Raw genomic sequence first — 72,089 nt, forward strand, 5'->3', positions numbered from 1 at the left:
GATCGAAAAATTTTAATATACTTTCCAGTTTATTTCTCTACTTCATTACAGTATAATTTGAACATTTCAAAAGACTCGAACTTATGCCTCATAAGAAACACATGCCCGTACCTAGATAGATCGTCTATAAATGTAATGAAACTGTACCCTCCTCTGGCACTTGTACTCATAGGTCCACATACATCCGTATGTACGAGTCCTAGAATATCTATGACTCTCTCACTTTTTCCAGTAAAGAGTGATTTGGTCATTTTACCAAGAAGACAAGACTCACAAGTTGGAAATAATTCAAGATCATTAATATTCAGAATACCCAACTTGGCCAACTTGTTGATCCTGTTCTTGTTAACATGTCCTAGCCGGCAATGCCATAGGTAGGTATCAGAGACATTATCTATCCTTGGTCGCTTACTTGATGTGTACATTACACTAACAGGATGTGATATTGTGTAAATGCCATTTATTAATTGTCCATCAACCATAATAACACCATTCACAATGATATTACAAGAACGATTCTTTATTGATATTTCATAACCGTTTTGGGCTAAAAGCCCTACAGAAATGACGTTCATTAAGAACGACGGACAAAAGTGACAGTCACTTAAGGCGATTACATGATAATTGAAAACTAACTTAAGATCTTCCAATGCTAGAACTGGAACAGTCCTTCCATCTCCAACATTCAGGAACCTCTCATTATCCTCAAATCTCTTATTGATATGCAGTCCCTATAATGAATTGCAAATATTATAAGGACTTCTGGTATCCAATACCCAGGTCAATTTATCACATATGGAGAAATTACAAGGAGTTATCATATAAGTACCTTGCCCAGCAACTGTTTGCTCATTTCTCCTGGGCCTATTTGGATCAAGGGTGGCTACATATAGGGGATAGTTCCTTTTCTAGTGTCCCGATTTCTGACAGTGGTAGCACACCGCCTTTCTAGGGTCAGCCCACTTTCTTATCATCTGATAAGATATCCCGACACTTAGCACCTTTCTCTTCCTTTCATTTTTATTTTTAATTTTATTTTTGTTTTTCCCTTTCCAAAAGGGACGACGTCCTGCCTCACCACCAACCACATTAACCGGCCCTTTCCTGAGCTGGTTATCCTTCTCAAAGTTCTGCAACAACCCTAAAAGACCATGGAAGTTGAGTACAGGCTTTGTCATTCTATAATGAGTGAGGAATGGTCGGTAGGAATCAGGCAGGGAATTCAAAATCGCATCCTTTCCCAATTGTTCATGCAGGAAAAAGCTGAGTTTGCTCAGGCGATCTATCAACTCGATCATGTACAGTACATGGTCCGTAACAGAGGCTCCTTCCCTGAGTTTGGCGTTGAAGATACAGCAACTGGTACTATACCTTTTATCGTCATCAGGGACGCCAAACGATTCATTCAACACTTGAATGATCTCGTTCGACTGAGCACTCTCGAATCTCCGCGAGAATTCATCGCTCATTGCCGCTAGCATAATGCACCGGACAGTGATTCGATCACTCGTCCATTTTTGGTAAGCGTCACGGACTGCTACCCGTGCATTAGCAGGAGGCAATTCAGGTGCTGGATCAGTAATTATATACATAGTCCTCTCATGCTCCAGGACGATCTTTCTAGGACGATCTTAAGCTTTCTAAGCCAAATTGAAAAGTTGGGACCGGTCAATTTATCATTATCTAATAATGACCTAAGTGACAATTAAGTGGCCATTTCTACAAAGAATGACAACAAAGCCTAATCAGTAAATGAATCAATATAATCAAGAAATTTGGATTTTAGTCCAAAGATCCTTCCACCATTTTGTACGAATCAATAGCCTCTACTTTAATCCGAAGAATTACTCCTAATTCTTTAGTGGGTACCGAAATCCACATAGACTACAGATGGGCCCGAGTGTGTCTCGGCTAACCCATCTATTTTTAAGGGTTGGTTCATAACCAATTGTTTCACCAAACAACTCCCAGTAATATCCTTTTGCCACAGGCCACTTCAGCAGGTGTGTGTCACCTCCACTAAAAAACCTGGTCAGGTCCAACCATCAACTTGCTGCAATAAGTTCATCACATTAGTAGATGACCAAGCTCGAGTGTGGCTCGGCTCACCTGACCACCTATTTAATGGATGCAACCGATTCAACATTAATTGAGTGACAATCCCAATAGCCGATGAGCACCAGGCGTGTATCGCCTCCAATGATCATAAACATATTGGACTCATTATCATTTCAACGCAATGGGAGGCTATGACACGGTCATCTTCCATTAACTGCACCATTTTTAAGAACCTGATAATTTAGAGGATTTTTATGAAACAGAAAAAGTTGACTAACCTTGATCCTCCCACTGACTTCTTCAAATCAAAGGTTAATAAGAGCAGGTTTGAGTCAGTGCACCTAAATCGGTCCGACCGATTTTCTTATTTGGCATGGGTCAACAAGAGTTAATCAAAGATCTGATCAAAAGAGATTTACTTAGATGGCCAGGTAAGTGAAATCAGCGGAAGGGTATGCCATTAACTTGACTGGACCAAAATCCAGCAAGTAGCTCCCAATTAAAAACCTACTGATAACAGTTGCCTTAGGCACCAACTGGTTCATCAATTTCAATTCGATCAATATCAAAACTCAGTGCTCAACCGCGGAGCCCAAATCAACATCCATTTGGTCTTATCAAGAGACATAGACTTGATCAACTACAACTATTGCAAAGATCAGGAGTTACCTTGATCGAATCCAAAGTAAACATTTTAAATTAGATTTGACTAGTTATTCTTCCATATTTTGATTTTGACCATTGGGTCTAACCCAACCAGATTTGATTAGATAACCCATTACCCCGATGATTTATGCAATGTCTTAGATGTTTAAATCATATTTAAAATCTAGGATCTACATCAATACTTAATTCACAATTAAGTGTATTGCATTATTCATGTCTTATCTTGGTTTTGCATGCATTACAACTTTGAATCATTAAAACCCCTTTTAATGTTCAAGTTAAATGGTTTCCATATGCATACAAACATGTCTATTCATCATATGAATAACATCATAAAATAATATAATCAGTTTACATCATATGTAAAAGATCACATCTTGCATAGATATTTGATATCACAAAGAACCTGGACGGGCTCTGATACCACTGATAGTGTGCGTGCAGAGGGCTAAGCATGAATTTTAGAAAATTTTATGCGGAAAGAACGGGTTAAACATTTTAACCCAAAACATACTTGATATTTTAGATATTTTGACTCTAGTACCAGTTGAAGACAGTTTTCAACTACACATCACATGTGGCGTGGGCTCAGTCCCAATACATAGGGTGATAATGCGCATGCCTATCAAAGCACTTATCATATGAGCCCCCGAGTGGAGAGCCACGCTTCGTCATACGATCACGCGTGAGAGTTTCCGGAAATCGGATAGTCTCCACTAATCCTTTGCTTTGACACCAAATATCACAAAGCCCTCAGATCCCGAGGATTGTGTGACTCAAATAAATATGCATAAATCACAACTTCTTGTGATTTGAAGATTGAGATTATATCTCAACCGTAAAAGAGATCAGATCTCTTACCTTTAGAAGGGGGTTTCTTCAAGGATGCTTCGCAGCCGCACAAGCGTCCGGCCTCGATGACTCGTCCACATGAGGCTCCGAAATGATCAGCTTTTCGGGGAGTGCTAGCTCGCAGGGAAGCAGAAGGATGGCTAAAAGGGAGAAGAAGGAAGAAGATGGACCTTCACAGCTCAAGAACTCCTTCTTGGGCTTTCACCTTCAGAGCTACTCTCTCCTCTCACTCTCTTTCTCTGGTGCTCTTCATCTAAAGAAGAAGGAAGAGGGGTGGCCTATTTATAGGCCAAGAAGAGGGTGAGGTGTCCCTATGAGGTGTCCGATGAGGTGTCCTGCCAGGACACATGTCACACATGCAAGAAAAAGAGGTGTCCTGCTCCGCTACGTGTCACGCATGCAAAAGGGTGAGGTGGCCTGGAGGGCGATGTCATGGATGACCTCATGGGGCAGATGAGGTCATGGATGACATCAGGAGGAGTGTGAGGTGTCCAGGCTCGCCACATGTCACACATGCAAGCAAGAATATGCTTAAGAGCAGGCGGTCGGGATGTGGGTCCCACATATAGTATGTGGGTCCCATAAATGCAGGAAGTGGGTCCCACATACAGTATGTGAGTCCCATAAATGCAGTACTGTGGGTCCCACATACAGTATGTGGGTCCCACAAATGCAGGATGTGGGTCCCACATACAGTATGTGGGTCCCACAAATGCAGGATGTGGGTCCCACAAAGAAAAGGGATTTCTAGTTGTACTAGGATCATAATTGATTTCAATCCAATTTGACTCAAGCTAAATCTGATTTGGTTGGGACAAATTAGATATTTTTGTCAAACCAATTTTGGTATCAATTACGATTTTACCAATTTCAAATCACATTTGAATTTGGTCAAGCCCAATCTCTATTACTCAATCAAATTGAGTCTAATCAGTGATCCAATCACTAATTAACTTCTCCAAGCAACAATTGCTTAGGGCAATCAGTCAATCACATTGACTATTTTACCTCTAGACGATTCTCAATCGTCAATCAGACATTTGATCAATCCAGAAACTTATAAGCGTGTGACCTCACAGGTTCGAACCTAAGCCGGTAGTACAAGAATACTTTCTGCACTAATCGAAGTAACCATCTAGCAATGGGACCCGACAACCGGATAGGCCGAATAGATGCAAAGCAACATTCTAGAACCTTTTGGACTATGGTTACCGCATAATTTATCCTCTTGACCAGAAAATGTCCAGGGTGGGTTCAGAGTCTGTCTACACTGAAATGATCCATCCGGAAATATGTTTCAATTCAATAAGTCAAGTGATAGATATTTGACTTTTTCTGGCCAGGGTACTACTTAATTGAAAACACAGGGCATTCACCCTTATTCCTAAGGGAGGTCAATCCCATCTTGATCTGCTACTGACTACCACAAGTACTTGATTGGACCTAGAAACCTTTCTTCGCTGGATTAGAAATCTAAATAGTCCGGCACCAAAGTACAGTGAGTTGCTTGCAAGCCACTGGTTGCAATCTTAGGTCTAAAGGATACATATACCCATATCCACTCGGAACAACTCTTGACAAGAGAGAGTCCGTCAATTGGTCATGTTCAGTGAACGTACACTACCATTCACCTGTATACCATACTAGTATCTCTATGCTCTTTGGTTTGGAAGACAACCAATAATTATGATACACAATGACCTACGCCTGATAATACTATCGTCCTATTAATAGTATATCATACGATCATGAACATTTAAGGACTTGTGTGACAAAATCATATTTAATTATACAAAGCAGTCCTAAGGATTTCATCACATCGGAGTTTGTGAAGATATTCTGGTGATGAATAGATACCATGTTATTTATAATTGATACAAATACATTTACAATCAACAATTGATTGGATTTAGGACATAATTCCCAACACTTATTTCACAAGTCTTTAACTATCATGAGTTTATAGCCCACCATTAGCATATCCCATCTCATTCATTATTATCATGAGGTGTTGACACTAGCAATACTTTTGCATAGTTTAGATTTCCTTTTCTTATTATCAATTGTTAAAAATAGTTCATTATTACTTCTACATTTCTTACATATCCATATTTTTATTTCATATCTTGATTTTCATTTTTGCCCTTTTCTTAGTATCGCCCCAACTATAATATTTAACTTGTAAATATAAGTTCATTGTCTTTTCTTGAACTGAAAATAGAAGAAACTATTATCTTGTAATCTTGTCTTTTAACTTGAAGATGCATGATGAATTTATCTCAGTCAAACTAATCTAGATTTGAGATTCCAGTTCATGAATTCCTTAAATTCTTTCTAATTTGTGTATTTTAGTAATTGATATTTATTCAAAATATTAAGTATCATGGCCACATATGCTATCTTGCACAGAAATCTAGATTGCCTGCAATTGGTCCCAACACGAGAGAAATTAGAAAAAATCCAACAGGTCTCCCTACAATTTTTAGGATTATCAGCTAGTGATAGGAATAGGGTTCAAAGGTTTTATGGACAAAAAGAATTATAATGTGTTTTTGAACCTATTTTAAATTTGGAAGCCATATGCATTATTCAGAAATCACTCATAGATTGCTTGCAATTATGGTGAAAAAAAAAAGCGTGAAGACATGGTTAGTGTATCTTGAGATGACCAATCTAAAGAACTTTGGAAAGCAATTATCAAACCAAAGTAAAATATTCAACGCATTTTGCCATGATGTTGATAAATTAGTAAATTAGTAAATCAAAAACATAAGAACATGCAAAACTAGGAATTAGTTTGTGATCGCAATTTGATGAAATTGCTAATTTCCAGATATAACTCTTTATATTGATCTTGGAAGAATTCTAGACAAGATCTTTGCATAGTAATTGTTGCTGCCGATCCTAGGTGCTGATGTGAACCACCTCTGTAGATCTGTAACACAACAGACAAGGGTCAGAGAGCTCACCAGATTGGCTTTGGTTGGGCCCTCCAATGTTTAATTCAAAGAGAGATTATTATGAGAAGTACAGAAAAAGGATGAAGAATCAATGAGGTAGAGTGCTACTCCATTAGAGAGTAATTTTTAAAATACCTCTCTTAGAGAGGCTTTAGGCCTCTTTATAGCTGGGATTCCGCATCATCAGTAAATCCTATCATAACAAACTTAGGGTCATGATGTAATAAACTATTGAGGTCGTGTAACAATCCAAGGACATGCCATAACTGCCTAGCCCGTTATGGAATTTTCAGAGCTATCTACACATCCAGGTGCTTGAGTCGCCACATAAACGATGAGCTGGATGAATTGGCCTGGAGCTTAGTCACCTTAGCTCAGTCCTCAGCAACTCTTGGCTTGGCCTTCACCTTAGCCACCTTCCAATTGGTATTAGCATCCTAGGGAACCATCACAATTGCTAGCCTTCTTTGGAGGAATCCCAATTTGGCCTCATCCTCGACCACCTTCTTGATGGCCCGTCGGAAAGCCAGCTAGAGCACCTCAACATGATGTTGAAGACCTCCTTCCCATGGAAGATCCATGAGAGTGTTATCCTATAAAGAAAGAGGAAGATCCGCAAGAAGAATCGACCTCCTTATGGAAGAAGAAGGAGAAAAAGCTATAGAACCACCACACTAAGATGGTCAAGGATGATTTAGCAAGCTGGCTTTGAGAGAATCTTTCAGAGCAATTGAAAGAGCGCTCAAAACATTTATAGTAGTAGCAGATTCACAAGAGGCCATCTTTCTCTTTTTATAAAGTTTTTGACAGCTCAAATTAATCCATCTAGCTGGATTAGCAAACGTGTGTCGCATTTTCCTTGTCCTTGACGATCAATGACCCCTTAGGAGACTTAGAGTCAAGGCTTGCCCTTCGGGGGACCACCACCTATGAGTTAATGTGCTTCTCGAAATAGCTGGCAAAATTGGTTACTTCTTTCACTTGAACCAAGAAAGATGCTTTGGACTTGAAAGTGAGGGGGGCTACTGTTGTGGCAATAAATGATCAAGGTGATGTGTTATGATCAGATTCATCCAGTTGATCATTTATGTGGTGATCTAGGTACCCACAAAAATTTTCCAAGGCATTTTGATCGATACTTTGAGTCAACCTAAAAGTTGAGATGAGCAAACCATAAGCAAGCAACTTGCAAAGCTGAAGTCTCTTAGCTTGATCGGCTCAGCAACCTCGCCGACCAACCCAACCATACTAGAACCACTACGTGGTAGAGTCGACTAGGTCCTTTCACCTAGATGGCACATGTAGCTCCAAGAATTCCATCACATGTGAGATGGTTGTGGCACATCCTTGAGTTGTTACTCCATGTTAGCAGTTTATTACAGTATGACCCCAAGATGGATAGAATATGATTTGTTGAAGGCATAGAATCATAGCTATAAGTAGGCCTGAAGCCCCTTTAAGAAAGGCAATCAAAAATTCTCTTTAATGGAGCGGCATTCTACCTCATTGATTTTTCATTTTTCTTCCTTACTTTCCACCAAAAATTCTCTGACTTAAGCATCAAAGTGCTCGACCGGAGCCAATCTGATGAGTTTTCTAACCCTTGCCTCTTGCCTTGCAGTTCCACAAAGGTGGTCTGTGTCGGTATCTCAGATCAGCCGCAAAGTAATAAATAAGTAACTCTGATTTTATTTAGGAAAGAGATGAGAAGGGGCATTTTGAAGTTAGTTATGAAGAAGTCATAATATGTTATAGTTAGTGGTTGAGGAATTGCTTTTGGATTTTGCTAAATTTTCTTGAGTATTGTTGGATGAAATTAGGTAAACAGGTTGCATATATGGATTCTTATTATGATAAATCATAGAAAAGGATATAGATAGTTCCACATTTTAGATTATGCTATCATATCTATAAAGATCAAACTTATCCTGCTACTTCTTGTGCTAGAGTGAATTGTAATGATTCCTCCCCTATGCACAACTAATATAGGACTGAATGCATGATGGTTTTCCTACACATATTGTATATTTTTTTGTCCAATGATGGATAGGCTAGAGACCATCAAATATATATATATATATATTGGTTTCTAGACATTTTTAGTAGTATGGATTTTGATTGATGGTTTAGATCTTCAATTTGGATGCCCGATTATTGATTTTGAATTCAAAAAGAGTACTCTCTCCTCCCGAGAGGAACAAAGTCTATTACTTGTTTATTTATTTACTCATTTATAATTTAATCGCCACCATTTAAACTAGTTATAGTTTCTCTAGGGAGGTATCACATATAACCATCAAATCATAACTATTTGAGTTCAAATTTATGGATTCTCATTAACTAAGCAATCCTATTAAATACATTATCATATGTTATTCAACCCTATCCATATTATTTTCATAACCTCCATCTAGGCTAACTTAGTCCTTTCTCTCTATTTTATATATCCTTCAACCCAACTTAAAGTACTTTTTATTAGAGCATCTTCATAAGTTTGTTATACTTGGCCTACCATCTTAATTGATCCATGTTTACTTTGTTCTTAAATTATGCAATGCCTATAACTCCTCTTAAGAGGTGCAATAACCAAAAAAATGTCACAAAACTTTTTTTTATAAACATACATCATATGAGATGCTTGGATATCCAAGTTTACTTTGCTAAGATGAATAACTCTATTTCTTTTCTTTAATAGAGAAAATAACCTTGTTGAGCTATAAAATGTTGTGATATATCCATAATTTTCATAGAGGAAAATGATAGCAAGAAAGGACATTCTAAAGAATAAAAAGAATAGAAGGGTAAAAATGAAGGAGAAGAATGAAGAGAAAAAAAGGTTCATCAATTGTTTTACCAAAACTTTATTTTTTCCTTACATAAACAATAAAAGGAACGAACAAAAACTTAAGGCTAAATAAGCTTCAACATGTTGCTATTATCAACTTCTAATATTTGTTACATTTTCTATAATGGTGTATGCGTGGACTTCTTTTAAGAAATTTATGTTCAATTTATCAAAGGTTTCTATATCTAAGTTTAAAATAATAGTTGAAAACAAAGTTTTTGAATTGTTTACCATGATATCAAATTGACTTACCTAATTTTATATTATTTGAAACTTTTGTTTGTTAACAGTATGAATATTCTTGGATGGACAATTATGGTTGCTATGGGAGCTAATGCGGCAACAAGGCTTGAATCTAACTATGATTTGTAAATCAAATTATTTTATAAAATTTATGATTAATTTAATTATGCAGATAATTTTTTTTTCTTTTGCAGTGTTAGGGTGTCTAATGAACTTGGGGCAGGTCATCCAAGGACAGCAAAGTTTTCTGTTGTTGTAGTTGTTATAACTTCATTCTCAATAGGTGTTCTCCTTTCTCTTATTTTGATAATTACAAGGAAGCAATATCCATCTGCATTTACAAATAGTAATGATGTGAAAAGAGTGGTTTATGCTCTCACTCCATTGCTTGCAATATCTATTGTAGTCAATAATGTTCAACCCGTTCTCTCAGGTATTTAACTCACTTTCTCAATTGCAAAATTTCTTAGCTTCCTTTTACTTGCAAATTATGTGACAATTTCTTATGCTTATGCCATCAAGTTTTTACTAATATTAACCTTAGACTTTGCAATAAAAGCATCTTTGAAAAATAGTATGAACCATATCCATAAACATACCAAAATCCAAAAATATGAGAAGTAAGTAGGATGTACAACATGTTCACAGTAATCATAAAATTACTTGACACTTTTTTTTAAACTATGTTCAATCAAGTGAACAGTTTGCTAGGAACATGAAAAGCCCTCAGTAGTGTTTGAGTTTATAAATAAATATTCAAGTTCTAGATAAGTTGTAAGGCAAGTGCAATGCCCATTGGTGACGAAGGTGAGGAAAAAAGAATATAAGTGAAATTCTTTCTATGTGCATGGAACACTAATCTATCATCATTAAAATTTATCAGTATATTCATCTTCTATCATGATTCCATTTGAATGATCAAATTTTAACATCACTATTATAATCGTTGCAAGATAAATATTGTTAATAGAAAAACTAGAGAAATGTAAATTACCAAAATTGCTTTACTTTGACTTGATTAATGCCATGGACTAAAAGGAAATAAAATATAATAATCAAAATGTAGAGTATGCTTTTTCGTATGTCTCCAACTATTTTTGATCATCAAAATGTAATAAGTAACAGAAAAAATATTTCTAACACATAGTAATTCACTTTTTAGTGATAAATTCAAATCTTACACTAAAAAATAACTACCTTTAGATTTGGTTAGGATATAAAACTGGAATTTGCAAATTTAAACGACTTATTCGAGTATTCAATTTGAGTATAAGACCTTCTAATATGTGTGTGTCAGGGTTGCCAATGCTTAACCATCTAAACTATTTAACTTGATTCGATCCATTGTAAGTTGGATTAGGTTAATTGTTTAATAAAATGGTCAGGTTTAAGTCCTGATTTTTGAGCCGTTTAATAGATAAGCCGGGTTTGGGTTGATAGATGTCTGATCTATCTTACATCTGACTTGATCCATATCAAATCCTTCCTGACCCGATTAACTCCCCTAGCGTGTGTAGACATCATAATATTTCTTCTTGATTTTCTTATACTAATGATTGTTTTTGGAAGCCACTAGATTTTGATCTACTACTTTTTATCAGATGCCCATATATTACTATTATGTTGCTCTATTTAAGCATTTCCAAAACAATGCTCAGTTGGCTGTATTAAACTATAACGTTGTTGCATAAGATATATTGCAAGCTCTAGAATTTTTTAACCTCTTGCATAACTATTATGAGTTTTTTGCAACCCCTGTGGTCAATGTTTTGCTTGTCAAATTCTTTATAGCCTATGATGTATACTAAATTCCATTTTCCTTATCTAAGTATATCTTCAATAAATTTATTTAGTTATTCACTCAAAAAATTTTCTTGCAGCAAATCTGAAAATAATTGGTAAGAATTGGTTAAGTACTTATAGTATTAATAATGTGGTTAGCATAATCAAAGAGTTAAGCAAGTTCATGATTGAAACAACATTATTTTGAGGATAAAACAAGACGTTATTGAGATCTTAAAATAATGCCTTTACTTGACACTTATTTAAGTACATCAAGTTTAGGAAGAATTTATGGATGGATGATAAAACTAGTCTCCTTGACTAGACATAATTTGTTGACAATGATAATCTTATGGAGTTGTAAAACTTATTGATTAATGCATTTTCTTTGCCCAAGTGTGTTAAAATAAGATAAAGAAAGTTAAGAGTTGCTGGAGGAAAATTTTAACCATTGGATGATAACATTGGTCGCTTGAGAAATTTAGGCAATATAACGGATTTTTTGTTATCATAATGATAGATATTAATAAATCTCAACATGATATTTGTCACCAATGTAGTGGTAAGAAAATTGAAACTAATCTTACAATGGTTGAAAGGTATAGGTTCTAGCATCATTGATCTTGCATTAACATGTCAAAAAATTATAATATATAGATACATACCTATACATACATAATATATGTATTTATATGTATGTATACCTATACACTTGACACAACATAATTAGGAACCTTATATGCAAGGTAAATTGATAAGTCCTTGGTAGAAATATTTAGCGGTATGCAATTCATTAGGTGGTGAGCCCCTGTTCAAATAACACTATAGAGATCCAATAGAATTTAACAAATTGATATAGAAATGGATAGCAAAGTGATGGTAGGGTCACCTCTACCTTTACAAAGCACAAACTATGGTTGTCTTGAACCAAGAATAGAACAAAGCATCTTGAAAAAAATTGGTAGTCCATAATCAAAATAATTGGCTGCAAGTCATTTAGTTCACATAGAATCTCTATCAACCATCTTAAAAAAATAAAAAAATCGAAGAAGGTTAAGAAACTGTAAGTTTCATCCATCTTTATAAAAATTTTGGAGCAGCTCGACATGGATGCTAATAGCCTTTGTTATATACCATATTTATTCAGTCCTAACTAGAGTCAGATTCTCTTTTAGTTAACAAAGATTGGTTCAACTACATATTTTAGACATCCACATTGGGAGTGAGTGTGTGAAAGGATATGGGTGAAAAGAAGTGATACTTTAGGAAAATTCGGGGTATGCGATTGTATGAAATGAGATTTCTAGGAAATTGCAAAGCAAGTGCAGCACCTTTTCTAGAAGATTCAATCCAGTAGGTATAAATAGAAGGATGGATTTACTATATGCAGTAAAAAGGTGCGCTTTTAGGTGAAATCAGCTAGGGTAGCTAGATGACATTTTTGTCCACTTTCATTTTTGTACTATCCTTGAATCCCTTCTAAATTAGGAACTGTGTTCCAATCAAACTTAAAAATGTATAATGAGTTGAGCTTTGATAAGCATTTTACGACAACAATCTAACCCAATTGTGATGAAAATAGCACCAACAGGTTTGCAGAATTGATGCTGTCATGTTGCTCATTGAGGTCACTAATTGATACCTAGGATGTCAAAATCAGATGTTGTGTAATAAAGTAAAGGTTTCCGAAATATGCACTAGTGATAAAGGGATTGATGTGCTACCTTGCTTTTGGACCAGATCTGAATACGAATGATGTATACTAATGGATTGAAAATAATATGATTCTCCTAGATCAGATTATTACACTGTTAGTTATTTAAAGTAAGCAGTAGAAGATTGAATTTACAGTATCACACTTTGTTATGTCATATCTGATGCCACTCATGTAGGGAGCCTCATAACCCTTTTTCAATGAATTTTATTGCTAAAATCTTCAAAAGCAAATTGCAAATCGCTGTTTTGATCTTCATGTTTTTCGTACTTTGATATGCAGGTAATATCCAACTAGGAAAATCATTCATCAGAAGAAAATTAAAATACAAGGAAACTCCAAATTAATCTTTTTATCTTATTTTATTTGGGATGAAGAATTTTAGTACATATATGTAAGAGTGAAATAAAAAGATATTCATACGACGCACAAAACTGATTTTCCAGCTTTATTCTAATCTTATCAAATCCAAGAGGACCAAGATGTTATAGTCACTAACAAGCAAATGTTGGAGAGCTTTGCTGAACAAAATGGATTAAAATGACATGGTGAATTGGTTAAACAATATTATCTGGTAGTAAAAATATATTGATGGGGATATAGATGAACGTGCAAATACATGGGAGGTTTGCTTAGATAGAAAGTTAATGGTTGCTAGCAGTTTTCCTTCAAAGATCTGAATATAGATAAATGGCTTTAGAAATACTAGGATCGGTAATGATTGAATTGTAGTGAAATGTGTTTTGGGAACAAAATAGCGTCATACAAACTATCCCAAGAGATCTTGAAGGGTTATTTCATTGGGCTGCTATATTTGCATTAATAAATAAGTATTGTAGCAGTTGGTCATCAAGCAAGATATAAATGGTTAACTGATGAGACTGCATGATAGATGTGATATGTTAAAAGAGCTTCAAACAAGTACTTAACAAGATTATCTAGCCTATGTTGAACCAATATTATTGACCTTTTCTTTGCATCACATGGGTGCACCTTTGTCTTTTGCAAACTTATTGTGCATGAGAGTATTTCTTGTACTAAACTTTGACAATCTAACTCATTTCTTGACATACTGATTAATCTCTTTACTATCAGATTGAGCTATTTGTAGAACTGTTCAAACCATGTAGTTCTCTAATGAACATTTGTTTTAAAACAATAGTATTCGCAAATTTGTTGAGTTTCTTATGTAGATATCATCCATGTTTTCCTTTATTCATTAAAAAATATTCATATAATTACCTAATGATAGCAATGACCGATCATAACAGGTGTGGCCATTGGAGCAGGATGGCAAGCGTTGGTTGCATATGTGAACATTGGTTGCTATTATATATTTGGTATTCCCCTAGGCCTTATAATGGGTTATAAGCTTGAAATGGGAGTTCGGGTAAGTACTCTTCTCTTGCTCTGATTGATGCAAATGGCTATTAGCTGTCACAATCGGCATTAGTAGATTTCAAGATTGAACATATTAGCTATGTGCACGGTTGAGCCTCTAGCTCAAAGTTTCTGAGACATGAAAGAAAACTAATGATTGTTACCCCAAAGAGTTTCCATATTTATACCTTATTCACATCACTTTAATTTTGAGGCATATACCTGTATTTTCTTATTTTTGCCTTTGATTAACTTCAATTTCAGGGCATTTGGTATGGAATGTTATCAGGCACTATGGTACAAACACTAATCCTATTCTGGATGACTTATCGGACAAATTGGAACAAAGAGGTATATAGGTTATATGTTTTTTTGTATTATCAATACTTAAAAAGAGTATTCACACGACGGGTGTTCTTTAACATCCTGCCAAGAAATATGCAATTTGAGATCTTATCCTAGTAGCAGATCCAGTAATAAGAAGAAAAAAACTCATAAAGTTTATTCAAACCTAGGTGATTTAGTTTGGCCCTCTAAGCCAGCAATGTCTGGTTTCTTGCACAATTAATGAAAGTAATCAATAAATTGTTCTATTTATGCTCATATTTCATTACCATTTCTCACTAAGATATCAGGTTTTGTAGAATCTCATGTTTACCAGCTATACGTATCATGAAAAATGATATTGCATCGCAGGCTTCAATGGCTGGGATAAGGATAAAGAGATGGGGTGGTGAACCAGAAGTGAAGACAACGTTTTAGAGAAGTAAAATAGTGGGCAAAATACGGCACACGGCCGGTAGCCTTCAGGAGTTCTCTTTAAAGCTTTAATTATTTTATTTCTAGGAGTAGCAAACAATGTTTAACAAACTTTTCATCCGAATTCTTGAAAAGGAACAACTTCCAAGTATCCTTACTTGTAGATTATGTATTGCTTATTAACTGTGATTTTTTGGTATCAATAACTTGAGATTTTTTGGACTTAATTGATGGAATGATTAATCTTAATGAATCATAAACCATACCTTGACTCGCTAAATCCATCTTGAATTAAACTCTGAGATGCGTGCAATCTAATCCGCAGCAGCGATCAACCGAGATTTGCTCTGATCTGGACAGAGATTAGCGAGAGATCTTCTAGAGAGAGAGCTCCTAATACGTGTATTAGAGAAGGGGTATAACAGGCTATTTATAGCCCTCTTCAGGGACCAAATGCTGCAGATGGTTGCACTCGTGAAGAGTCACCCCTCATCAAGGTAACCTTTTACTGCTGTGAAATTACCTCAATGCCCTTGTGATTATCAGGATTTACAAGTGACACTTGTCAAGATGTGGGTTCTAATTAAACGGAATCAGGGTTTAATTAAACAGGATCCAATATTCTCCCACTTGGACCATATTGACGCCATTTGTCAATGTGGGCCACAACTTGACGGGATCCCAACATTTTCCCACTTGGACCATATTGACAAGTGAAATATTTTTAGCACTTGAATTTTATAATCTTTATACGCGTATTCTTTCTATTCTGATATCATTTTGGGCAAACTTTATGTTTGACTACTTTGAGAATAATAATACGAACCATGGCGAAAATAACACCTATTTGATTAGCGTATAACCTTCCATGATCACTAAATTACTAAACCATCATAACCAAACCCTTATGAATGAACTTCTGATGAAATCCATTCTTTGGTCACAATTTCTGCTACCATAGTATGCATAAACCATATGAATTCATTAAACAAGAAAATACAACAAATATGATTTACAACCATCTAAAATGTTTACAATAATACATCAATTAATTTATACAGAAAGGCCCATTTGACCGACATGGTCCTTATGCAATCCTGGGGCTATTGCTTTGGTCAAAGGATCTGCCAACATAAATACAGTATTAATGTATTGAACTGAAACTTTATGGTCATCACATTTTTCCTTTATAACAAGATATTTCACCTTTATGTGCTTATTTTCATTGGATATCTTATTATTCTTTATTAAGGAAACTATTGCTAAATTATCACAATATAACTTTATGGGCCTTGAAATAGTGTCCACGATCTGTAGGCCCATGATAAAGTTCCTCAACTAAATAGCCTGTGTAACTGCATCATAGCATGCTAATAACTCAGCTTCCATTGTTAAAGCAGTTGTCATCTTTTGCTTCGAACTCTTCCACGAGACTGCACCACCAGTTAGTAGAAAGATATAACATGATGTTAACTTTCTACTATCTGGATATCCCGCAAAGTCTGAGTCTGAGTATCCAACTTGTTGCCCAAGAAGACAACCCAAGAGGAGGGGTGAATTGGGTTTGGATTAATTCTCGACCAATTAAAAACTATGATTAGTAATTAACTAATTCTATTGCAAGCAAACTAGTTAAGTTACTAGATAAAATGAATGAAGAGAGAGAGAGAGGACAGCACCAATACAAACACAAACCAATTTATAGTGGTTCGGAGCTAACCCTTGCCCCTACGTCCGCTCCCCAAGCTTCACTTGGGAGTTCACTATAATTTCTTGGATTACAGCTGGTTGTTTTACAAGTTCACAACCCAACTTGTTGTTTTTGCGAGATCACAACGAACTCGGTCGGTTTTCATAGGCTCACCGACTAGAACCATCCGATTGTTTTTTCGGGATCACAATCGAACCCTTACACCGTTGGTTTTAACTTCGGCTCACCAACAAACCTTACAACCCTTGATTCAATCCCCTGATTGAATCAAGTAAGAAAACAGTTTGAAAAAAGTTACAAGGAAAGCTTCTTTATAAGCAAATATTAATCAATATGAATAGAGTAGAGTTAGAAGCCCTCAAACAGATTTTGGAAGGGGAAGAAGGGGCTTCTCGAACTCTGAGTCTCCTCTTTGAGTGCACTTGAGATCTGATGTCAGAGGAACAGCCTTGAATGCGAAGGGAAGACTTGTAGGAATGTATTGAATGCATTTCTTCCTTCTTTTGCTTGTCTTTTCTCTCAATTGACTCTTGGTAGATGGAAAACACTTAATGCACAGATGGAGTAACTCTCTTGATGTCTACTACTGTTCAATCTGGCTATTTAAACAGTCCCACTTGAAAAATAGCCGTTAGACACTGATTTGTGGCTGTTCTGCACAGTCTGCACCTCCTGACAATGTATCCGTTGGGGTCGGAGTCGACTCGCTAGATCTGGAGTTGACTCGGCTGTTGCTGGAGTCGACTCATGCTTTACTGGAGACGACTCGCCCACTGTTCAGGATTTGAATTAAAGTGCTGTCCCGTCCTGGAGTCGACTCGGGCCAAACCTGGAGTCGACTCGCTAAGATCTGGAGAAGACTTGGCATGTTGGAGACGACTCGTTCTCAGGATTCCAGAGATCTATTTTTCTGCATTTCTTTCTTGAGTTGACTCGGATCATCTTAGAGTCGACTCGACTCTCAGAGCTCGAAAACTGATCCTCTGTCTTTTGAGTTGAACTGCCTCGGAGTCGACTCGGATTATCTTGGAGTCGACTCGGCTGACTTGGGGTCGACTCTCGTATTCTCGGAGTCGACTCGTTCACAGAGTCACTTTGTTTGATTTTCTGCCTTTCAGTCTGCTTTCCTCTGAGAGTCAACTCTTGCTTATTTAGAAGTCGACTCGAATTCTTCTGGAGTCGACTCGGTAACAGAGTCCAGAAAATACTTCTCTGTCTTTCTGTCTGTTACTCCTTGGAGTTGACTCGAAACTGTCGGAAGTTGACTCGGCAAGCATCGGAGTCGACTCGAATCCTTTTGGAGTTGACTCGGTTATAGGATCTGAAATTCATCTTTCTGTCCTTCTGTCTGTTCTCAGTCAGAGTCGACTCGTAGTGTACCGGAGTCGACTCGAGCTTGTGCCAGAACCTCTGAAACACTTAGAGTCGACTCGCACTCTTTTGGAGTCGACTCGAGCTTCAGACTTTGGCTTAATTTAGTTCAACACTTAGCCAAATGACTTGGAACAAAAGCTCGATGCTCTTAAAGATAAATTCACATATATTTGCCTGAAACACTAGATTGAATTCATTAGTACAACATGAAATATACTCAAATGCTTTGAGCTTATCAAAATCAAATAGGGTATAACCAATCACTCCACAATCTCCCCCTTTTTGATGATGACAAAATATTGAGTATTTGTAAAGTGAATTGCTCAACCAAAAGAAGATTTATAGTAAAGTTTTGAAATGAATTCAAATGTCTAGTCATTTAATTTATCCAAAATTGAAAGGTATGAATCAGTAAATCCTGAAATTAAAGCTCCTCCATTCATTTGGAATTATATAAGCCTTCATATCATGCAATCAATTGTTTGGCTTATATGTGTTTAATGAATTTGCTTTCTTAAGATTTCAGATTCTCTCCCTCAACATATGCATTCAATTTTGTTTAGGTTCTCTGAATTTTCTTTTAATGTCTTGAGCTTAAATTCTTACTTTCAGAGGAAAAATCTGTCAATTTGTTCTTGAGTATGATTCAACTAATCTCCGAATATCCCTTGAATAGATTTTGGAGATTACTTCTTGAGGAGCCCCAACAGAGAGATAATGAGCCTCGAGGTATCGAATCCACTAAGAACAAATTATTTTTTGCTTTAAGGATTTTCTTTTTAGTGATTTCATTTACATTTCATTTCATCATATTTTCTCTCCTTTTTTGTCATCATAGCAAAAAGGCACAAAACACAGAAAAGTATGCACAATTTTGAAAGAAAATTTCTACTCATTGTATTAAATTCAAATTTGAGTACAAGTGTGATTACATATTAGAAAAAGTCCTCAGGGAACTGTACATCATAAAATCAAATAAAAATATATTAGGTTTTCTTTGTAGTGGAGGATGTGGCTCTTGTACTCAGTCTAGTATGTTTGATGACCATGCTTAGCCCCTCAGAGACGTTTTCTAGTTGTTCGATGATCTCCGAGGTGGCCCTAGACTATATCGAAGTGAACTGGGTTAGACTTTCTTGGAGGGTGTTAAGTTTGGAGATCAAGGCATTTGCTAGCCTTTCTGCACCCTGACTTTGGCTACCAAGCTCATTTCTGATGCTACCTCGCATCTTCCTGGTGTCATCCTTTACGTCGCTAATATTCCAGTATTGAGCTTGGACTAGACTCCTGATGTTGTAGATTTCCTCCTTCAGGTCTGCAACCATCTTGGACACGGCTGCTAAGAAGGGAACAACATCAGAGGAGGGAGCACTGAGTGGACCTCGGAGCTCTCTCAACAAATCATCTCTCAGCTCCCTCACAATCTTCTGTCTCATCTCCCGGAGCTGCTCAGTGCTGATCCGGACTTCGAAAGGTTGCTGAGGTGGTGGAGCTGTAGATGGTGCAGCAGAAGTAGATGGGAATGATGGACCAGATGTGGAAGGAAAAGTGGGAGGAGCTATGTAGTGGTCCTGGTCATGATCAGGACTAGGTGAGTGATGAGTGGTAGGGTCGGATGGTGTGGATGAAGAAGTTTTCCTAACCCAGACATTTTCGACTTTATGGAACCCCATTCTGTGGAGAGTCCCCTCACCCATGTGATCAGTATTTCGAAGTGAATGAGAGGGTTCCCCCTCAGGGATAGGGATCTCTAACTCCCTAAAGAAGAGTGTGAATAGCATGCCATAAGGGAGACTCAACCTAGGTTTATATAGGGGTTCACAGATATATTTGTAGATGAGTTTTGGGAAGTTGATGAGAGTGTCTTGGAGAATGTGGAACATCAATGCTAGGTCTCTCTCGGAGATGAAGTCAAACCTACCTGTTTTAGGAAAGAGAGTCCTAGAATGATACTTAGGAGGAGCCGCATTTCAGCTGAAAGCTGATTTGCAAACACCTCCTCTATTGGAGATTGAGGTGGGTTCCCTAAGATGGCCGTAAGGGCCTTAGTCCTATCATGGGGATGAGTGGGAAAGATCCCTTCTCGGGAGAGACGGAGGATTCGAGCAATGAAGTCCTCCGAGATAAAAACAGGGGCACCCACTACGGTTCCCTGGATACCACCACTACCTCGGGCTACAGTCCCATAAAATTTCCTAACTAACCCTGGGTAGGTAGGGAGGTCTAAAGAACAGAACAATCTAACCCTTGAGCCCTAAGATGATGCCCTAGGGTAAACCCTTTCTGGAAGAGGAAGTCAAAGTTGACTTTCCTCCCGATAGAGACTGCCCTTCTGGCGCACGGACGCGAGGGAACCGGCCTAGGCGGGAAAGGAATCAGGGGTGGTGGCCTCACGGGTTCGTTCCGTGCCTTGGACCGTCGCTCGGCGCCGCTCGCGGAGAGAGGTCTCTTCCGGCTCGGGAGAACGGCTTTCCTGGGCATTTTGACCTAAAAACCGAGGGATGGACAAGAGAAATGGAAGAAAACTCGAGGAAGAGGACCTAGAACGGGTCGGAGATGAGGTCGGAGACGACTCTAGGATTTTGGAACAATGGCGGCCGAGAATAGAAGTGAGGAATAAACGTTTTGATTAGGGTTAAAAATTGGATTTCCGACCTCGAGTCGACTCCGGTAAGTCGCGAGTCGACTCGCCCACGAGCCGACTCTAAAATCTATTTGAGTCGACTCGAACTCTGGCACATAACCAAAAAACTTGTTATTACCGTGCCAAAGGAGAGAGTTATGGAAATATCTAAGATTTAAGAACTGATTTGATGACTATAGATAAGAAATTCTATGTCTAACATAAGCTATTCTTCAAAATCAATCAATTAAAGGGGAGTATCACAAGAATGGATCAATCACTCCTAACCCTCTTCTAAGAATACAAAATCGATCTTCACTCAAGAGTTTTGTGAAGATATCAGCAAGTTGATCATCAGTGCAGACAAGTTCAAGCATTACATCACCATTTAACACATGATCTCTTATGAAGTGATGTCTTATCTCAATATGTTTAGTTCTTGAGTGTTGAATTGGATTTTTAGTTAGATTTATGGCACTTGTATTATCACAATTTATGAAAATTTTATCTTGTTTAATGCCTTAATCTTCAAGTTGTTGCTTGATCCATAAAATTTGAGCACAACAACTTCCGGCAGCAATATATTTGGCTTCAGCCGTAGATAGTGCAACCGAGTTTTGTTTCTTGCAAAATCATGAAATTAGGTTTTCTCCTAAAAATTGACAAGACCCGCTGGTGCTTTTTCTATCAAGTTTACAACCAGCGAAGTCTGAATCAATGTACCCTATTAAATTTATGCTTGATTCTTTAGAGTACCATAGACCTATGTTTTTTGTTCTTATGAGATATTTAAAAATTCTCTTAACTGCAATTAGGTGTGATTCCTTAGGATTAGATTGATATGTAGCACATATGCATACACTAAACATAATATCAGGTCTACTTGCTGTAAGATATAGTAAAGATCCTATCATACCTCTATACAGCTTTGGATCTACTGATTTACCTGATTCATCTTTGTCTAGTTTGCATGATGAGCTCATGGGGGTGCCAATTGACTTATTTCCATTCATATCAAACTTCTTTAGCATTTTCTTGATGTATTTAGTTTGATTGATGAAAATTCCTTTCTTGGATTGTTTGATTTGAAGTCCGAGGAAGTAGTTCAATTGTCCCATCATGCTCATCTCAAATTCACTCTGCATTAACTCAGCAAACTCTTCGCAAAGGCAATTGTTAGTAGCACCGAAAATAATATCATCTACATAAATCTGCACTACCAACATATTTTTGTTTTCCTTTTTCAAAAATAGAGTTGTATCAATATTTCCTCTAGAAAATTCATGGTCTAATAGAAATTTGCTAAGTCTTTCATACCACGCTCTAGGGGCTTGTTTTAGACCATAAAGTGCTTTGTTTAGTTTATAAACATGATTGGGATATTGATGATTCTCAAAATCAGGAGATTGTTCTACATAAACTTCCTCATTAATATACCCATTCAAGAAGGCACTTTTTACATCCATTTGGAATAATCTAAAATCTTTATTGCATGCAAATGCTAATAACAATCTAATTGCCTCAAGTTTAGCTACAGAAGCAAAAGTCTCATCAAAATCTATACCTTCTTCTTGATTATAGCCCTTTGCTACTAGTCTAGCCTTGTTCCTAATCACAATTCCATTTTCATCAAGTTTATTTTTGTATATCCATTTAGTTCCTATTATTGAGTATTCAGTGGGTCTTTCAACTAAGTTCCATACTTTATTTCTTGTAAATTGGTTAAGTTCCTCTTGCATAGCATTTACATCACTTTCAGCTTCTTCTATATTTTTAGGTTCTAAATGTGAAACAAATGCAAGATGATTATTTAAGTTCCTAAGAGAGGCTCTAGTTCTAACAGGTTGAGATGGATCATCTAAGATTAATTTTTAGGGTGGCTATGAGCATACCTCCAAGCCTTAGTAAGCCCATGATCAACAATTACCTCTTGGTTTGTTGATGTATCTCCAATCTGTTTCGGTTCATTTTCTTGTAATGTCATGTCATTCATCTTTTCCTCAAATATTCCTGCATCATCATTAAGAGCTACTCTCTTGCTAGAAGAGACATCATTAGTATCATCAAAAACAACATGTATAGACTCTTCAATAACAAGGGTTATTTTATTGAAGACTCTATAAGCTTTACTTGATGTAGAATATCCCAAAAAGATACCTTCATCAGATTTGGAATCAAATTTGCCAAGTTATCTTTGCCATTATTATGAATGAAACACCTACACCCAAAAACATAAAAATAGTTTACTTTGGACTTTCTATCTCTCCAAAGTTCATAAGGTGTTTTTTTTATAATTGGTCTTAATAAAACTCTATTTAATATATGACATGATGTGTTAATGGCTTCTCCTCAAAAATACTTAGGGTGGTTACTTTCACACAACATGGTTCTAGCAATTTTCTCTAGGGTTCTATTCTTTCTTTCCACAACTCCATTTTATTATGGTATCCTAGGTGTAGAGAAATTATGAGTTATCCCCTTTTTACTACAGAATTCATCAAATAGATGATTTTCAAATTCCGTTCTATGATCACTCCTAATAGCTATAACTAGAGCATTTCTTGAGTTAGTTACTTCCTTATGAAATTTCTTAAATACTGAAAATGCTTCATCTTTATGAGCTAAAAACATGACCCATGTTTATCTAGAAAAATCATCTACAATGACAAGACCATACTTATTTCCACTAAGGCTTATGGTTCTAGTTGGTCCAAAAAGATCCATGTGAAGTAGTTCAAGGGGTCTAGCAGTAGAGACCCAATTTATGGATTTAAAGGAACTTCTAGATTGTTGCCATATTGACATGCTTCACAAATTTTGTTTTTCTCAAATTTTAGTTTTGTCAAACCAATCATAGAATCTCTTTTAACTAATTTTGATATTATATCTATACTTGCATGACCTAATTTACGGTGCCATAACCAACTTGCATCATTGACTTTAGAATCACTAGCTACTAGGCAACGACTATTATTGGCGAGATCTTCAAGATCTACTACATAAACATTGCCATGTCTTATTCCTTTGAATACTAAGCTATTGTCAATTGAGTTGGTTATGATGCATAGAGATGGCTTAAACAGAACATCAAAATCTCTATCACATAATTGACTAACGCTAAGTAAGCTATGCTTAAGACTATCTACAAATCATACATTATCAATGAAGGTTGAAGAGGTGATTTGTATATTACCTATGCCAACGATGTGACCTTGGTTATCGTCTCCAAAAGTCACAGCACCTTCCTTTTTAGGCTCTAGGGTGAAGAATTGCTCCTTGTCACCCGTCATGTGTCTTGAGCAGCCACTATCCAAGTACCAACAGTTTTTGTCGACCTTGGCTACAAGACATTCATACACAAGAAAATCATACAATTTTAGGTACCCAAGTTTTCTTGGATCCTTCAAGGTTAGTAATGTTGGTTCCTTTTGGAACCCAAATCTTTTTAATTTTTCTTTTAGCTTCTATTTTCCTATGGTCACATACATTAGCTTTATGTCCTACTTTTCCACAGTAAAAACAGGTTATATTTATAGTTCTACTTTCCCCAGTTTTTACAAAAAAGTTTTTAAGAAACTTTTGTTTATTCTTAGGCTTATACCCTAAACCAGCTCTATTAAACAAAGTTCATTGATTATTTAGGATCATCTCCAATTTTTCAGAACTATATATAAACTTTTCTACAATAGGCTTGTATTTTTCAAGTTCTTTTGTTAACTTCAGTTTTTCTGTTTTTAGTAAGTTTAAGTCTTTTGTAAGATTATCTTTTATAGTTTGGTTACTGTTTTTAAGTTCTGAAACTTTTTTAGTTAGTCTTTCGTTATCTTTAATTAAGGTATTAGTTTTTTAAGTTAGCAATTGGTTGCTTGTTTTAAGTTCTAAGTTTTCTTTGATGATAGAATCCTTGTCCCTAATTAATTTATCGTACTTATGAGTGTGAGATTGAGTAGTTAGTTTTAATTCTTTATTTTTAAGGTTTATTATCTTATATTCATCCATTAGTTCATTAAAAGCATCATACAATTCATCAAAGGTAAAATCTAAATGTGTTTCAGATATTACTTCATTATCATTTGCCATGAAGCAAAAATTTGCTTTTTCCTCTTGTTCCTCATCTGATGATGATGAAGTTTGATCGAAGTCTGTCAAGGTGGAGACAAAAGCTTTCTCCTTCTTGTATTTGCTGTCCTTCTTCAGCAAGGGATAGTCGATTCTGAAATGTCCCGGCTTCTTGCATTCATAGCAACCGATTCCCTCACTTTTCCTTTCCTTACCTTTGTCCTTGTTGTAGAAACTTGAGGAACCTCTCTTCTAATGAAAGAACTTCTTTCGATTGATGAATCTTCTGAACTTTCGCACAAGAAGAGCCTCATCTTCATCTCCCTCATTGTCTTCTTCTTCACTGTTGCTATTGCAAGAGGGATTCTTGTTAGAAGAAGTAGACTTAAGGGCAATTACCTTTTTCTTGTGGGAGGACTCTTTTTCACTGTGTTGCTTCATTGTGAGCTCATGTGTCATCAAAGATCCAAGGAGCTCTTCGAGTGCCAGCTTGTTCAAGTCTTTGACTTCTTGGATCGCCGTTATCTTGGCTTCCCATGACCTTGATAAAGATCGAAGAACTTTCCTGACAAGGTCACTATTAGTATAACTTTTGCCAAGGCTTTTTAGGCCATTGACAATATCAGTAAATCTAGTAAACATGCAAGTGATAGTTTCTGACGTGCTCGAAAAAATGTTTTCGCGAAACTAATCTTCCAAGTATAGGAGAATCGTACAAGTAGTAAATTCTCGGGAGTCCAAGGTCGAATCCTCAGGGAACGAAATATATATGAGATTATTTAATATAATTTTAGATTAATTAATTCAATGAATTTACGGCTTAAAATAATGTTTTGCAAATAGAAAATAAATCAGTAAACAGAGAATCGAAGTTGGATAGATTAAGATGGTGTAGGGATCTGGAATCCCCCTTGATGATATTATTTTCAACAATTAAATTCCGTGATTCTTGATTAAGGATCAATCAGATAGAATAGTTCTAATCATGGAGTATATAATTTGAAAACATGAATTCAAGATCTAAGTATTTATTGTGCCGATTACGTCTATGACAAATCAAACATCGAAACAATCCATGAATCAAGAAATATAAACCATAAAAGATCTATCTCATAAATAAGCATGCAAGAATCAAAAACATTTTAATAGATGTAAAGCAAAGAGATCAATGTTCAGAATTTACTTGAAAGAAAATAAGATATCAAAGGTTCCTCCATCACCCTTCACAAGATATCAGCCCTCCATTAAAATATTAGCCTCTCTTTTTTTTTATTTCTTTTCGGAAGAACAGGGGATGCCCTGTTTCTTCCTCTCTTTTTTTTTCTTTCCAAAATGGCTGAGGCTCTGTTTTTCCGAATGAAGGATGATTTCCTTCCTTCCCAACCGAGAGAGAGATAACCCCCTCGCCTTCGACCTCCCCTGATCGCACGCGGTGGAGACACGTCGGCTGGATGAGGCTGTAGATGCGGGAGAATCGGATGCGAAAACCTGACTGGGACTCGGATGATTGCGAATCCGGGAGGCTGCTGGGATGTGCTGTGATCGTAGATGCTAGGGATCGGTTAGGATGCGTGGAAGCTGAACCGTGGATGGCTGGGAAGCTCTGGGATGCAGGCGCGGAAGCTTGAACGTGGACGGATGCGGATGAGATGCTTCATGGGATGCTGAACGGCTGGGCTTGATCATTGGAACTGGGATGCGTGGATGGCATCTAAATCTTTGCTGGGGACTGAGATGCGGATGAAATCGGATGCTGGGAAGACGCTCCACGGGATGCTGGGGGATCTGATGCACAAAATCATCACGGACGGCTGGATTTTGCACGCGGACGCGATGGAGGAGGCTGATAGCGGAAGATTCACACGCGGACGCGATGGTCTGGGACTCGGATGATACGCAGGATGGTTACCGAGCTGAAGATAAAGCTTGGACTTGTGAGGCCTGGACGAATGAAGCTTGATCTTGAAGAGTGTTGGAGCGTGGAAGCTTCGGAATGCATCACGGGAAGGAGCTAACGGACGGAAGCTGAGATTCAGGATGTTGGGAGGCTTCGTGGACGCACGGGAGAAAGAACTGATCGCAGGTTCCCAGAGATGAAGTCGTTGGGGAATCCAACGCTAAAGAGGCAGATGGATCGAAAGGGAGGAGCGTGGACGCTGGGATGAAGTCGTAGACGGTTGCACGGGCTATTTGGAATTGGCTACGGTGAACCTGAAAGGTTGAACTTAACCTCCTTCTAGTATGCAACTGGGGTTGACCCATATGGTTGGTTGGTCACCTGCAGTGATGCATATTTTTGAACCCGATGCACATTTTAACTTTGATTTACGATCACCTGCACCCGACAAAAATATAATATTAATGCAGCACTGTTATCATTATTTGTTAGTAATAATGCTAATTTGAGTGATGTGTAGATCGCACTTTTGTGCTCTCATCACACCCCCCAACTAGCTTATTGCTAGTCTCTAGCAATTCAGAGTAAACAATAACATGAGAGTACAAAAAGTGTTGGTTGATCCTTTGATGTTTTATTAGAACTAATTGCATAAAATTAAGATCAGCACTCACTTTTGTAGGAATTACGATTGCACTCAGCACGTGCAACAAGCCGTTAAACCCCTAGGTTACCCTAGTGGACGAGTGTTGTCTCGTGAGGGTTTTCAGGGATGTTACCCACAAACATCATGAATTATATGATATGAGATTCTAATAAAAATATGAAATAAATCTTAAGCTAATACACATGTAATTAATTGATATATATTTTCAAGTATGGCAACCGTCAAAGCAAGGAAATATAAAAGTGTAGTGTGCATCAAATCGCATGACTTTCTCAGAGTACTAATACCTCCACCACAACAGGGCACCGCCTGAGTTTTAGGTGCACTACTCAAGTTCACAAGTATTTTCTACAATTTGTTAGAACCTGATCCATCAAATTTTCAGAATATCACATGTTGTCTAAATTTATCAAGAATGGTTAGCATATAAAGAAAGAGCTATCAATCCCAACTAAATAACTCGGGTACACAGAGGTCCAACATAATGGAGTCAAACCAGTCATTACCACGTCACTAGGTTCAGTACGACCAACCTTATTCATGCTTATTTTTATTTTTAAACACACATGAAGATTACAATAGTCTAACCTCATTAGGCTCTAGTAAGGTCCATGTAGCGAGCTTTCAGCCAATGACCCTCGATCCAGTTAGCTCAAGACATTAGGTGAAACACCCCTCGGGCTTAATTACTCGAACCAGACTACGCCACGAGGCCAGACTTGTCATCATAAGAATTTATATATATATATATTTATATTTTTTATTCATGCAAGAAAAGAGATGGTAGATTGAACCATATAGATATTTTTATTATATACATGACTGCATCGTGACTATAGGTCAACCAAGGTTGGATCATAAGGCATTTAAGTAATCTAGCCGGGATATTCAACCTCTATCTTTATGTGAAAACCAAATCATGAACCTTGTGGTACGAACAAGGATACTCGTACTTCTTTTACAGATAAGGCTAACAAAAATGCAGTTAACAAATGTGAACTCCTGAGGCTTTCCTATTTTTATTAAGTACACGTGTGGGGATCTAATAATAGGTCTCTGATCAATCATAGTATGCATGTGTTTCTTGCCTTAATAGTTGCACAAACTCAATATGAAAATACATGTGCATTTGCTCAGAAAAGAAAGTAATAGAATAAATCAAATGCAAAAATATTTTTTTGTTTTTTGTTTTTTTAAGATATTTTCCTCCCCCCAACTTAAACATTGCATTGTCCTCAATGTAAAAGATACAAGAAATGATATATGAAAGACAATAGAGAAAATAATATTGGAGAGAAGAGTAATACCTTGAGCTATTGATATCCAGAAAAGAAGACCTACAAAATAAGAAGAAGACTAGAAATAAAAGAAAAATATAATTCTAACTAATATACACATACCTTTGTCGTCAAGCTCAGTCATAAGAAGGCTCCTCCAAGGAAAAGGAGTCCTCTTCATCTGCAAAATTCTCAAGAAAAGGTTTTAATCTTTATCCATTTACCTTAAAAATTGGGCCATCCTGTAGATTTTCTATTTCAACTGCCCCGTGTGGAAAAACAGTTTTTACAATGAAAGGACCTATCCATCTTGATCGTAACTTTTCAGAAAACAGATGTAAGCGAGAGTCATAACAAAGAACTTTTTGTGCAGGTTCAAAAGATTTTCTTAGAATTGATTTATCATGCCTAATTTTCATTCGTTCTTTACAAAGTCTAGCATTGTCATACGCTTCCCGTCGAATTTCATTCAACTCACTTAGTTGTATTTTTCTGGCTAAACCAACATCTGACAATTCAAAGTTTAATTTTCTAATGGCCCAATACGATTTATGCTTTATTTCAACAGGTAGTTGACATGCTTTTCCATAGACTAGCCGATATGGGGACATACCAAGAATAGTTTTATAAGCAGTACGGTAAGCCCACAATGCGTCAGAAAGTTTTAAAGACCAGTCTTTGTGTGATGGATTCACCGTTTTCTCTAAAATTTGTTTAATCTCCCAATTGGCTAACTCTACTTGGCCACTAGTCTGCGGGTGATAAGGAGTTGCAATTCTATGAGTGATACCGTACTTTCGTAATAGGATCTCAAAAGGCTTATTACAAAAATGTTTTCCCCCATCACTAATTATAACCTTGGGCATCCTAAACCTAGAAAATATGTTTTCTTTAAGAAATTTTAAAACTGGTTTGTGGTCATTTGTTCGACACGGCACAGCTTCTACCCATTTGGATACATACTCAACACCAACTAAAATGTACTCATATCCAAAAGACGGTGGGAATGGGCCCATGAAATCGATGTCCCACATGTCAAAAATTTCAATAGCAGTAATGGGCTGAAGAGGCATCATTTGCCTACGAGTTAGACTTCCAACACGTTGACATGGGTCACATGTCCTATAGAACTCGTGGGCATCTTTAAATAGTGTAGGCCAATAGAAACCACATTGTAACACCTTAGCTGCCGTTTTCTTAGATGCAAAGTGTCCTCCGCAAGCACTAGTATGACAAAAAGAGAGTACACTTTGTATCTCATGATCTGGTATGCATCTTCTAAAGATTTGATCATTGCAATACTTGAACAAATAGGGGGCATCATAATAATAACTCCTTACTTCACGCAAGAAATTATTCTTATCATTCGATCCCCAATGCTTCGGCATCCGGTTCGTGACAAGAAAGTTTACAATATCAGCATACCATGGCATAGTAGAAAGTGCAAACAATTGCTTTTCAGAGAACGAGTCCTTGATGGGCAACTGTGGCACCAAATCATGAACAACTAGCCGTGATAAATGGTCAGCAACCACATTCTCTACTCCCTTTTTATCTTTGATAGTGATGTCAAATTCTTGGAGTAGAAGTATCCATCGTATTAAGCGTGGTTTGACCTCTTTCTTATCTAGTAAATATTTTAGCGCTGCATGGTCCGTGAAGATAACAATAGGAGCACCAAGGATATAAGAGCGAAATTTGTCTAATGCAAATACTACTGCAAGCAATTCCTTCTCGGTGGTGGTGTACTTCATTTGAGCATCATTTAAGGTTTTGCTTGCATAGTAGATGACATATGGCTTATTATCATTGCGTTGTCCTAGGACAGCTCCTATCGCATAGTCGCTAGCATCGCACATGATCTCAAAAGGTAATGACCAATCAGGTGGTCGCACGATGGGTGCTGTGCTAAGCATAGACTTCAACTTTTCAAATGCCTCTTGACAGGTTTCAGTCCAATTGAATGGTGTATCAAGGGATAGAAGGTTACATAATGGTCGAGCTATGACACTAAAGTCCTTGATGAACCTCCTATAAAATTTGGCATGACCCAAAAATGATCTAACATCTCTAACTGTCTTGGGTGCAGGTAGCTTAGCGATCAGGTCAATCTTAGCTCTATCAACTTCCATGCCTTTCGATGAAACAATATGTCCTAGGACAATTCCATTTGGCACCATAAAGTGGCATTTCTCCCTGTTGCTGGGGGTCCAAACCGAGAACGATTGGCACAGCGGTGTGAACGGGGTTCCCTTGGAATTGCTTTGGTTGCGCTCCACCTTCCGCCGGAAAACCTGCAAGCAAGCCTCGCACCACCACTGGGGTAGTGGGGGCCCTCCGACGATCAAGTTAGAGGGAATCGAAGGAGAAGGAGAGGTAGCAGGTAAGATGATGCTACGGAGAATCTTGCTTACCCCCCCTTCCCCCCCAGCCCCATATATATCAGGCTGGGGGGTTTTTCTGGGGATTGGTCATCGTGTGGCACGATGGGGTTGCCACTGACGTGGCCGTTACAGGGCGTCGTGGGGCAGCGCCGGGTACGGCCATGGCAGGGCGTAGTGGAGCTCCGCTTTGTACGGTTGTTACAGGGGATCGTGGGGCAGCGCCGGATTCGGCCGTTGCAGGGAGTAGTGGAGCAGGGGGCCGCGGCGTGCCTCAGGAGAACAGTCTGTTGTTGTCAAGAGATTGCCGACCCGAGGTCGGATTGCTGGATCAAGGGGCAACCGACTCGGGGTCGGACTGCTGGATCAAGGGGCAGCCGACTCGGGGTCGGGCTGCGGAGCCGAAGATATCCGACCCGAGGTCGGATTGCTGGATCAAGGGGCAGCCGACTCGGGGTCGGACTGCGGAGCCGAAGGTATCCGACCCGAGGTCGGATTGCTGGATCAAGGGGCAGCCGACTCGGGGTCGGACTGCGGAGCCGAAGATATCCGACCCGAGGTCGGATTGCTGGATCAAGGGGCAGCCGTAGTCTTCCTGGGCGCGCGTGCCGGTCACGTGGGGCATGGTGGCTAAGTTCCTCCGTAACAGTAGCCCCCCACTTCCGAGCCTGGAACCAGGAGGGGAACGGGTGAAGGGAGTGATGCTTCGAGATTGCCGCCATCCCTCGGAAAGGCGCGCGCGCTCCGAGCTCCCCGCTCTTTTTTTTTTATGGCGTATGGCGGTTGTCGCTGATCTTGCGGTCTGCGGATTTCGGCGGACATCCTTCCTTAATGGCGTCGATTCGCCTTTGGGGCGAGAACGATCCTTCGGTAGCCAGGCGTCCTCTGGCGTCACCGAGGCGTCACCCGCCTTTCTGCCTATTTAACCGGGGGCTCTCCCCCGTCCGCCTTTCTCTTCACAGGCATCCTCGAGTTTCTCCCTTGTGCTGTTGCCATTGCCGTCGGACTGTTCGTTCGCTCCTCCTTTGACGCTCTCGGAGCCGTTCTTCCTTCCCTTCCGGTGAGTTGCCCCACTCTTCAATTTAGGGCTCTCCGTACTTTCTCCTTTCGTATTAGTGTACCCCAGTCGTTCCGGTCCCTTCTCCCCTCTTGACCCCGTCCTGACCGTAGATTCTCTGGCCGTTAGGGATGGACGAAGTAAGAGCGGACCGCATTCAGTCGGAGCTGGTCCCCGAAGACCTAGATAGGTTCGTGGCCCGGTACCACCTTCCCGAAGCCTGCAACGTTACGCTCCCGGGGCCTGAGGAGAGGATGTCCCATCCTCCTCCAGGGAAGGTCGCCATTAATGAGGACATCCTTCGGGCTGGGTTCCGCTTTCCCCCCTCGGACTTAGTCGTGCAGGTGCTTCGAGGTTTAAGAGTGGCGCCGACGCAACTGGTGCCGAACTCATGGCGTACCCTGACGGCCTTCCAGGTTCTCTGCCGCATGCACGAGGTTCCCGCCACCCTGAATGTCTTTTGGGAATGCTACGGCCTGAACGGCCACCCCCGGGACAGAGGGTGGTGGTGCTTTGCGGCGCGGCGAGGGTGCGGCCTCATCAAGGAGGCTCCTTCCTCCATTCATGGCTGGAAGGAGCGTTTCTTTTTCATCGACGTAGATCCCTCTTGGGGAATCGGGACAACCTGGGAGACGCCGATGAAGTCCCCGATCGGCCTATCGAGGTTGTCAAGGGAGGAGTCTGATGGCGTCGCCGTTTTGAGGGGGTTGGTTGCCGAGGGCCGGCTCCCCCCGGTGGCTCGCCTTATTTCCGAGGATGCCTTGGTGAACGTCGGTCTGAGCTCGGTCCCCGCCGACCGTGAGCCCGCCATCACTTCTTCTTTTTTAGCTCTTTTCTCCTCTTTCGTTTCTTCTTTCCATCAGCTTCTCAGTTTCTAACCATCTCGTTCTTTTTGCAGAAATCGACGACGTCATGCAGTCGGACAGGGCAATGGCTGCTAGTAGGGCGTCCCTACTGGAAGCGGTCCGGAGGAAGAAACGGACTCCTCCGAGCGGGGTCCCACCGGTGAAGAAGCCCCGCCAGCAGGCGACTCCGACACCGACAGACGGGTCCGGGCCCACCGATCAGGGGGACGCCGCGGGCTCGGACCGACAGTTGACACCGTATCAGCCCTCCGGTGATGAGACTACCACTTTTCCGGAGGTGTCATTCGGGCGCGCCCGAGACAGCCGGGTCGGATGCGGTCGGTCTCCAGCCCGGCCTTCGACTCGGTCGGCCTCGGATGATACGAGGAGGGGCCTCGGCCGAGCGGGACCCTGTCGATTTCTGGCGCGGGCCCCGCCCCGAGCACGGTCGGCATGACTCTCCCTCAAGCAATGGGTAAGGGTAAGGCCGCAGAACTACCGTCCAGCTCCGGGGCGAAGTCGGGGTCGGCCTTCACTTTCGCCGGCGCCCGAAACCTCATCGAGACGGTGCTGCTGGAGGGTGACCGTAGGCAGGTCCGGCAGATGAGGATCCCTGAAGTCGGAGCTGCCAGCTGCGTCTGCCTCATGTCGGTGAGTGTTCTTTTGGCCGCTTTCGCCATTTATAGGCTCTATTGATCCCCGTCTGATGCTCTCGTTTTTCCTGTCTCTTAGCTCGCCCAGTACATGATCCGTCTGGAGGAGAGCCACGAGGAACAGGCGAGGCTCCTGGCGAAGGCCGAGAGCCGACTGAAAGCTGTAGAGGAGGGAGGCCAGGCTGCGGCGGGGAGAACGACCAGGGACCTCGAGACGAGGCTCCAGGTGGCCGAAGAGCGGGCACTCGGCTTCGCCGCCCTCGAGAGGCAACTGTTGGAGGCTCAGGAGCAACTCAAGGTTGCCTCGGGTCTCGAAAGCGAGATCAGGAAGGCGGAGGAGCGAGCCGAAAAGCAGTCCCGGAAGGCTGCCGACTTCCGGGAGAGGTGGGAGAAGGCCCAGCAGTCGGCCGACAACACCCGCAACCGAACCCGATCTCTTGAAGCCAAGATGGCCGAATTGGAGTCAGCCTTGGAGGGGACTCGTGCGAGCAACCAGGAGCTTCATTCGCGCCTGGAGGAGGCTGAGGCTGCTCGCGTCGCTGCCGAGGCGAAGCACATGGAGGCTCGGGCCGATCTGCTGAGGGTCTCCTCCGAGGCGGACGAGCGGATTGTGGCGAAGGTCATGGAAGCGAAAGCTCAGATTACGGAGCGAGCGGAGGCGGCGCTGGCCGAGAAGAGCGCAGAAATCGGGCGTCAGGCGGTACAGGCCTATCGTCAGTCCGCCGAGTTCATCCGTGACATGTCGGATACGGGGTCCGACTCCTTTGCCTTAGGCTTCGATGAAGGCCTGGCAAGGGTGTCCACTAAATACCCCGGAATTGACCTGAGTGGGGTCTCCCTCCTCGATCCCCTCCGATGCCATTGCCTACCGGTTCTCCAACCGTCTCCCTACCCTTCGCGGACGTGCTCGCCGTTCCCGATCCAGGGGTTCCTCCAAGCTGACCCTCTGTACTTTTTCTTTGTTCTTTTCTTTGTATGTTGGCGTTTTGCCATGTTGTATGGGTCTCGGCCCTGATGCAACGAAAGTTAATGCAAACAAAGTGTTTCCTCATTTCACTTTCGTCCTTTCTCTTTTTAACTCTTGATAGCGTCTCGCCGACTCCTGACTCTTAAAGTTCCTCCGGCACTAGGCCAGGCATCCGAGGGTTAGGCCTCAGGAAATCCTTCCGGCGCTAGGCCAGGCATCCGAGGGTTAGGCCTCAGGAAATTCTTCCGGCGCTAGGCCAGGCATCCGAGGGTTAGGCCTCAGGAAATTCTTCCGGCACTAGGCCAGGCATCCGAGGGTTAGGCCTCAGAAAATTCTTCCGGCGCTAGGCCAGACATCCGAGGGTTAGGCCTCAGGAAATTCTTCCGGCGCTAGGCCAGGCATCGAGGGTTAGGCCTCAGGAAATTCTTCCGGCGCTAGGCCAGGCATCCGAGGGTTAGGCCTCAGGAAATTCTTCCGGCGCTAGGCCAGGCATCCGAGGATTAGGCCTCAGGAAATTCCGCTCATTGGTCGGCCAAGGCTGGCGCAAGCCGAGGCGACCGGTCGGGGCTTCAGGCTAGTCTGCTCCCGGGATGATCATCGGGTTAGCCTGGCATCCGAGGACTGAGCCTCGGGGAATTCCGCTCGTTGGTCGGCCAAGGCTGGCGCAAGCCGAGGTGACCGGTCGGGGCTTCAGGCTAGTCTGCTCCCGGAATGATCATCGGGTTAGCCTGGCATCCGAGGGCCGAGCCTCGGGGAATTCCGCTCGTTGGTCGGCCAAGGCTGGCGCAAGCCGAGGCGACCGGTCGGGGCTTCAGGCTAGTCTGCTCTCGGGATGATCATCGGGTTAGCCTGGCATCCGAGGGCCGAGCCTCGGGGAATTCCGCTCGTTGGTCGGTCAAGGCTGGCGCAAGCCGAGGCGACCGGTCGGGGCTTCAGGCTAGTCTGCTCCCGGGATGATCATCGGGTTAGCCTGGCATCCGAGGGCCGAGCCTCGGGGAATTCCGCTCGTTGGTCGGCCAAGGCTGGCGCAAGCCGAGGCGACCGGTCGGGGCTTCAGGCTAGTCTGCTCCCGGGATGATCATCGGGTTAACCTGGCATCCGAGGGCCGAGCCTCGGGGAATTCCGCTCGTTGGTCGGCCAAGGCTGGCGCAAGCCGAGGCGACCGGTCGGGGCTTCAGGCTAGTCTGCTCCCGGGATGATCATCGGGTTAACCTGGCATCCGAGGGCCGAGCCTCGGGGAATTCCGCTCGTTGGTCGGCCAAGGCTGGCGCAAGCCGAGGCGACCGGTCAGGGCTTCAGGCTAGTCTGCTCCCGGGATGATCATCGGGTTAGCCTGGCATCCGAGGGCCGAGCCTCGGGGAATTCCGCTCGTTGGTCGGCCAAGGCTGGCGCAAGCCGAGGCGACCGGTCGGGGCTTCAGGCTAGTCTGCTCCCGGGATGATCATCGGGTTAGCCTGGCATCCGAGGGCCGAGCCTCGGAGAATTCCGCTCGTTGGTTGGCCAAGGCTGGCGCAAGCCGAGGCGACCGGTCGGGGCTTTAGGCTAGTCTGCTCCCGGGATGATCATCGGATTAGCCTGGCATCCGAGGGCCGAGCCTCGGGGAATTCCGCTCGTTGGTCGGCCAAGGCTGGCTGGTGGGGACACCAATGAGCCAGCATCACTTTGGCTTGACCGTTAGTCCACATTTCTTGTGTCGTCCAGTTTTTATTTTTATTTTTTTTTATTTCTCTAGTGATTTATTTAAGTCAAGTTCGTGTCAGTTCCAATCCAATTCAAGTCCAGTTCAAGTAATGCTGAGTCAAGTCAATGTCGGTCCAGCCCAAGTAGTATTGAGTCCATGTCATAATAAAGTCTACATTCAAAAGAACCATCCCAAAGCTCCAGCCGGTTCACTCATCAAGCACCAGCCGGTTCAGCTCCCCTGTTTTGTTCCAAAGCACCATACTCATCTTCTCCCCAGCCGGTTCCAAGGGAGTTTCTTCCCAACCGAATGAGGCTCCAAGTCTTCTTCCCAGCCACGTCTTCAAGGAAGCCTCAACCGATGGATTTTCAGAAGGGATCATCCAAGCCTCCATCAGCTGACTTCCCATGGCTCATCTTCCTCCCGAAGCGGCAAGAGACGGTTCGATTTCTGCATACCTGTTCCGCATCAGATTCACTCCCAGCTTCAGCCAAAGAAGATGAAGAGATGGGAAAACCGACGGAAACCCATCAGGTTCCAACGCCTTCCAGCCGTTCTTTGAAGCCCAAGAGGCATCCCTGTTTCAAGGAAATATCAGCCGGTTGCCATGAGATCTTAATCGTTGCCGTTACTCATCCAAGAAGAAGCCATCCCGATCCATTTCAATGTCTTGTTCCCCATCACGAGTCTTCCCAGCTTCCACGATTCCTTGGAACATTTATCTTCCCATCGATACATCAATGTAACAGCTGGTTTTTGGATCCATTTATTTCAGCAATATCATGTAAATGGGTTGCCCTGCCTATAAAAGGGGTTTATCTCGTTATGTAAGGGGATGAAGAAAATGAATGAAAAAAGAAGAGAGGCTGTTTGATGAATTGCCTGAAAGAAGTTTGGTGTCCAATCCCAAGATCCTATTTTCCTCCCTTCTCTAAAGTCCTTCTCTTCTAAGTGAACGCGGCATTCCCTGACTTCCACAACTTCCTCTAGCGCAGGCGGCGCTCCTCATCCGGCTTCCCATTCCCTCTTCCGGACTTCATCCCGATCCGACGAATCTTCGTTCGGATTATTTATCCTTTGAATAGATTATTGTGTTTTGTTTTCCCAAACATCCTGCTACCTCAACTAACCCAGGACTTCTGTTCCAGATCTTGTCGGTTTCCTCCATCCGTCTCAACGAAGGGCGACCCGTCAGCGAATCAGGACCCTGGACTTGCCTCCCTCTTCCAGGATTTTTTTCTCGAGCATCGTGTCCGTGTGATCCTTCCACTAAAATTCTGAGTAAGTCGTTATTGGATTCAGTTTAAGTTCCCAAATTTTTATGCTTAACAGCAGGAAATAAAAGTAGAACAAAGCGCCCTAATTATGTGTTGATTTCCTAATCAACAACGATCCTTCTTTAAAATTTGTTAAAGGAACTGGTTCAATTGTCGGTAGTTTCTTACAGTAGATTCGATTTTAATATAATCATCTGATAGCTGTTAGATTTGAGTTGGCTAATAGTTTATGAATTGGGTTGCTGAAATCTAATTATATATAAGAAGAAAAAAAAAGAAATTTAGATTGCATGCATTGATCCTGTTCCACATCAATTTGGTATCAGAGCCAGGTTCTAAAAAAAAAAAAAAAAAAATTAGGGCACCATTTTCATGCATTATTGCAGAACTTAGGATTACTAGGCACCAATTTTAATCTTTTCGCATCCTTTTCTGAGTATAGTTTATTTGGGCATCAACATTAAGATTAAAAGTTTTTTTTTTTTAGCTAGTTTGTTTGATCAACTATGCAAATGCAATTTAATGACATGACATAAAATGATAAAAAAAAAAATTCTTGATTGTTGCATATGAGCATTTGCATAAAATAATCTAAGGGCTGAACCCATTAACAAGATAAGGTCGGGATTTCATCACTCGTCCTTAGCCCAAAAATCATTCCCGTGCATAAAATCCTAAGCCTAATTAAAATCAATTAGACGTTGGCCCCTAAGGATAATCGAGCTCAATAGGACGAAGACCACTGAAAGTTGCACCAATTTCGCGCTATGATCCCGGTCGATGTCTAGGCAAGCTTTGTCCCTTTAAGTGATTAAAGGGAGACAGTCTCTGTTCGAGGAAAGTGGGTTTTAAGTGGGACCTTTGCTACATGCAACGTGACCCCTCCACTTACCTGGGAGCTTACCTGGTCGACTAGGTTATTAGACCGGATTGGAGGCTTAAGTGTACTCTTCAACCCAGTTAGGAGCTGTCTAGAATTTTTTAGGAAAACCTTAGAAATTGTTGGGTGATGCATGTTTTTGTTTTATTGTAATAGGGTGTTTGTGTAAAAAAAAAAATAAAAAAATAATAAAATTCAAAGAAAAGCTACCCAAACTCCATGACTACCAGATCCGGAACTAGTTATCAACCAGACGAGCCTGAGTCCAGTCGTGGGATGGACCCTGACATCAGCTCAATCCTTAGAGAAATTAATGAGAAGCTAGGAAGGTTATGTACCCGAGTCGATGCCTTAGAAGAATACCAAGATAGGAGTAGTCCTTCCCTAGCCAATAACCCAAGAGAAAGAATTGATCACCCACTCTTTGATCGGAACCACCAACATGTCAATGACTATCCCAGGAATAGGCAAAACTTTGACAGAAATCTCAATCGTCCACTAGATGACTATCCCAGAGAAAGGCCCCATCACAATGAAAGAGGTCGTGATCCTATAAATCAACCTCTTAATGATCACCGTGACATCGATGACCGTATACTTCGAAGTGTCAGGGTTGAGGCACCCAGTTTCGTAGGCCGCATGGATCCTCATGAGTATCTTGACTGGGAGTCAGATATGAATCATTATTTCGAATGGTACGACATGTCTGAAGAGCGTAAAATTCGATTTGCAAAAATGAGGCTTCTCGGTCAAGCCAAATATTATTGGCAGAATGTGGAACGTCTAATTTTACATAGGAGACAGGAACCCATCCGAACCTGGGATGAAATGAAGGATAAACTTAGGGAGAAATACCTACCTACTTCCTATCAACAACGCCTCCTTGATCAATGGCAGACCTTGACCCAGGGAAACAAATCAGTCACTGACTACATCGCCAAGTTTGATGAGTATCTCATGCGATGTCATGTCAATGAGGATCCCTCTGTCACCCTTTCCCGATTTCGTGCCGGGTTAAGAAATGACATCCAACGAGAGCTTTTCATGCGAGAGGTCTATAGTCTAGAGCAGGCATATCAATTAGCTCAGGATTATGAGAGATTCCAAAGAATGCCAATCACTCGACCCAGTGAACCTAGAACTTCGAGTATACTAGGTCCTAGACCCGAACCACACCAAGTCCCCAGAACTAATCCAAATCCAACCTCAACCACTAGACCTCCATTAGTTGCTCCTCCACCCAGGAAAGAAGACCGAGGCAAAGGCACCCTGAATGAAGGACGTAGGGAGGGTAGCTCAAGGGGTAGATGTTTCAACTGTCATGGAATTGGACATTTTGCAAACCAGTGCCCTTCTCGTGCCCTACATATTGGAGAGATCGAAGAGGAACACCCTGGGGAAACTGTAGAAGACGAAGAAATTCACATAGCTGATCCTGAACTAGCCGAGGGATTCGATGAACCAAATTTCACTGAAGAAACTGAACCTGAAGTTAGGATAAACGTACTAAGATGTACCCTGACTCAACCAAAGGAATGTGAAGATTGGCGAAGAACTACAATTTTTCATACCTACATAAACAATGGGAACAAGGTCTGTAAAATTATCATTGATAGTGGGAGTTGCATCAACGCAGTTTCCACTGATACGATTTCCAAGCTTGGGCTAACACCCGTCGACCACCCCAGTCCCAACAAGGTCGCCTGGCTAGACACTTCATCCATACCTGTTAGATACCGTTGCAAGGTACCCATTAAGTTTCAATCTTACCAGGAAGAAATTTGGTGCGACGTTCTTCCCATGGACGTCGGAAGCATTATTTTAGGACGACCTTGGTTATTCGATCAAAATGCCACGCTTTTTGGTCGAACAAATACTTGCTCATTCATGCACAAAGGCAAGAAAATCACACTATACCCTTCACCACCAAAAAAGCCAAAGGATAGTAACCCAATAAAACCAAAAGAGGAAGAACAACCCAAGGGATTACACTTGATCAACGCAAAAGAACTAGAAAGAGACATCAAAGAAAGCCCTTCTGTGTGGGTTTTAGCTGTTAAAGAAGTTAGTCTGAAAGAAACAAGCCCAATTCCACAAGAAATGACTAGTCTTCTTAAAGAATTTGAGAAAATCATCCCAGAGGAACTTCCTGATCAACTACCACCTATGAGGAATATACAACACGCAATAGACCTAGTCCCAGGAGCGACCCTACCAAATGCCCCTCACTATCGGCTCAACCCTACCGAACATGCCGAGTTGAAACGTCAAGTCGAAGAACTCCTAAGAAAAGGATTCATTAGGGAGAGTTTAAGCCCATGTGCCGTACCTGCCCTTTTAACTCCAAAAAAAGATGGAACTTGGAGAATGTGTATTGATAGTCGGGCAATTAACAAGATCACAATACGATATCGATTTCCGATTCCCCGACTAGACGACATGCTAGATATGATCTCTGGATCGAATATATTTTCTAAAATTGATCTTAAAAGTGGCTACCATCAGGTTAGAATCAGACCAGGAGACGAATGGAAGACCGCATTTAAAACAAAGGATGGACTATATGAGTGGTTAGTAATGCCGTTCGGTCTGTCAAATGCTCCCAGTACTTTCATGAGACTAATGACTCAAGTACTACGACCTTTCATGGGAACATTTGTTGTTGTCTACTTTGACGACATCCTCATTTACAGTAAAACAAAGGAGGAACATCTAGACCATCTTCGGCAAGTTTTCCAGACGCTTAGATCCGAAAGCCTATTTATCAACCTTAAGAAATGTGAGTTTATGACTACGCGTGTTACATTCTTAGGATTTGTTGTGACTCCAGATGGGCTATCTGTAGATCCTGAAAAGGTGAGTGCAATCAAGAATTGGCCCGCACCCCAGAATGTGCATGAAGTAAGAAGTTTTCATGGGTTAGCCACCTTTTACCGTAGATTTATTAAGGGATTCAGCACGATCATGGCACCAATTACAGATTGTATTCGTAAAGGAGCCTTTGAGTGGACTAAGGCTAGTAATCGCGCTTTTGAGGAAATAAAGACTTTGATGACTAGTGCTCCTGTATTGCGTCTTCCTGACTTTTCTAAAGTATTTGAAGTATCCTGTGACGCATCTGGAGTAGGAATTGGTGGAGTTCTTAGTCAAGACAAACACCCTGTGGCCTATTTTAGTGAAAAACTAAATGAAACCAGGCGCAAATACTCCACCTACGATAAGGAATTTTATGCCATAATTCAAACTCTTAAATTCTGGAGGCACTACCTACTACCACAAGAATTCATTTTATATTCAGACCATGAAGCCCTCAGATTCCTTAGTTCACAAAAGAAATTAAATCCTAGACATGGCAAATGGGTTGAATTTTTACAATCATACACTTTTGTATTAAAACATCGATCCGGTGTAGATAATCGAGCTGCTGACGCGTTATCTCGAAAGGCAAACCTGTTGTCAATAGTCAGTATTCAAGTCACTGGATTTGAGAAATTAAAAGAAGAATATGATAACTGTCCTGATTTTGGAAGAATCATGTCTGCACTCCAACAAGGAACTTCGAAAGAGATAGATAAGTATTCCCTTCAAGAGGGGTACCTTTTCCTCAATAATAAATTATGTGTCCCGCATACGTCTGTTCGAGATTTTTTAATTTGGGAATTACACGCTGGAGGATTGTCTGGTCATTTTGGGAAGGCCAAAACTATTGAAGCCGTAGAGCGTCAATTCTACTGGCCCAGTTTGAAGCGCGACGTTGCCAAAATTGTGGCACAGTGTCGAATCTGTGCTGTTGCCAAACAGCAAAGACAGAATACGGGATTATACACTCCACTTCCAATACCTGAATATCCATGGAAAGATGTCAGTATGGATTTCATTCTAGGATTACCACGGACTGCCAAGGGACATGACTCCATCTTTGTGGTTGTAGACAGATTTTCGAAAATGGCTCATTTCCTGCCCTGTTCTAAAACCTTCGATGCCTCTCAAGTTGCCCGGATATATTTTAACGAAATCGTTCGTCTACATGGGTTACCCGAATCCATTGTATCAGATCGAGATGTCAAGTTTGTTAGCTATTTTTGGAAAACTTTATGGCATCTAATGGGAACAAAATTAAAATTTTCATCTGCATATCATCCTCAAACTGACGGTCAAACCGAAGTCGTAAATAGAAGTCTGGGTAATTTACTTCGGTGTTTAGTAGGTGAAAATATGAAAACTTGGGATCTTTTACTCCCTCGAGCCGAATTCGCATATAATAGTTCCGTCAATAGAACCATTGGCATGAGTCCCTTTGAGGTTGTTTACGGTCAGCACCCTAGAAAACCTGTTGATCTCATTCCATTACCCATGCATTCCAGGACATCTGAGTCAGCTGAGTCATTTGCACAACATATTAGAGATCTGCATAAAGATATTATAAAAAAATTAAATATCAGCAATCAAATTTATAAACAATTAGCAGATTCACATCGCCGGACATCTGATTTAGCTGAAGGTGATTATGTTATGATCCGAATTAGACCAGAACGATTTCCTTCTGGAACTGTTAAGAAATTGCATGCACGAGGAGCAGGTCCTTTTAAAATTTTAAAGAAGATCGGATCAAATGCATTTGTGGTAGATTTACCACCAGATTTTGGCATTAGTTCTACCTTTAATATCTCTGATTTGGTTAAGTATAAAAAGCCAATAACGATACCCAGTGAGCCATTTGAGCCTAATCCCTCCTTTGAGAGTGAACCCATACCTGAGTGTCCACGGCCAAAGTTTTCCAAGAAACACGATCGCATTGAGAGGATCCTGGACGAGCAGATTATTTCTACTAGGAGGAAAGGCTACCAGAGATACTTGGTTCGTTGGCACGGTCGGCCAGAGTCTGATGACACATGGATAACCCGAGAAGAACTGCAGCAGATTGATCCAGACATTCTTGAGCACTATCAGAGCCAGAAACAACTTCCTTCAACGGAGTTGAATTTTCTCCAGTCCGGGAGAATTGGTGGGGACACCAATGAGCCAGCATCACTTTGGCTTGACCGTTAGTCCACATTTCTTGTGTCGTCCAGTTTTTATTTTTATTTTTTTTTATTTCTCTAGTGATTTATTTAAGTCAAGTTCGTGTCAGTTCCAATCCAATTCAAGTCCAGTTCAAGTAATGCTGAGTCAAGTCAATGTCGGTCCAGCCCAAGTAGTATTGAGTCCATGTCATAATAAAGTCTACATTCAAAAGAACCATCCCAAAGCTCCAGCCGGTTCACTCATCAAGCACCAGCCGGTTCAGCTCCCCTGTTTTGTTCCAAAGCACCGTACTCATCTTCTCCCCAGCCGGTTCCAAGGGAGTTTCTTCCCAACCGAATGAGGCTCCAAGTCTTCTTCCCAGCCACGTCTTCAAAGAAGCCTCAACCGATGGATTTTCAGAAGGGATCATCCAAGCCTCCATCAGCTGACTTCCCATGGCTCATCTTCCTCCCGAAGCGGCAAGAGACGGTTCGGTTTCTGCATACCTGTTCCGCATCAGATTCACTCCCAGCTTCAGCCAAAGAAGATGAAGAGATGGGAAAACCGACGGAAACCCATCAGGTTCCAACGCCTTCCAGCCGTTCTTTGAAGCCCAAGAGGCATCCCTGTTTCAAGGAAATATCAGCCGGTTGCCATGAGATCTTAATCGCTGCCGTTACTCATCCAAGAAGAAGCCATCCCGATCCATTTCAATGTCTTGTTCCCCATCACGAGTCTTCCCAGCTTCCACGATTCCTTGGAACATTTATCTTCCCATCGATACATCAATGTAACAGCTGGTTTTTGGATCCATTTATTTCAGCAATATCATGTAAATGGGTTGCCCTGCCTATAAAAGGGGTTTATCTCGTTATGTAAGGGGATGAAGAAAATGAATGAAAAAAGAAGAGAGGCTGTTTGATGAATTGCCTGAAAGAAGTTTGGTGTCCAATCCCAAGATCCTATTTTCCTCCCTTCTCTAAAGTCCTTCTCTTCTAAGTGAACGCGGCATTCCCTGACTTCCACAACTTCCTCTAGCGCAGGCGGCGCTCCTCATCCGGCTTCCCATTCCCTCTTCCGGACTTCATCCCGATCCGACGAATCTTCGTTCGGATTATTTATCCTTTGAATAGATTATTGTGTTTTGTTTTCCCAAACATCCTGCTACCTCAACTAACCCAGGACTTCTGTTCCAGATCTTGTCGGTTTCCTCCATCCGTCTCAACGAAGGGCGACCCGTCAGCGAATCAGGACCCTGGACTTGCCTCCCTCTTCCAGGATTTTTTTCTCGAGCATCGTGTTCGTGTGATCCTTCCACTAAAATTCTGAGTAAGTCGTTATTGGATTCAGTTTAAGTTCCCAAATTTTTATGCTTAACAGCAGGAAATAAAAGTAGAACAAAGCGCCCTAATTATGTGTTGATTTCCTAATCAACAACGATCCTTCTTTAAAATTTGTTAAAGGAACTGGTTCAATTGTCGGTAGTTTCTTACAGTAGATTCGATTTTAATATAATCATCTGATAGCTGTTAGATTTGAGTTGGCTAATAGTTTATGAATTGGGTTGCTGAAATCTAATTATATATAAGAAGAAAAAAAAAGAAATTTAGATTGCATGCATTGATCCTGTTCCACATCACTGGCGCAAGCCGAGGCGACCGGTCGGGGCTTCAGGCTAGTCTGCTCCCGGGATGATCATCGGGTTAGCCTGGCATCCGAGGGCCGAGCCTCGGAGAATTCCGCTCGTTGGTCGGCCAAGGCTGGCGCAAGCCGAGGCGACCGGTCGGGGCTTCAGGCTAGTCTGCTCCCGGGATGATCATCGGGTTAGCCTGGCATCCGAGGGCCGAGCCTCGGAGAATTCCGCTCGTTGGTCGCGCGCCTATCACTTGCCGCTCGACGGGGTTTCTCCGTGGCCAGCTGCGATCGTATTCTCCTCCTCTCGACGGGTCGCCTGGGGAACACCAGAAGGCTATTAAATGCTAATTGAGGCGTTACCTGGGAAATCGGATCGGCCAGTTGCTGCTTGCGAGGAGTGCCAGTTAAGCGGCCGCGATACGCGCGTTCTTCGAGGCGGATGCGGCCTGGGCGCGTGCGGAGATACGTGTGCCGTGGGATACACGCCGCCCGGAGTGTCCTGCATGAAGAATGCAATTAAGGAGAACGACGCTTAGGAGGTCGTGGGAGGATACGCCTCGAGAGCCGGAACGGCTCCGGATTCGATGCGCCCGCATTTATTGGAGCCACCCGCATCGGAACGACCGGGGGGCCACGGTTTGGCTATAAATATAAGTGCAGGTGCGGTGGAGCCTGCCAAGCCGGAGCTGTTCAGGTTGCCATGGATCATGGACCTCCTCTCCGGTGCGTGGCTGGGAAGCCCCTGCCGGAAGAACGGGAGGTGCGCCCCTCGCGACTTCCGCCAACTAGCCGTTTCATCTGGGATCAACGGGAAGATTCTCCCCGGTGGAACTCCGCTCTAGGCGTTTCATCCGGGATCACATCCCCCCTCTTTTCCGTCCCACCTCCCGATTGAGCTCTGCGCCAGACGCTTCATCCGGGATCGCGCCTCCTCGCGCTCTTCTCCCTTGTATTCCTTCCCTCCCCTTCTCTTGGGGAGGGCCGGAATATCCTTTGGAGGTGGCGTTCCTCTAGGAGCAGTGTGAACTCCTTCTTCGTCCACTTCTTCTTCGTCTGCGCCGGCTCTTCGTCTTTTGCGTGAGGCGTCGATGGCGCCTCCGGGGAGAAGCACCCACGCCCGGTGGGATTGCAGCTGCTTCGGGTGGAGGGTTCGGGATCCCGGATCTTCAACTCTACGGAGTCCCCACCTCTTCCTTACTTTCTTTACTCCCCAATCCCCCTCTGGGAATTCTTTGTAATCACACGAACACGCCTTACATCATAGTTTGCCATAGTGAGGGAGATCACCATGGCGTCATCGTGGGGGGTCTGAACCCCCTTTACATCCTCATCACAAAAGGTGATTACATTGCCGACCCTCTGCCTCTTTGCGACGGCCGCCCCTAACGCTTCCGTCGAGCCCCCTGCTTTCCTCACGGGCCGGGGGCAGCCCCCAGTGATAGTGTGGATCACGCCCGCAACGGGTCGATTCTGCTTCCGAGGCTCCGGAGGGGCCGGGTCGGCCGGACGCGGGTCTGCGGGGGGACGTCGGTCGCTCACATATCGACCGAGACGCCCCCGGCGGATGAGAGCCTCGATCTCGTCCCGAAGCTGGAAGCAGTCCTCCGTGTCGTGGCCGTGGTCTCGATGGTACTCACAGTACGCCCGGGAAGGCCTCTTTCCAGGGATCCTCCGCATCTGTCTCGGGGCCGGGAGGTCCTCCCGCCCCTTGATCTCCATAAGGATCTGGGCCCGGGGAGTCAGGAGAGGGGTGTACCGGTGAAAACGTCGGGGCGGAGAACGAGGGCGTGGGGCGCCGTGGTTCTTCGCCGGCGACGGGCTTCTGCGCCGACGCTGAGGCGTCGGGCTCCTCCTCTGGCGTGCCTCTTTCCGCCTTTTCTTCCCAAGCTTTTGAGGGATCTCGGCGGCCTCCTTGCTCCGGTGGGCGGCCGCCTCCTCGGCGTCCGCATACTGGTTCGCCCGGGACAACAGCTCTGGGAAGCTCCGCGGCAGGCGTTTGTCCAAGGAGAAGGTGAGTCTGCCCTTCTGGAAGCCACGCTTCAGGGCTAAAAGAGCTACCTCCTGACTCAGGTTCCGGACCTCCAGCGTAGCCCTGTTGAAGCGGGTAAGATAATCCTGCAGGCTTTCTCTCTCGTTTTGCCGGACATCAAAGAGGGAGTCGGAGACCAGTCGCCGCCGGCTACTGACGGCGAAATGAGTGATGAAGAGGCGAGTGAACTGGTCGAAGGACCGGATTGAGTCAGCCTCCAGCCCGGCGAACCATGCCCTCGCCGGGCCACGGAGGGTTGCCGGGAAAGCCTTGCAGAGAAGGGGATCTGACGCTCCGTGGAGGAGCATAAGGGTCCTGAAACTCTCGACGTGATCCCGCGGATCCGCCGCCCCATCATAGGGCTCGATCGCCGGCATTTTGAACCCCGGCGGATTCGGGGTCCGCAGGATCCTCGAGGCGAGCGCCGGCTGGGAGGAGATCTCTAAGTCAGCGAAGGGATCTTTGGAATGGCCCTTCAGGACCTGGAGTTGTCGGTGGAGATCGTCCACCCGCCGGTCCAGGGAGCGCGACCGGTGGGTGGGAGACAAGGAGCGGCGAGAGGGGGACCGACTGGAGCGCGGGTTCCTCGAGGACTGGGGGGTCTGGGAACGCGCCCGGGCCCGCCTCTCGTACCCCGCGCAGCTCCGGCGGGAAGGTCCCGGCAGAATGGAGCGTGCTCGAGAATCCTCCTCGCGCCGGCGCTCCTCCCCATGGGAGAGAAAGGAGCGCGGGTTGAGGAGGACAGGCGAACGCTCAGGCAGCGGCGGCTCCTGAGCCTGCTGCGGCGCCCGGGACATCGCACCCTGCAGATTCTGCACCGCATCCGCGAGGGTGCGAACCTGCTGGGTTAGCTGGTCGAACTGGGCGGCTTCGACCATCTGAATGGGCGGTGGGGCGGTGGAGTGTTGCTGAGAGCGTGTTGGAGATGCAGCGGCCTTCCGGCCAGTGGCGCGAGAGGCCCCGCAACCGGAAGCATTGGAAGCTCCACGACCACCTCGCCGTGCCATTACGATCGCTCTGAGATCCGGGCCCTTCCTCTAGCGCCAACTGTTGCTGGGGGTCCAAACCGAGAACGATTGGCACAGCGGTGTGAACGGGGTTCCCTTGGAATTGCTTTGGTTGCGCTCCACCTTCCGCCGGGAAACCTGCAAGCAAGCCTCGCACCACCACTGGGGTAGTGGGGGCCCTCCGATGATCAAGTTAGAGGAAATCGAAGGAGAAGGAGAGGTAGCAGGTAAGATGATGCTACGGAGAATCTTGCTTACCCCCCCTTCCCCCCCAGCCCCATATATATCAGGCTGGGGGGTTTTTCTGGGGATTGGTCATCGTGTGGCACGATGGGGTTGCCACTGACGTGGCCGTTACAGGGCGTCGTGGGGCAGCGTCGGGTACGGCCATGGCAGGGCGTAGTGGAGCTCCGCTTTGTACGGTTGTTACAGGGGATCGTGGGGCAGCGCCGGATTCGGCCGTTGCAGGGAGTAGTGGAGCAGGGGGCCGCGGCGTGCCTCAGGAGAACAGTATGTTGTTGTCAAGAGATTGCCGACCCGAGGTCGGATTGCTGGATCAAGGGGCAACCGACTCGGGGTCGGACTGCTGGATCAAGGGGCAGCCGACTCGGGGTCGGGCTGCGGAGCCGAAGATATCCGACCCGAGGTCGGATTGCTGGATCAAGGGGCAGCCGACTCGGGGTCGGACTGCGGAGCCGAAGGTATCCGACCCGAGGTCGGATTGCTGGATCAAGGGGCAGCCGACTCGGGGTCGGACTGCGGAGCCGAAGATATCCGACCAGAGGTCGGATTGCTGGATCAAGGGGCAGCCGTAGTCTTCCTGGGCGCGCGTGCCGGTCACGTGGGGCATGGTGGCTAAGTTCCCCCGTAACACTTCCAATTCAGTATCAGATTATTTTCTATACATCGAGCTAAGACAGCTTGTAAATGTAATAAACAATCATCAAAAGAATCGCCAAAAATAGAGAAATCATCCATAAACACTTCTAAAAATTTTTCGTTCATGTCTTCAAAAATACTGAGCATGCATCTTTGGAATGTTGCAGGTGCATTACACAACCCGAATGGCATCTGACGGAAAGCAAATGTGCCAAAAGGACAAGTGAAGGTAGTCTTCTCTTGATCCTCAGGTGAAATTTCGATTTGGTAGTACCCGGAATAGCCATCAAGAAAACAATAGAATTTGTGTCCTGCAACTCTTTCCAAAACTTGGTCTAGGAAGGGTAGGGGAAAGTGATCTTTCCTAGTGACCAAATTCAATTTTCGGTAGTCAACACACATGCGCCAACTCGTCGGAACACGAGTTGGAACTAGTTCACCCTGATCATTTTTGACTACTGTCAGACCTGCTTTCTTGGGCACAACTTGAGTAGGACTCACCCACTTGCTATCGAAAATTGGGTAAATAATACCCACGTCAAGCAACTTGAGGACTTCTACTTTAACCACATCTCTCATCGTAGGATTCAACTTGCGTTGCATTTGCCTTGTGGTTTTGGCATTGTCCTCCAAATATATCCGGTGCGTGCAAATTAAAGGGCTAATCCTCTTCAAGTCGGCAATAGACCACCCTAAAGCTCCTTTATGATTCTTTAGAACACCAAGTAATTTTCTTTCTTGGGCATGATCAAGATCAGATGAGATGATTATAGGAAAAGTGTCCTCGGGTCCAAGAAAGGCATACTTGAGTTCCTTCGGTAAGGGTTTCAACTCGAGCTTAGGTGCTTGTTCATGGGATGGTACTATCTTTGCTTCTCGAGGTGGCAACTCTTCAAATTCCTCTATTCTCGGTCTCCACCCATTGACCATCATAACATCCGAATTATCTAAAACAGGTGGGACCACATCATCAGCAGTACCTTCAGAACACCAATCTATCAAACCATTGTCGGCCGATTCAGTAAATGTTTCTTTTAACAGATATTCTTCTGCAATGGTTTCAACCCATTCAACTTCCTTACTTTCTTCATGATCACTGGGTTGTTTGCCTATACTAAAGACGTTCAGTTCCAAGGTCATATTGCCAAAAGAAAGCTTCATGACACCATTCCTACAATTGATCAATGCATTAGAAGTTGCAAGGAATGGACGTCCTAAGATGACCGGAATCTGAGATGGTGAATTGGAAGCTGGATGTGTGTCCAGTACGATAAAGTCAACAGGAAAATAGAACTTGTCTACTTGGACCAACACATCTTCGATAATCCCTCTAGGAACCTTCACTGACCTGTCAGCTAATTGTAAGGTCACAGTTGTTGGCTTCAACTCACCCAAACCGAGTTGCTCATATACCGTATATGGCAACAAGTCACACTCGCTCCTAAATCTAGCAATGCTCGCTCAATCCTAAAATTGCCAATGATGCACGAGATAGTTGGGCAACCTGGATCTTTATATTTAGGAAGAATGTTATGCTGTAAACTTGCACTCACATTTCCAGCCAAAAATGCCTTCTTTTTGACATTTAAACGATGCTTGATAGTGCACAAATCTTTCAAAAATTTTGCATAGAAAGGCACTTGTTTGATTACATCAAGAAGAGGTACATTGATTTTTACTTGCTTAAAAAGCTCAAGAATTTCAGAGTTTGGTTCAAACTTTTGCAAGGGCTTTAATCTTTGTGGAAATGGTGCAGGAAAAGGACATTTAATTTTTTCAGTTGATGTTGGTGCTTCGGTTTCTTCGGTATCCTTTTCTTTTGTCTTGGGAGGGTCAAAATCAGGTATGACTTGTGTTTGTTCTGGAACTGGTCGGTCAATAACCTTTCCACTTCGCAAAGTTATTATACTCTTCGCTTGTTCTTTATGCGAAGTTGAAGATGATACATTACTACCACCATAGACTTGAGGATTAGGTTGTGGTTGAGCTGGTAACTTACCTTTCTCTTGAGCACTTAAAGCAGTGGTCAGCGTTGCCAGTTGATTTCTTAATTCATCATTGATTTTAGCTTGACCTTGCATGAAAGATTGCAAAGTTTCTTCAAGACTGGGTTTTTGAGGGGGTGCATGTGCATAATGAGGGTGCGGAGGTGGAGGAGTTGGGTTATATACTTGTTGAGGTTGGTCATTCCTCCACCTGAAATTTGGATGGTTCTTCCAACCAGGGTTGTAAGTACCCAAAAAAGAATTATTGAAAGATTTTTGATAGGTATTCATAACATTGGCCTGATCGTGCAAGACTCCTTGAATGCGGGTATTGTGGGGCAATCAGTGGTGAGATGGCCAGGCATCTCGCAAATCCTACAACACTCGCTGTTATGTTCTACGGTCTTGACGGGTTCAATCCTTCTAAGTTCAATTTCCTCTACCTTCCTAGTAAGGGCTGCCATTTTAGCCTAAATATCATCCTGAGTACTAAGGTTGTAAAGGCCCCCGTGTCCAATGCTAGTAGGCTTAGGCAAAGGTTTATTTACCCTATCCCCTGTATCCCATAATTGTGCAGTCTCTGCGAGAGAGTCTAAATAGTCCCATGCCTCATCGGGTTGCTTTTCCAGAAATAGACCATTGCGCATAGTCTCTATAAATTGTTTCAACTGTGGAGACAACCCTTCGTAAAAGAAACTAATGGTTCTCCATGTTTCAAACCCGTGATGAGGACAAGAGAGAAGCAAATCTTTAAATCTCTCCCAGCATTCATAAAATGTTTCATGGTCTTTTTGTTGGAAGTTACTAATGTGCCTTTTCAAAAAGTTAGTCCTTTGTGCGGGAAAGAATTTTTTCAAGAATTCTCTTTGCATATCATGCTATGTTCCTAGCGATCTAGGTCTCAAGGAGTTCAGCCATGTTTTGGCTTTATCCTTTAAGGAAAAAGGAAACAAGGTCAATTTAAGGACGTCTTCCGATACATTTGGCACTCTAAATGTAATGCTAATTTCCTCAAAATCCTTAAGGTGAAGATAAGGGTTCTCGGATTCCATCCCATGATACTTTGGCAGCAATTGAATTACTCCTGGTTTGATTTCAAAGTGTCCTACGTTTTCAAGAATAATCATGCATGAAGGTTGACTAGTCCTAGTGAGGTGTAAGTATTGTCGAAGTGTCATAACTGAGGGTCTACCTTCATCACCGTGGTGACTTCCTACATCATCATCAGCCATCTCACCAGATCTGAGATTTTGCAAAAGAGTTTTAATAATATGATCTAAGGAATTGTCAAAAGTTTTTCGATTCAAACGCCCAGTGTTGTCCCTATTCCAACCTAGCATACAAAATTTAATTAATTTTTTTATGTTTTTTTAAAATAAATATAAATATAAGTACCAACTAAAGATACCCTAAAACGACACCCTAAAATAAAAATCTATTCACAATCAAACATGCAACAAAACATTACACCTCAATTTCTAATGTTTTTCTTAAATTTCTAGACAGCTCCTAACTGGTTTGAAGAGGGCACCTAAGCCTCCAATCCAGTCTAATGAACCGAGTTGACCAGGTAAGCTTCCAGGTAAGTGGAGGGGTCACGATGCGTTCGCAAAGGTCCCACATAAAACCAACTTGCCTCGAACAGATGAACTATCTTCCTTATAGGGACAAAGCTTGCCTAGACATCAACTAAGCCACAGAGCGAAATTGCTGCAACTTTCGGTGGTCTTCGTCCTATTGAGCTCGAATGTCCTTAGGGGCCAACGTCTAGTTGATTTTAGTTAAGCTTAGGATATTTATGCAATGGGGTGATTTTTGGGCTAAGGACGAGTGATGAAATCCTGACCTTATCTTTTTAAATGGGTTCAGCCCTTAGAATATTTTATGCTGATGCCTTATACTATATGCAACAATCAAGAAATTTTTTTTTAATGTTTTATGACATGACATTAAATTTCATTGAATAGGTGATCAAGCAAATTATTTATTTATTTTTTAAATTATATAAGTTGAAGTTTGAAATTTGAATTCTGAAATTTGAAATTTGAAATTTTAGGTTTTTCCTGTTTTCTTTTTTTAATTTAATTTTTGAATAATCACCCTCGATCTTTTCTTAAAGTTTTTTTTTTAAATTTTCAATTAGCAACAAGGGTTAATGAGATATGATAACAATAATATTCTGATTCTAAAACAATTAAATGCAAAAAATTCAAAACACAAAGTAGCAAGGTTTTGTATTAATCAATCAGACCGTTCAGATGAAAGAAACACAGGCCCTGCACCTGAAGACCAAATTTGAGTTCAATCAGACGGTTAATTACTTTGATATCAGAGTTTGATGCAGACTATGCAGGGAATAAAAAAAACAGCAGTAAAAATTTTTTTTTTCGAAAGAAAAAGACTAACTACTAAAGTACTAATTAAATCTTAAATCAGCCGTTCCCCGGCAACGGCGCCAAAAACTTGACGCGCTCGCAAAAATATTTTCGCGAAACTAATCTTCCAAGTATAGGAGAATCATACAAGTAGTAAATTCTCGGAAGTCCGAAGTCGAATCCTTAGGGAACGAAATATATATGAGATTATTTAATATAATTTTAGATTAATTAATTTAATGAATTTATGGCTTAAAATAATGTTTTGCAAATAGAAAATAAATCAGTAAACAGAGAATCGAAGTTGGATAGATTAAGATGGTGTAGGGATCTGGAATCCCCCTTGATGATATTATTTTCAACAATTAAATTCCGTGATTCTTGATTAAGGATCAATCAGACAGAATAGTTCTAATCATGGAGTATATAATTTGAAAATATGAATTCAAGATCTAAGTATTTATCGTGCCGATTACTTCTACGACAAAATCAAACATCGAAACAATCCACGAATCAAGAAATATAAACCATAAAAGATCTATCTCATAAATAAGCATGCAAGAATCAAAAATATTTTAATAGATGTAAAGCAAAGAGATCAATGTTCAGAATTTACTTAAAAGAAAATAAGACATCAAAGGTTTCTCCATCACCCTTCACAAGATATCAGCCCTCCATTAAAATATTAGCCTCTCTTTTTTTTTTATTTCTTTTCGGAAGAACAGGGGATGCCCTGTTTCTTCCTCTCTCCTTTTTTCTTTCCAAAATGGCTGAGGCTCTGTTTTTCTGAATGAAGGATGATTTCCTTCCTTCCCAACCGAGAGAGAGATAACCCCCTCACCTTCGACCTCCCCTGATCGCATGCCGTGGAGACACGTCGGCTGGATGAGGCTGTAGATGCGGGAGAATCGGACGCGGAAACCTGATGGGACTCGGATGATTGCGAATTCGGGAGGCTGCAGGGATGTGCTGTGATCGTAGATGCTAGGGATCGGTTAGGATGCGTGGAAGCTGAACCGTGGATGGCTGGGAAGCTCTGGGATGCAGGCGCGGAAGCTTGAACACGGACAGATGCGGATGAGATGCTTCATAGGATGTTGAACGGCTGGGCTTGATCGTTGGAACTGGGACGCGTGGATGGCATCTGGATCTTTGCTGGGGACTGAGACACGGATGAAATCTGGATGAAGCTGTAGATCCGGAAGAATCGGATGCTGGGAAGATGCTCCACGGGATGCTGGGGGATCTGATGCACAAAATCATCACGGACGGCTGGATTTTGCACGCGGACGCGATGGAGGAGGCTGATAGCGGAAGATTCACACGCGGACGCGATGGTCTGGGACTCGGATGATACGCTGGATGGTTACCGAGCTGAAGATGAAGCTTGGACTCGTGAGGCCTGGACGAATGAAGCCTGATCTTGAAGAGTGTTGGCGCGTGGAAGCTTCGGAATGCATCATGGGAAGGAGCTAACGGACGGAAGCTGAGATTCGGGATGTTGGGAGGCTTCGTGGACGCACGGGAGAAAGAACTGATCGCGGGTTCCAAGAGATGAAATCGTTGGGGAATCCAACGCTGAAGAGGCAGACGGATCGGAAGGGAGGAGCGTGGACGCTGGGATGAAGTCGTAGACGGTTGCACGGGCTATTTGGAATTGGCTACGGTGGACCTGAAAGGTTGAACTTAACCTCCTTCTAGTATGCAACTAGGGTTGACCCATATGGTTGGTTGGTCACCTGCAGTGATGCATATTTTTGAACCCGATGCATATTTTAACTTTGATTTACGATCACCTGCACCCGACAAAAATATAATATTAATGCAGCACTGTTATCATTATTTGTTAGCAATAATGCTAATTTGAGTGATGTGTAGATCGCACTTTTGTGCTCTCATCAGTTTCATTAGATTTCATTTTAAATAGTTCATACTTATGAACTAGCATGTTTATTTTGGATTTCTTGACTTGATTCGTCCCCTCGTGGGTCACTTCAAGTCTATCCCATATCTCTTTTGCAGAATTGCAAGTAGAGATTCTATTGAATTCATTAGGATCTAAGGCACAAAATAGTACATTCATTGCTTTGGCATTTAGTTGTGCCTTCCTTCTATCACTATCATCCCAATCTTTTTTAAGCTTGGGTATAAAAATGTTATCTACACAGATAGAAGGAATATATGGTTCATTAATTATGATACTCCAAACATCATAGTCTTGGGCTTGGATAAATATCCTCATTCTAGCCTTCCAATAGGTGTAGTTAGTTCCATTGAAGAATGGAAGCCTATTGGTGGACTGCCCCTTACTAAGAGAAGATCCAAAAGGGGCTGTCATTTTGATCTTTTACTCTTTTAATATAAGAGCTCCGGCTCTGATACCACTTGTTGCCCAAGAAGACAACCCAAGAGGAAGGATGAATTGGGTTTGGATTAATTCTCGATCAATTAAAAACTATGATTAGTAATTAACTAATTCTATTGCAAGCAAACTAGTTAAGTTACTAGATGAAGTGAATGAAGAGAGAGAGAGAGGACAGCAGCCAATACAAACACAAACCAATTTATAGTGGTTCGGAGCTAAGCCTTGCTCCTACGTCCACTCCCCAAGCTTCACTTGGGAGTTCACTATAATCCCTTGGATTACAGCCGGTTGTTTTACAAGTTCACAACCAAACTTTTCGTTTTCGCGAGATCACAACGAACTCGGTCGGTTTTCACAGGCTCACCGACTAAAACCATTCGATTATTTTTCCGAGATCACAATCGAACCCTTACACCGTTGGTTTTAACTTCGGCTCACCAACAAACCTTACAACCCTTGATTCAATCTTCTGATTGAATCAAGTAAGAAAGCAGTTTGGAAAAAGTTACAAGGAAAGCTTCTTTATAAGCAAATATTAATCAATATGAATAGAGTAGAGTTAGAAGCCCTCAAACAGATTTTGGAAGAGGAAGAAGGGGCTTCTCGAACTCTGAGTCTCCTCTTTGAGTGCACTTGAGATCTGATGTCAGAGGAAGAGCCTTGAATGCGAAGGGAAGACTTGTAGGAATGTATTGAATGCGTTTCTTCCTTCTTTTGCTTGTCTTTTCTCTCAATTGACTCTTGGTAGATGGAAAACACTTAATGCACAAATGGAGTAACTCTCTTGATGTCTACTATTCAATCTGGCTATTTAAACAGTTCCACTTGAAAAATAGCCGTTAGACACTAATTTGTGGCCGTTCTGCACAATCTGCGCCTCCTGACAATGTATCTGTTGGGGTCGGAGTCGACTCGCTCGATCTGGAGTCGACTCGGCTGTTGCTGGAGTCGACTCATGCTTTACTGGAGACGACTCGCCCACTGTTCAGGATTTGAATTAAAGTGTTGTCCCGTCTTGGAGTCGACTCGGGCCAAACCTGGAGTCGACTCGCCAAGATCTGAAGAAGACTTGGCATGTTGGAGACGACTCGTTCTCAGGATTCCAGAGATCTATTTTTCTGCATTTCTTTCTCGAGTCGACTCGGATCATCTTGGAGTCGACTCGGCTCTCAGAGCCCGAAAACTGATCCTCTGTCTTTTGAGTTGAACTGCCTCAGAGTCGACTCGGATTATCTTGGAGTCGACTCGGCTGACTTGGGGTCGACTCTCGTATTCTCGGAGTCGATTCGTTTACAGAGTCACTTTGTTTGGTTTTCTGCCTTTCAGTCTGCTTTCCTCTGAGAGTCGACTCTTGCTTGTTTAGGAGTCGACTCGAATTCTTCTGGAGTCGACTCGGTAACAGGGTCCAGAAAATACTTCGCTGTCTTTCTGTCTGTTACTCCTTGGAGTTGACTCGAAACTGTCGGGAGTCGACTCGGCAAGCATCGGAGTCGACTCGAATCCTTCTGAAGTCGACTCGGTTACAGGGTCTGAAATTCATCTTTCTGTCCTTCTGTCTGTTCTCAGTCGGAGTCGACTTGTAGTGTACCGGAGTCGACTCGAGCTTGTACCGGAACCTCTGAAACACTTAGAGTCGACTCGCACTCTTTCGGAGTCGACTCGAGCTTCAGACTTTGGCTTAATTTAGTTCAACACTTAGCCAAATGACTTGGAACAAAAGCTCAATGCTCTTAAAGATAAATTCACATATATTTGCCTGAAACACTAGATTGAATTCATTAGTACAACATGAAATATACTCAAATGCTTTAAGCTCATCAAAATCAAATAGGGGTATAACCAATCACTCCACAATCTTCCTCTTTTTGATGATGACAAAACATTGAGTATTTGTAAAGTGAATTGCTCAACCAAAAGGAGATTTATAGTAAAGTTTTGAAATGAATTCTGATGAGAGTACAAAAGTGCGATCTACATACCACTTAAATTAGTCTTATTGTTAACAGATGATGATAATATCGCTGAGTTATATTATATTCTTTGTTTCGCATAGTTTACCGTAAATCAGAGATAAAATGCACATTTGATGCAGGAAGATGCATAGTCCAAGCCGTGCGCACCCAATCTCGCCATGGCCTAGTCGAACCCGTCATTTATCAAGCTCACAATTATGGGCAGCAGTCAAGCCTGATCATGTTAGAGCGACACTTGGTGACCATCCACATGGAATGCACAACGAAACATCCAAATCCCAAGCCGTCTGCGATCCGTCCCAGCATTCGTGAAGCGCCCAATCCTCTCCATGTTCCAGCTTTCGGAAATTGAGCGAACCATGTATACGTGCAGTCAAACTACAATAACCTCACTGTAAGTAGCTGAAGCACCGCAGGTCAAAGGACTAGTCACACTACTGCAACATCAAGCAAGTCACTGACGAGTGGATAGACATCCAAGTGACTTCTCGTATTGGTTACGCTCAGTACCCTTATTTTTTAACAAGCACCTGCACTATCACCTCAGTGTCCCTACACTGTGGACTCGAGTCTCGTCCATCCATAAGAAAAGCGATCTGTGCACTGATCTCATCGGATCGATCACCGTCCTCGTGATGATCCATTGATCAGGAGCATTTAGAAATTAATCACCAATGATACATGGCTCAAATTTTCAACTCTTGAGAATATGTATTATCATCTTATTAATTTCTTAGACGATTCATAGACACATAAACAATATGAATGAAAAAGATACCCATTTATTATTTAATAATAATAAAGTCAAGTACAAAACTATGTCTCAGAATTTATAATGTGTCAGCCAGATTGGCTTCTAGGGCATACATTTAACAAGATGACCATCGAGCGACCATGAATCTTGCACATGGATGAGTTGTTTGGACTATGGGGCAGTGGGGCCGGTCCCATACTCACCAACTCTGACGGAGTAATCACGGAGTATGCTCTTCGGTTTGAATTCTCCACCTTGAACAATCAAACTATGTACAAGGTGGTCATCACCGGATTGAAGCCTTTAAAGGAGCTCAGGATCCAGCAACTAAAGGTCTTCAGCATGTAGGTTGAAGAACCTCAACGGCGCCCCGATCCCACAAGCTTGGAACTCCAACAATCCTTGTGCTGATTATTAGTGAGGTCCATTATAGCCCAAACTTATCTCTAATAAAAAATCTTTGTGCCATTTTTCTGTCTTTTAGATTGGATGATTGCAACAAACATATTCGACTTGGGTCACCTCGGAGATGCTTGGGCCCCAACAAAGCTGACACCCTAGGGACGTTTAGGTCCTCCTCAAGATCAAGCCCACTTGAAATTCCTCTGAAACTGCAATCTAGAGACAAGGAGACCAGCCCTCACGCCAAAGGCTTAGCATGCCACTAGACCTCTTTAAGTCGTACATGACCCAAACAGAAGACTGCCCCCCATGCTAAAGGCTTGGCATGCTACTCAACTTCTTCAGATTGTAAATGGCCTAAGTTGGAGACCAGCCCCTATACCGAAGGCTTGGCATGCCATCTGACTTCTTTAAGTCATAAATGGCCCAAGCAGAAGACCATCCCTCACGATGAAGGCTTAGCGCGCCACTTGACCTCTTTAGGTCATAAATGGCCCAAGCAGGAGACTGGCTCCTGTGCTAAAAGTTTGGCATGCCACTTGACCTCTTCAAGTTATAAATGGCCCAAGCAGAAGACTGGCCACCACCCCGAAGGCTTAACGTGCCACTCAACCTCATCATGTCATTAATGGCCCAAGTAGGACACCGAGCCTGATGTCGAAGGCTTGACAGACCACTCGGCTAAGCCCACTCAGAATCTCTCTCGGATCTCAATCTAGGGATGCCTTTAGAACTATAGTCTAGAGATGAAAGGAGACACCCCAGGCCAACTTGGGATCTCCTTCAATCAAGCTCCATCATAATTCCTTAGGAGTTGAACCCCAAGTTGATCGACCGAGGAGCGCAAGATAGGCTGAAGCCACCAAGGGGAAGAGCTCGATTAGATGACCCAAGCTCAAATCAAGAAGTGGTCCAACACAATTAAAGATCGAAGTTAGGTACTTTAGGAATTCCTTTACTGTTATATTATCTTTCGATATATGCATTGACCTCGGCAGAAGCTGAGCAAAAAGAGCTTGGGGCGACGACCTAAACTCGAATAAAAGAAAAACAACGAGAACAAAACTAAACCTAATTACTTTGGAAATTCTTCATTTTCATTAATGCTGCGAATCTTTACACTAACCTCAGTAGAGGCTGAACAAAAGGAAAGTACATAGATCTCAACTAATCTGAGCAAAGAAGCAAAAATAGTGTGGCGAAAGACGTCATCCTTTGCCCTCACCCCCATCAACACCTTCAGCACGGCTGACGTCGCCAACTTCGCCGTCAACAGGGTTGTTGCCTCCGCCGCCCCCGCCTACACCATTCTCATCGTCGTCATCATTGAGACCGGAGAGTCCATTCCTAAGAAGAGTCGCAGAGCCCAAGCTCAGAATTCTTGGAAGCCGTTCTCGAAGGCGTCGGTCATGTTCTCCAAGGTCTCCTCTTTGAACTCCTCGGAGGTGTGATACTCCTTGACTGCCTCTGTGACCTTTGCCTCGGCATGGAGGTCTTGCACCCTAAACTCGGCAGCTCACAGCTCGGCCTTGTTGGCCCTCTACTTGTCCTAGCCTAGCCTCACAGAAAGCTCCGTTTCCCTCAAATCGACGGCTTTGAGGGCTACCCTAGCTATGCACAATTGGACTTCCATCATTTTCGCATGGGCCTATGTGGTCGGAGCACGCGCTTTCGCCAACTTGATCTCATCCGAGGCTAACTTGGCCTTCACCTCAGCCCGCTCTTTAGCAGTTTCTTATTTCACCCGAGCACTAAGCAACGCCTCGAGAACCTCGCGACCATTCACTATCTCGCTGATCACAAGGGCATGCTGGAAAGGATAACAAGAGTTAGTAACAAAAGAAAAAGACTACATGGTAGTTTGTGAGTCGGAGACCTACTTGAATGACCCTGGTGAAAGCCCAGTCGAAGAACTTGGCGACACTAACAGAGCGCATAGCCTCTAGGTTGGCCGGAAGCTGCAGGGTTTCGACCAATTGCATTGCCACCATAGGGTTTGTTAGAGCATAGTCCGACTCTTGGATAGACCTGTGCAGGGAGTAAACTCTAGGGGCACAACCTAGAGTGGAAGGAAGCAGATGGACGAGCTCAGATAGGATTGTGCCAAGCCACACACTTTGGGGGCTAAAGCCTCGGTGGCCACCGTGGGGGCAACCTCGATAGCAGCGATCGAAGTAGACTCCCCCCTCGAACTTTGGGCGACCCCCTCGAACAACAGCTCTTCCAAAGCAGAAATCTTGGATTGAGATTCTAGAAACCTGTATAAGGCCCTTTAATCATCACCAAACAACCTTAGGGGCCGATTTAGGTTTGTCTGAGGTGCCCTTCCACACTGTCTCGAACCTCAACAGTTGCTCAGAGTGAACAAAGAAAAATCTTTCTTTCCATTTGTGAATGGAAGAGAAAGTACCTCCGATCAGTTGGCAATCTTTTGGAGGAGAAAAGTGCCACTAGCTGCTGTCCCAAGGATGCTTCCTCAGAGTGAAGCACCTCCAAAAGAGAAAATTTGAGGCTTGGATGCCCTCGAGAAAATAAAGAGAGAGGAAGCCGACCGGAACCCGTCAGAAATTCAGAACAAATTGGTCGAGACAGGTTTATAGGCCCTCATCAGCTTGACAAAAAAGGGGTGGAAAGATAGCCTCAACTCGGCCCACGGGGTCTCCCCATATAGGCCGAGCTGAGAAGGAGGGGGTCGGGTACCGGTGAGCTTGAAGATGAACTTAGGAGGAACAAAATTCCGAGCTCGGACGACGTCTATCCTCTCTTGTGTGAGGACGGATGCCTCGTGGTCCAGGCCCGATTGGATGCCGAGTTTCGGGAGAATGGTCCGGCGACCGACTGCCGTCCGAGGGGTTAAATCTCACCATCAATCATGGGGGAAAATAAAAAAGAAAATAAATAAAAAGATGAAGAAGAGAACAAGGCAGCGAGGGATAAGACAAAGAGAAGGGCCATGCAGCCAAGGAGTGAAGATCCATCAAAAATGGAGAAGCACGAAAGATGCCGGTGCCGGAGGAACGAAAGACTTCGCCGAAGCACCACCCGAGAGCTTGGACACTCGAGCACTCGGGCGAAGGAGCAAGTGAGGCAAGAAGTGGAGGTTGAAGGTTGGGGACACCCTTATATAGAGTCGTGAGCGGCCTTGATCGAAATGTCAGTTCAACTACTAGGGCAAATCATGCCACGTGTTAGCCTAGGACACAAAGCAACGATTCGCCAGGATTGTTGCAGTAATAATTTCTCGAAGAGAACCCCACAATGATGATGCCTCGAGAAACTCTAGATTCGGAGTTGCTTCGAGAAGATAGATCAACACATTTATTTTCCACGACAAAAGTCTCTACCTCTATTGAAGTGATGATTTGACATCCGCTGCTCGAACCAGAAGGCAGTTTGGCCTCAGAAGTGTGGGGCATGTGTTAGGAGAAGTACTGGACACCTTGACCTTGGGCCAGGTCTACCCTCTTGATCTTGGACGTAAGCCGAGAAGAACAACCTTAGCCCAGTCGAGCAGCTGACCAACCAAAGTGAGCTATCTTGGCTCTAGCCAACAAGTCGATCAGCCAATAAGAACAATCAGTATGTGTCAACAAGGGTTGACAGTTTCCAATAACCGACAGCTCTAGCAGCCCACGGTCAGATAGTACTATGGTCTGCGCCCTACCAACACTTTCCACCGCCTATGCAGACTAGCACTCTCGCCTTGTCCGTACTACCGGCTGTTACTTGGCTATCATTGTACTTTATGTCAGGTCAGGCAACGACAAAATGATCTTTTCTATATAAAGGGGGAGCTTGGGGGACTTTAGGTACGCATGCAATATTACTCACAAAGACCGCACTCTGCTGAAATTCTCTCTTTTCTATGTTGTTGCCGCATTATTCTAACTTAGGCATCGGAGGATTTTCCGCCCCGTGCACCTCAGCTAGTTTACTCAGCTCGTCTCCAACTGACCTTAGAGTTGTTCGGGCTGTACTCTGACCTCATTCGAGATTCGGCGGCAACATCTAGTAATAAGGATAATGCTTGAGGAGGTTGTGGCTAAACATCATGGAGATCATGGAAAAAGCTATAGATAACCCACAGCTAATCACTGTTGAGTTCACCGCAGGATAAAAAGTCGATGGTTAGTTGAGTGCAGGTAGGGGTCAATTGACACCACAGACCCTGCCAGGTCTGGCATCAATCTCCGACTCCATGTCTTGGGTGAACTAAGCGATGATGATTAACAGGTGATCGGTAGTAGTACTCTAGAAATTTTCCTAGGGAATAAGCAGTTGGAGATTGTAGTTTAGATGGCCTCCTTCATACATACAGCCAATCCCACCTAGATATCTCAAAGTCTAGGTCTTTCTCATCGCAATTAAATTCCCACAGAAATTGAGATCCCTCAAGTCAATTCCTCAATATATTGAATTCCTTGAACTATTGCTTTCCCAATCCTTGTCCCTGGCATCGTTGAATAAGTTTAAGCTTTTGCCATCCTAACTCCATATCTTAAGAAAGTTCAAAAGAACTCACTAGCAGACCTACAACCTACTAAGGCTGTCGGTTGGACTAATAGACCTGATCGACCCTGACCTGGAACACACCTATATATGACTTGAACGCGATCTAGAAAATGTGGGCGTTACATCAGGCATGAGTCGTAAGATATTCCCTCAAGTTTTGCTACTCTGGATCCAAGTCTAGTAAACACATACCACACTTGACTCAGATTTGATAATTTACCATATATTTCATAATATAGTTTATAAATTTTATTCTGACTCATACTCCATAAATATATTGATAAACTTAAGTTTTTCCACCTTCCCGATTTGTACCACCTGCAGACCAAAACTTAATTTCGATCACCATTGTCTCACCAATAATATTCTTTTATTATTATCTCATTTTTCTTCTCCTCATTATCTGTAGTTTTGGACAAGTACGTCTGTTAGGTACCAGGATCTAGGCTTAATCCAATCTATACCCAATCCAAGCTAAGACCTGTAGACCCATCAGATCTTACAGTTCCTAGTTGAAAACTTGGACCCAATACCCTATAGGGTCCGATCCAAGTTGAATGGTACCCAAACCAGATACAATCTAATAGCATCCTTGCAATCTACTCTCAACCATCTTATTGATAGTGTGCGTGCAGAGGGCTAAGCATGAATTTTAGAAAATTTTATGCGGAAAGAACGGGTTAAACATTTTAACCCAAAACATGCTTGATATTTTAGATATTTTGACTCTGGTACCAGTCGAAGACAGTCTCCAACTGCACATCATATGTGGCACGGGCTCAGTCCCAATATGATACCCGCGCGTGCCTATCAAAGTACTCATCATATGAGCCCCCGGGTGGAGAGCCACGCTTCATCACATGATCATGCATGAGAGTTTCCGGGAATCGAATAGTCTCCACTAATCCTTTGCTTTGACGCCAAATATCACAAAGCCCTCAGATTCCGAGGATTGTGTGATTCAAATAAATATGCATAAATCACAACTTCTTGTGATTTGAAGATTGAGATCATATCTCAACCGTAAAAGAAATCAGATCTCTTACCTTTAGAAGGGAGTTCGTTCAAGGATGCTTCGCTGCCGCACAAGCGTCCGGCCTCGATGACTCGTCCATGCGAGGCTCCGGAATGATCAGCTTCCCGGGGAGTGCTAGCTCGTAGGGAAGCAGAAGGATGGCTGAAAGGGAGAAGAAGGAAGAAGATGGATCTTCACAGCTCAAGAACTCCTTCTTGGGCTTTCACCTTCAGAGCTACTCTCTCCTCTCACTCTCTTTCTCTGGTGCTCTTCATCTAAAGAAGAAGGAAGAGGGGTGGCCTATTTATAGGCCAAGAAGAGGGTGAGGTGTCCCTATGAGGTGTCCGATGAGGTGTCCTGCTAGGACACATGTCACACATGCAAGAAAAAGAGGTGTCCTGCTTCGCTACGTGTCACGCATGCAAAGGGGTGAGGTGGCCTGGAGGGCGATGTCATGGATGACCTCATGGGGCAGATGAGGTCATGGATGACATCAGGAGGAGTGTGAGGTGTCCAGGCTCGCCACATGTCACACATGCAAGCAAGAATATTCTTAAGAGCAGGCGGTCAGGATGTGGGTCCCACATACAGTATGTGGGTCCCATAAATGCAGGAAGTGGGTCCCACATACAGTATGTGGGTCCCACAAATGCAGTACTGTGGGTCCCACATACAGTATGTGGGTCCCACAAATGCAGGATGTGGGTCCCACAAAGGGAATGGATTTCTAGTCATACTAGAATAATAATTGATTTCAATCCAATTTGACTCAAGCCAAATCTAATTTGGTTGGGGCAAATTAGATATTTTTACTAAACAAATTTTGGTGTCAATTACAGTTTTACCAATTTCAAATCATATTTGAATTTGGTCAAGCCCAATCTCTATTACTCAATCAAATTGAGTCTAATCAGTGATCCAATCAGCAATTAACTTCTCCAAGCAATAATTGCTTAGGGCAATCAGTCAATCACATTGACTATTTTACCTCTAGATAATTCTCAATCGTCAATCAGCTATTTGATTAATCCAGAAACTTCTAAGCGTGTGACCTCACTGGTTCGAACCTAAGCTGGTAGTACAAGAATACTTCCTGCACTAATCGAAGTAACCATCTAGCGATGGGATCCGACGACCAGATAGGCCGAATAGATGCAAAGCAACATTCTAGAACCTTTTGGACTATGGTTACCGCATAATTCATCCTCTTGACCAGAAAATGCCCAGGATGGGTTCAGAGTCTGTCTACCCTGAAACGATCCATCTGGAAATATGTTTCAATTCAATAAGTCAAGTGATAGAGAAATGACTTTTCCTGGCCAAGGTACTACTTAATTGAAAACACAAGGCATTCACCCTTATTCCTGAGGGAGGTCAGTCCCATCTTGATCTGCAACTGACTACTACAAGTACTTGACTGGACCCAGAAACCTTTCGTTGCTGGATTAGAAATCCAGGTAGTCCGGCACCAAAGTACAGTGAGTTGCTTACAAGCCACTGGTTGCAATCTCAGGTCTAAAGGATACATATACCCATATTCACTCGGAACAACTTTTGACAAGAGAGAGTCTGCCAATTGGTCACGTTCAGTGAACGTACACTACCATTCACCTGTATACCATACTAGTATCTCTATGCTCTTTGGTTTGGAAGACAACCAACAATTATGATACACAAGGACCTACGCCCGATAATACTATCGTCCTATTAATAGTATATCATACGGTCATGAACATTTAAGGACCTGTGTGACAAAATCATATTTCATTACACAAAGCAGTTCTAAGGACTTCATCACATCGGAGTTTGTGAAGATGTTCTGGTGATGAATAAATACCATGTTATTTATAATTGATTCAAATACATTTACAATTAACAATTGATTGGATTTAGGACATAACTCCCAACAACTCCCACTTGACCTAAAGCCAATCAGTATAGTATCGTATACCCATCTTCAAGTAATGATGGTCAAACTCCTTTACACTGAGGGCCTTAGTGAAGGGGTCGGCTAAGTTATCCTTCCCGTCAATCTTTTGAAGATCAACATCACCTCGTTCTACTATCTCACGAACAAGGTGATACCGGCGCAGAATGTGTTTGGTGCACTGGTGTGCCTTTGGTTCCTTAGCTTGAGCGATGGCCCCAGTGCTATCACAGTATAGTGGGACTGGTCCATCAGCATAGGGTGTAACTCTTAGCTCAGCAACGAACTTTTGTAACCAGACAGCTTCTTTGGCGGCATCAGGTGCAGCAATGTATTCAGCCTCGCATATAGAGTCTGCCACGGTATGCTGCTTGGAACTTTTCCAGCACACGGCCCCACCTATATAAGGTAAACACATAATCAGACACAGACTTGCTATCATCATGGTCTGATTGAAAACTTGAATCGGTATAACCGACAAGTCTCAACTCAGTATCTCCATAAACAAGCTACTTATCCTTAGTATTTCTCAAATACTAAGGGCTCTCTCCTGGATCAGAAGGGTACCTGTTAGAAAACCCCGATCATGCCGCTGAAATTTTAAAAAATTCAGATGTAGCGGAAGAGGCATGCGCGGGATGAACCGTTCATCGCATGAACGTTGTTCAAAAACCGTTCGTAGATAGATAAGGATTAAAAACTTTTTAAAAACATTAGAAGATCAGATCTTCACCTTGTGCGGGTAGATGATCACCGCAAACTGAAGTTCGTGGTTTAGGATGAAGGTTCGCTTGAAGCCGTTCAAGTGACCGGCCTCTACAGGTATCCACATGAAGCAGGATCCGATCCAAGCTCTCTATCTCACCGGGGTGCTAGCTCCCTTGCAGAGATAACTTTTAATGGCTGATCTCCTCTCTTTCTTTCAACTCTTGAATGTACTTGAGAGGAGGAAGAAGAAGGATGCAAGAGGATGAAGAATCAAAAGGTTGCTTGCAGCCTTTTCAATTTCCCTTGCGTTGGAAGAAGGAAGGGAGGAAAGGAGTGCCGCCAAGCCTTCTTTTTCTTCTTCTTTGCTTGCGGCTGAAGACCAAGGGGAGAAGGAGGGTGGCCACGGCTGCAAGGAGGAGAGCATCATCCCATTAGGGCGTCAGCCCCTTTTCACCTCCTTTTAAAGCATCTAGGGCTCCTACAAGTTAGGAGCCCTAGACTTTTTTCCAAGAGGGGCGCCGGCCCCTCTTGTGTTGCCGCACCAATGAAGCAAAGGAGGAGGGGCTTGAGCCCCTCCTTCTTGTGTTGCCCTAATCCTCATCTAATGAGGATTGGAAGCCCCTAATGTGGTTTATCCCTAATCCAATTAGGCTTAGCCCAAGGGTGAACCAATTTGGATCCAATCTAGGTAAGTCCTAATCCAATTAGAACTTAAATCAATTTTGACTCAATTGAACTCTTCAATCCTAATCCAATTAGGAGTCTTATTGATTCATTTGATTAATAATTAATTGTGACTTAAGAAACCCTAATCCAAATTAGGACATATTTAATTTTAGTCCTAATCCAATTAGGACTCTAATTTGAATCCGAAGTCCTAATCTGATTAGGACTCTAGGAATCCTACTCCAAGTAGGAATCCAATTTTAATTCAAAACTCCTAATCTAATTAGGATTGTAGGAATCCTATTCCAAGTAGGAATCCCAGTCCTACTCCAACTAGGATTCCCAGTCCTAATCCAATTAGGACTCTAGGGATCCTACTTGAAGTAGGATTTGTGTTTAAGTCTAATTAATTAATTCCCTTTATTCCTTCTTCAACTTAATATCAATCTAATTGATTACTTGTGATTCCTAATCACGATTCAACCATCGGATCGATCAATACTTCTAGTGTGTGTGACCCCATAGGTTCTACTCTGACTGGTAGTGAGATATATTATGATCTCTATCACAATATCATTGAAAACTCCTTTCAATGGATTGGAACGATTCCAACTCTACTCATTAGGGTTTATCGATCATCGAGATAATCCCTGTGAGTCCCACCATCCACCAGTGACACCTAGCAGCATGTAGTGGCTACCCAGTAGAATAGAATGATGAACCTCTAGGTGCAGTTATCATGTGATACAGTCCTACTATCGTGGATCCCTACAGGACGGAGGTCATGGATAACTCGTCAAATCCCTTCGTCTGTCATATGTCAAGATTTATTCGACTCGAGTTCGTTAGTGGAAAACTCATTCTCCACTTTATATTACTGCCCTGGCCAAGGTCTTAGAACTCCGTCTAACAAATCATATAGGATCACTCCTCTTCTATCAAGGTCGATAGATTCCATGTAAGTGCATACCCTACTCCTACAGTGAACTTACTGCAGCCAATCTACACTACAAGGACCCATATGACTAGAGACCATGTATACGTGTAGTCAAACTACAATAACCTCACTGTGAGTAGCTGAAGCACCGCAGGTCAAAGGACCAGTCATACTACTGCAACATCAAGCAAGTCACTGACGAGTGGATAGACATCCAAGTGACTTCTTGTCTTGGTCACGCTCAGTACCCTTGTTCTCTAACAAGCACCTGCACTATCACTTCAGTGTCCCTACACTGTGGACTCAAGTCTCGTCCATCTAGAAGGAAAGTGATCTGTGCACTGATCGGATCAATCACCGTTCTCGTGATGATCCATTGATCAGGAGCATTTAGAAATTAATCACCAATGATACATGGCTCAAATTCTCAACTCTTGAGAATATGCATCATCATCTTATTAATTTCTTGGACGATTCATAGACACATAAATAATATGAATGAAAAGATGCCTTTTATTTATTCAATAATAAATAGTCAAGTACAAAATTATGTCCCTAAAATTAACAATGTGTCAGCCAGATTAGCTTCTAGGGCATACATCTAACAATCTCCCACTTGCACTAAAGCCAATCAGCCATAAACCTAAGCCCCATCTTCTCAAGATGCGTTTTAGTTTTCTGCCGACTTAGCTGCTTAGTGAATGGGTCCGCCACATTTTTTGTGGAGTCTACTCTCTGATCCTCTACTTATTTTCTTTCGAGGTAGTCGCTTATTAGGTTAAACTACCGCTCTATGTGCTTCGATTTCTAGTGAGACCTTTGGCTCCTTAGCTAGTGCTATGGTGCAGTAGAGTGTTATGACATCTGATGACATTACACCTAACTATGCAATGAACCTTTTAAACCAAAAGATTTCCACTGCACCCTTAGAGACAGCTTAACATTCAGCTTCTAAGGTAGAATCTATAATGATCGGTTGTTTGGAACTCTTCCAATTTACTGAACCACCATTGCACATATTCAGATGTAGACTTTCTATCATCAATATGTGTGCATCCTTCTACCTTCAACTCTGATCTTCTTCCAAAGACCAAGAACATGTCCTTAGTTCTTCTCAAGTACTTAAGACTGTTCTTCACAGCTATCCAGTGCTTTTTGCCTGGATCTGATTGACATATGATCGTGACATTCACAGCATGTACTATATCAAGTTATGTACATAGCATGGCATACATGAGGCTCCCTATTGCCGATGCATAGGGTATCTTGCTCATGCGTTGAATCTCTTCAGATGTGTTGGGGCACATCTTCTTGGAGAGATGAATTCCATGCCTTAGGGGTAAGAAACCCCTCTTGGAGTTTTCCATGCTGAACCTCTTCAGCACCTCCTCTATGTACATCTTCTGTGAAAGGTCAAGCATCCTTTTAGATCTATCTCTATAGACCTTTATTCCCAAAATATAGGATGCTTCCCTAAGGTCTTTTATGTAGAATCTTTTTGACAACCTGACCTTGACCGAGGTTAGCATGGGAATATCATTTCCTATCAGGGGGATGTCATCCACGTACAGTACGAGAAATACGACAGCGCTCCCACTAACCATTTTTGTAAACACACGGTTCCTCTTCGTTTTTGATGAAATCAAACGTTTTGATTGCGTCGTCGAAACGAGTGTTCCAACTTCGAGATGCTTGCTTTAGTCCATAGATGGACCTTTGCAGCTTGCAGACCTTGTGATCTACATCACTGGAAGTGAAACCCAAAGGCTGTTCCATATAGATATCTTCATCAAGATATCCATTCAGGAAAGCAGTTTTCACATCCATCTGCCAGATTTCATAATCATGAAATGCTGCAATGGCAAGCAATGTTCGGATGGATTTTAGCATGGCTACAGGTGAAAAGGTCTCCTGATAGTCAATGCCCTTGTGCTGACTATACCCTTTCGTCACAAGCCTTGCCATATAGGTCTCTACCTCTCCATCCGAACCTATCTTTCTTTTGTAGATCCATTTGCATCCAATAGGTACAATACCTTCTGGTGGATCTACTAAGGTCCAGACTTGGTTGGAATGCATGGAGTCTAACTCTGACTTCATAGCTTCCAACCATTTCTCGGAATCGATATCAGATATCGCCTCATCGTAGGTTTTGGGATCCTGCATGTGATCCCTATCTCCCACTAGGAACATTTCCTCGGTATCCTCTTCTAGTATACCTAAGTATCTATCGGGAGGATGGGAGACCCTACTAGATCTGTGAGGTGGTTGAGGGACATCGTGTACTGGCTCTGTATGAATGGGTTCGATAGGATCCATGACTCGTTGCTTTTTAGAGACTTTCTCTTCAAGCTCAATTTTCCTCCCACTGCCTCTATCAAGGATAAACTGGTTTTCCAAGAAGATGGCATGACGGCTCACAAACACATTGTGCTCCTCTGAGACGTAAAAATTGTATCCTAATGACTCTTTAGGATATCCTATAAAACGAGCACTTATGGTCCTAGCCTCTAGTTTGTCTGCCTGTAGTCTCTTGACGTGGGCCGGACATCCCTAAATCTTGGTTTCCTACCATGTCATATCTCATATGGTGCGGTAGGAATAGACTTTAGAGGGAACTCTATTCAACAAGTAAATAGCTGAAAATAGGGCATCTATCTAAAGAAACAAGGGTAAATCAGTGAAGCTCATCATGGACTGGACCATATCAATAGAGTCCGATTCCTCCTCTCTGACACTCCATTGAGCTGAGGTGTTCCAGGAGGAGTCCATTATGAAACTATACCATTCTCCTTGAGATAATCATGGAACTCTCCATTAAGGTATTCACTTCCTCGATCTGATCGAAAAACCTTAATGAATTTTTGTGCTTATTTTTCTACTTCATATCTAAGCTTTTTGAACCTTTCAAAAGTTTCATATTTGTGTCTCATACACATATCCATACCGTGAGTAATCATCGGTAAATGAAGTAAAAAATTATAACCCCTAGCCTGCACATCGAATGGGCCACACATATTAGTGTGTACTAGGATAAGTATTTCAGTGGACCTCCCTGTGTCCTACAAAGGATAACTTGGCCATCTTTCCTTGAAGGCAGAATTCACAAATCAAATATGACTCGAAAGTCAATGAGCCCAAAAGCTCATGTTTCTCCAATTTGTTTATTCTGTCTTCTCCTATATGGCCAAGCCTGAGGTGCCATAAATACTTTAGATTTATCTCATTTTTGGATCTATTAGATCCTATGGTATTCACTGTTTGCTCAGATATATTCACAGATACATCCATATATATGTGATAGAGAC

The 72,089-nt window shown here is 42.7% G+C and overlaps 1 protein-coding gene and 1 pseudogene across 1 annotated transcript; both read left to right on the forward strand.

The window, feature by feature from the left end:
• Nucleotides 1–33,604: 33,604 nt before the first annotated feature.
• On the forward strand, nucleotides 33,605–35,192 carry LOC149753671 (uncharacterized). Its single transcript, XM_089930350.1, has 2 exons — nucleotides 33,605–33,801; nucleotides 33,883–35,192. The coding sequence occupies exons 1-2, from the start codon at nucleotides 33,622–33,624 to the stop codon at nucleotides 34,816–34,818; spliced, it is 1,116 nt and encodes a 371-aa protein (XP_089786476.1). The 5' UTR covers nucleotides 33,605–33,621; the 3' UTR covers nucleotides 34,819–35,192.
• A 16,672-nt stretch (nucleotides 35,193–51,864) lies between these two features.
• On the forward strand, nucleotides 51,865–51,962 carry LOC149753672 (small nucleolar RNA R71; annotated as a pseudogene).
• The last annotated feature ends 20,127 nt before the right edge of the window (nucleotides 51,963–72,089 follow it).

Source organism: Phoenix dactylifera, chromosome 4 (assembly GCF_051530095.1).
Source record: "Phoenix dactylifera cultivar Ajwa chromosome 4, Ajwa_hap1_PhDact_Kaust_v1.1, whole genome shotgun sequence".
NCBI lineage: Eukaryota > Viridiplantae > Streptophyta > Magnoliopsida > Arecales > Arecaceae > Phoenix > Phoenix dactylifera.

Excerpts from the sequence above, each read along its gene's own strand:
- LOC149753671 (XM_089930350.1), top strand. The coding sequence starts at position 33,622 with ATGGGTAAGGGTAAGGCCGCAGAACTACCGTCCAGCTCCGGGGCGAAG. Across the intron at positions 33,802-33,882 it reads GCTGCGTCTGCCTCATGTCG|CTCGCCCAGTACATGATCCG; the intron begins GTGAGTGTTCTT and ends CCTGTCTCTTAG.